This window comes from Phytophthora infestans, genomic scaffold, assembly GCF_000142945.1.
Source record: "Phytophthora infestans T30-4 supercont1.27 genomic scaffold, whole genome shotgun sequence".
NCBI classification, from domain to species: Eukaryota; Oomycota; class Peronosporomycetes; order Peronosporales; family Peronosporaceae; genus Phytophthora; species Phytophthora infestans.
The window spans coordinates 1,358,749-1,430,281 of NW_003303732.1; the positions used below are offsets into that span (position 1 = coordinate 1,358,749).

Below are 71,533 nucleotides of genomic sequence, written 5' to 3' on the forward strand. Positions count from 1 at the left end.
CAGCGCGCGCTCATGTACCGGAATAAAGTGTCGCATCAGAGCCAGATGACTTTAGATCAGTATGAAGCAGCTATCGCCACATTTCAGAAACTCGCAGACATTATCGAGTGTAACTCGACCATTAGACAACAGATCAAAGAGCTAGTGACCAAGTTATTGTCATTTTCGTCTCTTGGTAAGACACAATTGACCCAGAATGAGGGAAAACAGGCAGGGTATAAAGATCAGGAGAGCAAGAGTGGCGAGGAGCAAATATTGATGCCCCCCGCAGCGTCGCTGGATCAGATTCTACAGCACGAATACCTTTATGACGGAGATGAGAACGAAGAGCCGTTGTGGATGGACCTGAAGCTCATTGGCAACGATTATTTCAAGGAAGGAAACTATACTGAGGCCATCGAAGCGTACTCGCAGGGTCTGGTAGTGTCACCGCACCAGGCTGTGCTGTATGGCAATCGAGCCAGGTGTTATCTGAAGCTGAAGAAGTTTAGTCGAGCTCGGGAAGACGCAGAGAACGCATTGGAAGCAGACAACTATGAGAACATGAAGTACTACAGGCTATTATCCGAAATCTTGATGAAAATGAAGGACTATGACGAGGCCAAGGAGATCTGCGACCAAGGACTGATGCTAGACCCACAAGATATGGTATTAAAGAGTAGAAAACGCACAGCAGAGGCGAAGATTGAAGAGGAGAAAGCTGCGTACGAGGAGGAGAAGAAACAGCTCGAACTGGAAGAAAGAGCGAGGGTTGAAGCAGCCAATGCAGCGGCAGCGGCGAAAGCTATGGAGGATGCAATCTCAGGCAAGAACAAGGCCAAGAAGAAGAAAAACACGGTTAAGAACCCTGTGCCCGAGATGGAGTTAGTACCGATGATCAATTATCAAGAAGTGCCTGCGAAGTGGATCGAGGTACACACGCGTGGTTCTCGACGCCTGGAGCTGTACCAGCAAGGCATGGAGAGTCTGGTTGTAGCTGCGAAAGCTCTACTTCAAGTCACTGACAGCATTGGGAAGCCTGGTAGATCGAAATTGCCGCTGGACGAGCTAGTTAACGAAGGCATGATAAACCTCCGTAAGGCTGGAGAAGCGGGTGTTGCTGAGGCGTGGTTCCGTCTTGGCGTGCTGTACAGTAGCAGTGTTCGCAAAGGAATGCCGCTGACTGCTGACCCGCACAAGATGCTGGGGTGTTTCCACAAGGCCGCATCGCTGCGTCCATTCATCAAACCGCCGGGAAATCGCGTGTTCCCGCACCAAGGCGTGGCTGAAGCGGAAAACGAATTGGGCGTTTGCTATCGTGACGGCAGACCAGCTTCTGTCGTGGAGGCAGACCCGACGAAGGCGTTCCACTTCTTCTTGAGGTCAGCAGAGCACGACTATCCCTTGGGCCAGTACCATGTTGCCATCGCGTATTCACACGGCTCTGGGACGTCTGTTAATGCCTTTGCAGCGCGGATGTGGACGTCACGCGCAGCCCAACACGGACTGCCCGAAGCCCAGCAGTATCTAGCTCAGCTCTTCGAGAAGGGCTACGGAGGGAGACGAGATGAGACGCAGGCGCGGGAGTGGTCTCTCACTGCGAGTCAGAACCGACTGACGGATTTGCTGATGAAACATGACTTTGCTGACGTGGGTGTCACGGCGCTTGGGGGCGGTGCAATAGCAGACAAGTTCGCTAGCCATACTACTGCTTCTCAGCGAGGCAAAGAAGTGTTTCAGCAGTTCTACGACGCCTACTTGGACGAGACGAGTAACGGGGAGAGCGCGGTTGACGCTGTTGACAGTGATGGAGACGAGATCCAGATCACCCGAGTGAGCTCGTACACGCCAAGCGTCACGTCTTCCTCGAGTCACATGGGTCACAGCGGCATTTACAGACCTGCGTCTGCTGTCATCGACGCTGAGATCCAAAGTCGCGCGCAGAATGGGAACGTCACGGCGTGTAAATATCTAGAATCGAACCGACTTGTGGGGAGTGCAAGTCAACTACTCGCGGCTGGGGATGTTAAAGGCGCGCTACGAGACCTGAAGAAGGCGGATTTAGTCTGGGAACGACCCAAAGCTGTGTTCACGACGACCGACGCTGCTGATCTGCTGTTGAAAGTGCTGAAGGAAGCAGCTGTGAGTCTCCAGATCAACCCTCGAGACATGGATGCGGCGTATGTGATTGGTCGGTGGGAGATGATGAGCGACGACGAGCGCATTTCGCACTGGAAGCGATGTGTGAAGCTGCATCCGACCGAAGCTTCCTTTCATTTTTACTTGGGCGCTGCGTATCTGACGTGCAGTCGCTACAATGACGCCATGGACGCGATGGAAGCAGCTCTGGCGATTGATAAGAAGAAACCGGACTGGCTGTACTGGTTCGCTGCGCCGATGATCGGCTTGGGGATGATCGATCCGGCGCTGGCGGTCTTCAAAGAATACGTCGAGAGCAATCCTCCCGACGAGCGCTTCATACCGGACGCATACTATTCCATCGGCGCCTTGTACTTTAAGAAGTACGACAATGCGATGGCTACACTGTACCACGAACTGGGGCAAATGGCCGAGTCGGTCTCCATCCGCTTCCCTGCCTTCTACCCTCGAGTTCTCCACGATACGCCCAAGGAAACGCTCCGCTCTGGTATGAAGAAGAATGGGTACATGGATTCATCGGTGATTGTGAGTATCATGGCGCAGAAGATGATCGAGTGCGGCTTCTGTAAGGCCAAGATCAAGTCGACGCAGTTGCTGGGCCACAAGCTGACCAAGTGTCCACGACGCACTGTCTCGTGTCCAGAGTGCAAGGAGCAAATGGTGTTTGACTCGCTCCAGCCTCACAGACAGTCACGACATGCCAGCAGCACTAGTAGCAACGGGAAGAAGAAGAAAGGCAGAAAGAAGAAGAAAGGCGCTGCTGAGAAGAACGCGGACGCTACTATACGTGCTTGTACTCCGATTGTGAAGCCAAGTGGAGAGCTACAGCAGCTGACAGCACCCAAGTTCCACTTCGTGGGCGCCATTGTTGACGTGACAGAAGGCAAGAACCACACGGTCTTGTCGCTGCAGACAGTCCTCAACCAGCGCTGGACGCTTCGTGTGGATCACAACAGCTCACCATCAAGTGCTCTGTCTGACGCTCCAAAGGCCCTTGAAGGAGCCCAAGTGGACAATTCGGTGCTGGTGTTCTGGCGTCGTCCGCCGCCCCTGGAGATGATCGACCGACGAGCTCTCGCTGTACCGATGCAGGGCGACGTGTATGGGCAAGATGTGGTCGTGTACGTGCTCAAGTGTTCGTCTCAGGCGCTGGCCTTCGAGTTGTGTCAGCTGAGACACAACAAGTACATGGAGAATGACTCGATCTGTGCTAGCTGTGGGGATCCCCCGTACTTCGGTGCGGGTCTGTCAGCGTGTGGAGCGTGCAAGGCAGTCAGGTACTGCACACGTGACTGCCAGCGAGCTCACTGGAAACGTGTCCATCGTCACATGTGTAAGCAAACTTCCTTACTGAGTTTCTGCACGATGATGACGGAGGACGTGACCCCCGAGGAGAGGGCTGGGAAGCAACCGACTGGACGACCGACCCAAGCGAAGAAGGACACTCCTCAGCCTCAGATCGTGCGTGAAGAAGCCGTGTACGTCGATGACACAGTGGAGATCTTGCAGGGCATCTTGCAGACGTCACAGTCCAGAGCGATTGGCCCAGAACTGGCCGAGTACTACATGCTGCCACCTCGGGACCCTACACGTCCCAATATCGTCGAAGGCAGCGTCCGAATCTTTTCTCGAGCGAGGGAGTTTGTAGTGGAGTTTAGTATTGGCTACTTGACCTCAGCACCGAACGTGCTGCAGCAGGAAGAACTGCACTACTTTTTCCAGATCCCTCCGCACAATCCCCTCACGTTGAAGTGTGACGGAAGCCAAGTCTTCTTACGGGACAGCAAGGTGGTAGTGGACGACGAGTCGGCAAGAGGCTTCCGACTGGTAAAGGAGATGTCGCTCGACACGCACTCACTCGCAGCAGTCGCAGAGCTGCTCGACTATCTGCTCTCGAACACGAACTTATACCTAGCGTGAATGTGACTAGAGCTTCGCGGAAACAAGTATACACGTCTCTCTGCTTTGAGTACGTGTACAAGTGCAGTGTAACGCGTAACGGGTTAACAGAACTACAGTGTCGATCCGCTACGTCGACAATCTCGATGGTGATGCTGTTCACCGCGTTGTATTGATATCTCTGTTTAGGAACATGGTTTACTACGTCATTTCCGGTGCACCGCCGGATTACCAGGGCAGCTCGGGCCCCTGGAAGTCGAAGAACTTGGATGTGTCTTCGAGCGTGACTCCCGAAAGGATCTTGGTCATGCCAGCGATGGACGTTTCAGGATCGACGGCGCCGTTGCCATAGTTCATGTCGGTCTTGACGTAGCCCGGCTGCAGCACGACAGCGGCGATCTTGTCTTGAGATCCATGGCCATGTTGGCATGGATCATGTTAAGCGCCGACTTGGACGCGCGATAGCCGTACATCTCGCCGTTCGGTAGCTTGTGGTTGTCGTAGTAGACTTTCTTAAGTGGGGCAAAGGCCCCGTCCAGGTTCACCTTGATACTTCCGAGGATGCTCGTGACAGAAGCCACGATCGCAAGTCCGTGAGCATCGGCAGCCAGCTTGAGATTGTCATGCAGTGCACGCGTGGTGAGGAACGGACCTAGCGAGTTGATCTCGAAGTGGCGCATGAAATGCTCCTTAGTGGCCGTGGCGAACAATCCTGGCTCCAAGATACCGGCGTTGTTGATAAGCAGGTCGATGGGGACGCCATCGAGATCCTTGGCCATTTGAGTGATCGAAGCTTCATTGTACGTGTCCAGCTGCAAAGGGCGATAGCGCCTTGAGGTCGCTGGCTGTTTCCACGTTGCGTGCCGTTCCGATGACTTTCCAGCCAGCCTTGGTGTAGTGCTTGGCAAACGTGAGCCCAAGTCCACGGGTGGCGCCCGTGATAAGAACAGTCTTTTCGGCGGCGGTCATTGCCGATGAAGTTGTGTTTGTTCGTCAGATTTTTGAAGAATGGAGTTGTTGTCGAGGTGAGTGCAAGGCATTGCCTACCCGTAGTAGGCAACAGACCGACCGTTGAGCTTACGCCCACGATAATGTTCGGTGCGTAAATTGCTTGCGCCATAGAAATTCTATGTGATACATGTAGAACCGCTTAAATAATGCGCCCCATTATTTGCTTTTCCTGATGGAGTAAACATGTTCGATTGCTACAGTCTGAGATTTCAGAGACGACTTCAATTAATAGCCCGCTGCTGTATTTTTCTAAGAAAACGGGAGTCAACAAATTCATGTCCTACCCACCAGAGCCCGGCCGGTGCGATATTTTAAGTTCAAGTATATTATTCGTATAATACCATTTCTTAATTCTGGCTCCAATTAGAGTCTTTAAGTTGGAAATATACTCGTAATTCCAACCTAACAGTGACTACATTCATGTATTTCGACCAAAGCTTTATTTCTCTGGTCGGGAGGACGTGCAAAGACTCACCTTTCACCACGGCATCTCGTGACCCTGGAAGTGGAAGAACTTCCCGGTATCGGCCATTGATATCTTCTCGATCACACTTGTCATCCCCTTCACGCTCTCGTCCGTGTGGACGTCGCCCAGTCCACCTGTGAGGTCCGTCACCACGTAGCCCGGGTGCACGACAATCGCCGCGATGTTGTCCTTCTTCAAGTCAATCGCCAGGCTGGCGTTCACCATGTTCACAGCCGCCTTGGAGGCTCCGTAGCTGTAGTTTCCTCCAGCCGTGTTGCCAGCGATGCTGCCCATCTGGGATGACACCGTGACCACTAATGCGCCATCGCTGCCATTCTTCTTCGCCGCAAGTTTCAGGTTTGGTAGCAATGCACGCGTCACCAGGAAAGGGCCCACCGTGTTCACCTCGAACTGACGCATGAGCATCTCCTTGGTCGTGGTTGTCAGGCCACCGCCGATGAAGATGCCTGCGTTGTTGATGAGGAGGTCAATTGGAACCTCCTGGAGCTCCTGCGCTGCCTCAGCAATTGACGCCTCGTCGGTGCAGTCGAAACTCACAATCTTGAGCGGTGACAACGCCTTTAACTGATATCGTAGAGGCCTTGAGTTAGAGATCGGGTACTGTTCAATATCTCAACTTTTGACAACAAACCTCGTCCGCCTTGCTGCCATTGCGCGCCACGCCAATGACTTTCCATCCAGCTTTAGTGAAGTGCTTGGCAAACTCGAGGCCGATGCCGCGTGTGCTGCCCGTGATAAGAATTGTCTTCGCTGCCATGATCTGTGTGGTGGGTGGAAGGATGTCAACTGCTGGCAGGCAGACTGAGACAGTGTTTGCCTGCATGTGCTGATTCGTCAGGTAATCGCTGCGATGAGTACACGTTTGAGATTCAGAAATAAATGACTAATTTTCAGATTCTGGTTTTCAGATTGATGTCGCTGATTGGTTAAAAACTTAAAATCAAATAAAAACTTATTTTTCAAGTACTGTAGGTACAGCTGCTCTTTTAGTAAAGTACTACATGTATAATACTACGAAGTACAATACTACAGTAATAGAACGTAGTAAAACAGAAGAACGCTGGTTGGCAAAAACTAAAGTTATTCTACTTGAAGTACTTCAGAAGTATCAGTTTTGTGATTTGCCAAGCAGATAAACCTCTGCCACCACTGGCGACTCACCAACAGCGACCAAGAGGCCTGCACTCTTTCCTAAGCTCCGTGTGTTTAGAGCGCAATAACCTGGCGCACCTCTCCAATTAGGTGGAATAAGGACATGCTCTTCCAGTCCAGCTTGACAATATTACTCTCGCAGTGCGAGTGTATCAACGCACACCACGGAGCAATCTGAAAAGCCCAACCACTTGTCGTCTCCACGCAGTAGTCCGTAACCAATCTCTTGCTCCAACGGGTCATCCAAGCTCAAGTGTCGCTCTTCACTGGTAAAATGCCAATTCCGGCTACTTGTCGTCACAAGAGCTTCCATCTACTTGGTGCCGCGATATCCTTTGCCTCGACGAAGTCCGAACTCTGCGTTGTTCCACTCGCTACCACCTCCGAACCCCATGCGGTTCTCGTTGACCTGTTGGCCTGCTCCTTGGCTACTGAAGTTGACGTTAGCACGCGGTGGGGGGCCGAAGCTAGAGATCCCATCTATCGGAGGGCCGTCACTCATAAAGTCGTCACGCTCCATGTTCTGCAGCACTAAGCGCTTGAGCTCCGACTGCTCCTTCTTGCCAGCATTTTCCTGCCGATGACTGTGCTGGGCCAGCGACGAAGCTTCCGGAACGACCAACGGACGCGCCTCCACTTTGCCTTTGTTCCCTCGACGTAACATTCGGAACACGACGCCATCAGGCGATCCATTCGCGTCCAGAGAGAGCAGTCCACGAGAACCTGCAGGGGCCAGAGCAGCCGAGCTCTTGACAACGGTAGGAATCGCCATCTTGTCCACGTTGACCCGTGCCGCCGGTTTGCGCGTGTCAGTCGAGCCGTGCATCATGGACTTGAAGGCCTTCTCGAACTCGTCGTCCTCTTCGCTCTTCTGGACGCGGTCGTGGATGATCAGGAGCTCCTCTTCGTCTTCTTCCTCCTCCTCTTCTTCGTCGTCCTCCATGTCGTCCTCCTCCTCTTCTTCTTCATCCTCCTCTTCCTCGCCCTCATCGTCGTGTTCGTCCTCGTCGTCCTCATCATCATCCGACTCTTCTTCCTCGTCTTCGATGGACTCGTCGTCCTCGTCACCAGGCTGGGACAACGTCGCGTCCTCCGCGACACTCTCGAGTCCGTTTGTAGCCATCAACAGCGCTGCATTCTTCTTCGACAAGCGCCGCTCCGCCTCCTCCATGTCCCCGCGAAGAATCTCCTGTACGGCCTGGTCCACGTCTTCCCACGTATCAAACTTCTTGAAATGGTCTCGCAGACTACCCGCGAGCATCTCGAAGAGGTCGAACACGACGAACTCGGTCTCCACCGGCACCTCCGTCTTGGACAAGAGATAGCGCTGGAAAAAGACCATAAAGCGACCCAGACGCGGACGCGAGATGCCTCTCTCGGTTGGGTGGCTAAGGCCAGGGAGACTCGGACTCCCCCCACTGCCATTGCAAGTCTCAATCAACGCACTAACCAGACGAACGCGGAACACTTCCGTCGGCCCGTCCACGTCGCTGGGCACACGAGGGTCGTAGCGCATATCTGGCACCAGGAGGAACTTCTTCTTCATCTCCAGCAGCTGCGCAGCCGACAGCTTGTCGCCACTGTACTGCGGCAACGTCAGCAAGTCGTGCGAGTGGTTGATCAGCAGGTACAGCGTCTCCACCACCACGTTCATGCTCACCAGGCCACAGTTGTAAAGTTCTCCTAAGAGCTTCACATACCCGAGACTGCGTTGATGGTCTCGGTAGTCATTCACCTCCAGGCCGTACCGAACGTGCTCCAACACGTCGTCCACCAGCAAGACCAGCACTTGGTCGTGGTACCGCACCAAGCCCTTGACCACGTCGCAGATCCACTTCATCTGCAGCACTTTGCCCTTCGTGACCTTGAGCAACGCCTTGAGAACCAGGCCACACGTGCCGCGCTCTTGCCACGGGAAGCGACGCAGCGTCTTGACGACCTTGTTGACGTTCGAGCCGTTCAGATCCTGGTACAGCAGCCGAATCAGATACAGATACAGAGGATCGTACTGCTTCACCTGGCGCTCCACTCGCTCCGGCGGCTTGCACATGTAGTAGGCGTTCTCCACCAGCGTCTCCAGCTGCGGGTCCAAGTGCTTGGCTGCTTTGAGCTTCATCATGATACTCAGGCAGTTGACGGTGCGAGCGTGCGTGTGCTTGGAGCAGTACAGGAAGCGCCCGCAGTTCTCGAGGAACGTCGTGGCCACATGCACGTTGTGGCCCTGGAAGTCCTGGAAGCAGCGCTGCAGACAGCGAAAGCCCGTGGCAGGAGGACAGAGCCGGAACTTGACGAGTTCTGCTAAAAAGCGGATGTTCTTGATCTTCGACTCGAGGCGAAACTGGTTCCGACGCTTGATAAGGCCGTGGAACTCGCCCACTAGCAGACTCACCAGCTCGCCGCCAATGTCTTCTTTCAGCACACTCTGCAGCGTGGCGACCAGACGAGCATAGTGCGCTAGCAGCTCCAAGTGCGTGCGTGGCACTGCATACAGCGTCTTGACTAGACGACTTCGAGTGGCCTTGGAGTTGCGGTAGCAAAACTCCACTGCTGCCTTATCGCATCGGTCTCGATTCACCAAATCCTCCAGAGACGCGAAGAAGGCGTCCAGCTGATGGTGGTAGCTGGTAGACGGTGTTCTGGCGGTCTCTGCGCTCGTATCGCTGACTTCCACCTTAACTTCTTTACTCTCCTCCTCGTCAGTCTCCTCTAAATCGTCCAGTGTCGTGTCTTCTGTCTCGTCTTTGCCGTCGTCCTCTGTGGTCGCCAGTTCTTCTTCATCTTCTTCGATCTCAGTCTCCGTCTCTTCTTCTTCAGCTGCGGCAGTCTCTTTCTTCTTCTTCAGCTCGGCCACATCAGCTTCTGTCAGGCCTAACACAACCGCAGGAACCAGCTCCAATAAGTCCGGCAGATCCTCGTAAAAGGAGCGTGTAGCTTCGTCATCAAAAGGCCCATCTCTGCTCAGTTCCCGACCAGTACCGTCGCCGCCTTCCCAGACGAGAATACTGCCGTTTCCTGACCCGTCGTCTTTCTCCTCCACCGGGAGCGGCGGCACGTCTCGGTCCAGAGCGTCGGCCAGGGAGTTGACGCTCGTCTGCAGCTTCTCGAACAGTAATTTGGCGTTCTTGAGCTCCTGCACATGCTCCTCCGTCACTTCCCCGCGATTGGCCTCTTCCTTCTCGTTCCTGGCGTCCAACTTCAAGAACGTCGCGTGTTGTGCCAGATAAAACTTGCAGATCATGTCGTACGCCTCCAGATAGCAGCTCCGACACTCTTCCTGCACGTTCTGAGGCACGACGGTCGTCTGCAACGTCAGGAAGGTCTGATACTCTTCGCTGTCCGTTAGAATCTTTTCGAATTCCTTAAATTTCTTCGGTTGCACGCCGAGAAAGTCCACACCTACCGACTTGGCGAAGCTAACGAGAAGCGGGACCTCCAGTTGCTGCGAGGAGCCTGTGCTAGAGCCTAAGATGGACATATTACCTCGACTCTTCTTGGGTCCAGGTGACTCACGTCTCGCCACTCGCTGGATGATGTGAGCTATCACCTGGACGTCGTCAAACACTCCGGCCAGGTAAAGTTCGCATAGTAAACGTAGGAGAAGTCGGCGTCGGAGCATCTTGCCCTTGTCTTCCGACGTGTACGAGGCCTCGAAGCTGCTCACTAGTGCACGCACCATCCCAGGTGCAAAGTCTTCGTATCGCTGATGCAAGAGCGACGCCACTTTGACGGCGGCAGGCAGATCTGCAGCCTTGAGTGGAGCGTCCGCCAGCGCTGCCACGCACTCGCTCACGTATCTGGTCAGATTAAGTTCCGCTGCATCGCGTAGTAGCGAGTCTGCGTTGGCCTCGCTGAGCACGCGCAGCTTCTTGACAAAGGCGGAAGAGCGTTTGATGTCCGACTTTAGCTTGAGTGTGGCCAGCTGCTCGCGCACGGCCGCAACGTTGGTCACGCTATTGGCTGAGCGCAGGGCTGAACGCACTTCACGCTGGCGTTGGAGCTCGCGAAGCTGCGACAGAGCTTGAGCCTGCACGTCCTCGTCCTCGTCGTCGCGTGCCATGGGTGTTCTGTTGGGCAATTTTGGCAGCTTGTATATTTTAATAAAACAAGATGGTTTATGAAATGGTGTAGCCGGTAGTCAGAATTATTAGTAGTTCATTTCAAATTCTATTAATTTTTAATTAGTTTACGTTCTTTTATATTATAATATAATTTTAAGAACTCATTCTGTATTAATAGTACTAACAGAAGAAGTTACTGAAGTATGAGTTTTAAAAAACTGATTTTGGCGTTTACGAATCAGCATGTGCAGTCTCAGTCTTTCTGGCAGTGCCAGGCTGGCACTGGCAAGCAGACTGCTCAGTTGACAACCTTCCACCCACCACACAGATCATGGCAGAGAAGACAGTTCTTATCACGGGCAGCACACGCGGCATCGGCCTCGAGTTTGCCAAGCACTTCACCAAAGCTGGATGGAAAGTCATTGGCGTGGCGCGCAATGGCAGCAAGGCGGACGAGGTTTGTTGTCAAAAGTTGAGATATTGAACAGTTCCCGATCTCTAACTCAATGCCTCTACGATATCAGTTAAAGGCGTTGTCACCGCTCAAGATTGTGAGTTTCGACTGCACCGACGAGGCGTCAATTGCCGAGGCAGCGCAGGAGCTCCAGGGGGTTCCAATTGACCTCCTCATCAACAACGCAGGCATCTTCATCGGCGGCGGCCTGACAACCACGACCAAGGAGATGCTCATGCGCCAGTTCGAGGTGAACACGGTGGGCCCTTTCCTGGTGACGCGTGCATTGCTACCAAACCTGAAACTTGCGGCGAAGAAGAATGGCAGCGATGGCGCATTAGTGGTCACGGTGTCATCCCAGATGGGCAGCATCGCTGGCAACACGGCTGGAGGAAACTACAGCTACGGAGCCTCCAAGGCGGCTGTGAACATGGTGAGCGCCAGCCTGGCGATTGACTTGAAGAAGGACAACATCGCGGCGATTGTCGTGCACCCGGGCTACGTGGTGACGGACCTCACAGGTGGACTGGGCGACGTCCACACGGACGAGAGCGTGAAGGGGATGACAAGTGTGATCGAGAAGATATCAATGGCCGATACCGGGAAGTTCTTCCACTTCCAGGGTCACGAGATGCCGTGGTGAAAGGTGAGTCTTTGCACGTCCTCCCGACCAGAGAAATAAAGCTTTGGTCGAAATACATGAATGTAGTCACTGTTAGGTTGGAATTACGAGTAGATTTCCAACTTAAAGACTCTAATTGGAGCCAAAATTAAGAAATGGTACGAGAAATATACAGTACTGCACCCCGTTTTCGCGCCCTTGGACCTTTGATAAACTTCCGGATGTGATGATTCTGAATCCAAATGAGCTTTAGTTTCTTCAAATTGGTTTATTTGCAAATCCTATATGATCCACCCCCGCGAAAACGGGGTGCAGTACTGTACTTGGACATAAAATATCAGAATTTAAATGGGTGACCCTAATTGCGTGCGACTGGTTTACTTTCATTCTAAAAGCCGTTATTTCTTAACGATTTTGCCAGTCGCCTTTACTTCTACGTTGGTAAAAAATGTATCTTCGCTTGTAGCTCTAGCACACGTCACAGAAACATTGGTAATATATTTATTTTACCGATTTTCCCCCCAAGGTCGAGTACAAAGGGCGTTGCGTACGGTACAGAAGTCTCCATCACCGATACATCAGAAATCGGATTCTAGGTATATACCGGAATCGGCCAAGCGTGCAGAACAAAACTTTGAATCGGAGGATGTTCAGAATTTGACACCGGAAATTGAGGATGCAAATGGATCGACTCCTCGGAATGAATACAATAATTCCGGATAGTAACGGTGCTTTCTTTACTGGTTTTTCTGCTCGATGGAGATCTTGGGAATGTTTCCACGAGCAATTCGATTTGTTCAGTACCAAGACGTATCGACATTTCCCCGCTCGGTCGACAACTTCAGTGGAAAAACGAAACTAAAAGTTTTTAGGCCGAAGGCAATTTCGGCAAGGACAGCAAAAAGGTTCAGCGGGCAAGGAGACGACAAGGCTACGCATCTAAACGAACTATCGTCGAGGTATCTGATCCCTACTTCCTGGGTGGTTTACTGCAAGACGATTAAATGTACCCATGTAATCAAGCAGCAGAAACACGTTGACGACCTTTGCACACATCATGTAGTGCGGCTCACCGCTTGCAGAGCTCAGGTCAACGCAACGTTGCAGAAAAACAAGGAAGGGGAATACAATGCTTATCTGAAAGACAAGGGAAGCCACAACTACGCGATCATCAGCAAAAGGAATACTGTCGTATCTGCGAACGAAGACAGGTGACAAACTTGCGATAGTATCCGTGCTGTGCACTTCGGTCTAACTAGTGTCCCTTATCTACCTTAACGGGCAGAAAAATACACTGCGCGACGTACACAATAAGCTGCACGCGATCCACAGAGAGAACGTGGTAATACAAGCGATGCCGACCGTACGAAGAGCGCTCTCCATGAATTCGTGAACCACGAGCCAGCCAACTCGGCTAGCTTCTTCGTTGAGTCAGACGCACAACAAGCACAATTGGTGGTGTTTCAGTCGGCGCGCATGAAGCGCCTCTTCAAAGCGTTTTTCCGAGGTCATACTCGTGGACACTACGCATGGGACAAACACAAATCACTACAAGCTTTTTAGCTTTGCTGTTACGGACGTTTTTGGCAAGGTACAGTTTAGCTAAATTTTACTGACAGCGGTTAATCGGTGGAGATCTTACTATTTATGTTTTGGTGATAAAGGATAATATGTGCTGCATGCTCTTGTTAAAGCAAGAGCATGCAGCACATATTAGTCTGCTTGGGTAATCAGACCAATAACCGTCTCGAATCAAAGTGGGGGGAAATCAAGCAAGTGATAAGCAAGGATAACACCATCGACGAGCTGATCTCAACGTTGATATTCCTCCAGGAGATTGCCGGAGATAAATACTTGCTGATGTTTCACAAAGTCGGGTCGTGCCCTCAACGTGACTCGAATCCAGAGCTAGCGGCACTAGCGATGAGTTTGAGCTTGTTCGCATTTGATATCGTGGAGGAGGGGTTTAACTACGCTACGAGTGTGTGTGCTGATTTTAACATACGAGCCGATCGAGATTTGACTGTGTTTATAAGTCGACGGACCGGGATCAAGCACACTCTAAACACGAAGGTTGTTTTTTTCTGTGAGAAACTATATAACATGACGGTTCCTTTTTTGGTAGAAATAACAATGACGCTTATAGTTGTCTTCGTGTGACTGCATGCTTACATATGTGCTTCCATGTCATCATTTAATGTTTTGGCGACTGCAGAATCTAAGTTAAACAAGTATCGCCCAGCGTTGGATGCGCTGCTGCCCCGTTAATGACATCGCGGTTGACGGTGTCAGTGAAGGAACCATTCACACAGGATTCATTAAGGCGCAACTGCAGGTGAAGGCTTAGATTGTCAAAGCTGCAAACACAAATTAAGGCAAGCAGAAAGCCATTATAAATCACAGAGCACAGTTCTCTAGGGTCTTAAAAAGATAAGAACTTGTGACTTTGTGACTTGTGAAACTTGGTCAAACATAAGGTTGTTTGAATGTCGCTCTTGTCCGACTGGGTCAACATTCACATATTCTGAGATAAGTTTCGCACTTCATTACGTTTTGCGACATTTTTACGTTTATTGCTAGCTTTACGATAATGGCCAAAGTATGCTTTCGTACGGATTTAGCGAGGGTCTGCGATCCTAGTAATAAGGGCTGTTTCATTTGAGAATAAGTAGCGGAATAACTTCGCCGGAATTGCAAATCAAACAAAAAATAAGTTGATTTCGTGGAAAAGTGATATCAACTTTTGAAGGTATCCGATTCACTACCGAAGAGCAACATGTACTACGTGTCGCTCATGGAGCGTGCTGCGCGTTCGCTACAACCTCACACGGATATCGTTGCCTACCTGTAACGGGGTACAATCCAGTGTGCCCCAGGTTACATAAAGAGTGACCCGTCACCCTTGTGGGCACCTGGTACACGGTACCAGGTGCTCTCGGAGCCAGTCAAGGCATGACTACTTAGCTCCACTATAGGTAACCTCTAGTTTGTATGGAACCCAAGCTAACCTTACTTATAAATACATCAGTCTTACATCTACTCCTCTAAGTAGCAAACCGTTCCCTTTGAGGCCGGGAACACGTGGACTAACATCCACTCGGGTAGTAAATACCCTTAAGCATTTCCTCTGTGCAATGTGCTGTGTGACCCCGTCACACTTAGTAGCACTCGTAGTCAATCCAACACCATCGCGTGTAGATTGAACTACCTGAATCCTCTGTGCGCTCAGCGTTTGAGCCACGATGGACCGAAGCGAGTTTCCTCGCTTGAACGACTCACAGTACGAGTCTGTTCGGAAGATAAGATGCATCTTTGGACAAGATGTCCTTCGCAGCTTGGCGGCGGCGACGCCTGCCGATCAACAGGAACGCGTGACTGTGTTTGAGACCTACGAGCGTGATCTCATCGCTCACGTCCGCGGGAGTTTAGAGGCCTCGATGGCCGCTCCCCAGGCAACCAGACCTAAGCCGGTATGGCTGAAGGTCCCCGCGTTTGAGGTGAAGGAAGGAGAGAACCTTCACTTCTGGGTCTGTGAGGTGGAGATCGCCATGAAGGCGGGTCTCATATTGGACGAGCCAGTTCAAGTGGCTTTTGCCCTGTCCAACCTTGGTGGACGTGCCAAGCACTGGGCATACACCAGGGATACGACGTCGCCTGGATGCTTTTTTTGCATCCTGGGCTCAGCTGTGTGAGCAGCTTCGAGCCGCGTTCCTACCGGCGAACAACGAGTTCCGCCAGCGCTCACGCTTTCTCGCGTGTAAGCAAGGTAAACGTGAGCTGCAGGAGTACGCGCAAGAGATGCGCACGTTGGTGGCATCTCTGACAGGAAATCCGCTGCCTGAAGACATCAAGACAACAGTCTTCATGGACGGCCTGAACGTCGGTCCTGCTCGCACCCAGCTATTCCGGGTGCAAGCGACAACTATGGAGGAGGCGATTCGAATCGCCCTCCAAGAAGAGTACAGCCACAAGCAGGCTAATACTCCTCGGGAAGAGGAACATCGCCACGATGAGAATGGCGTTCCTCGGGAGGCGGAGCATCGCAGCAATGACGCTGTTGCTCCTGCTGTCACGCAGCCCGTTGATATCGGTGCGTGCAGCGAGCCCGAACCCATGGACTTAAGCTCAGCCGAGAGCTTGGTCCGCTGCCACGGATGCGGCGGGCGTGGACACTACCAGCGTGTGTGTCCCTCGCCAGTCCTCGGGAAGAAGACAGCCCGTGGACCCCAGGTCCGGTGGCGCAGGCCACGGCCAGGTGAACGAAGACTCCTCGGCCACCAGTAGAGGCAGTATGCCCTACGGAAGAGCGCTAAGCCTTCGTGATGTGTGTGCAGGTTGTGCGCAGGGTAGTGATGGGCTGTTGGTAGTACACTCGGTGTACGGGGGTACGGTACCCCTTGAACGTGTGATGAGTTCTGGGGCGTTGATACGCCGCCGGAACGTCGCTTGGCATAGCGACACCCGACTGCACTCTATGTCAGAGTGGCGGTCGTGGGCTGGGCCTTGGTGGACTAGCCTTTTGGTACGGTGAAGGAAGTATCATTGGTCCTTAACGGATCTGAACGTTTCGGCTTGATGAGCTCGCGCACCGCGGTGTCTCTCGCAGTTCTCGCCATTAACAACATGGCTGTGCCGAACATAAGGCACAGCCCGGACTTTGGTGTGGCAAGGCTGAGAAGGGCCTACCAGTCCAGGTCTATGACGGAGCATTGATGAGTCATGTTCCCACCTCCGTCATGACTGGGGCGTCTGATACAGACCGCCAGGACGCAGAAGCGTCACGGAGCTGTCAACGCGCCGACAGCTCTGCGTAAAGCAAGGCCATGTTCCGCTGCGGCAATGCCACGGGCGTGGGTCTTTTGCCCGGCGTGTGGACCTGCTACACCAGCAGCGTCCAACGCTGAAGGTCGTCGCGCCGTACGGGCTTCGACAGTGGTTATGCCTTTAAGTGCTAACCATGTGGGTAACTTAGGACCACACGGTCGCCCAGACCTTAACTGAAGAGGAAGGCGCTGAATGCGCTTCCTGTGTGGATAACACAGTACCACACGCAGTCGCCCAGACTATAACTGAAGAGGAAGGCATGACCATGCTTCCTGTGTGGATAACACAGTACCACACGCAGTCTCCCAGACTATAACTGAAGAGGAAGGCATAACCATGCTTCCTGTGTGGGTAACACAGTGCCACACGAGGTCTTGAGTGCCTCTGATGTCGTCAACGAGACATCACGACGTGGGTAACAAAGTGCCACGTCACGTCAGCCGCCGCAAGTCGGGTCTGAACTTTGTTCAGGCCGACGTCGCTTCAAACGACTCGGAGTCCAGGGCCCGGACTCCTCTGACTCGGTCGGTGGACACCAACTCTGTCCGGTGTGTGTGCGGGTCTGCCACGCCAGCTGATCCCAACACCGAAGGTCGTTGCGCCGTATGCGCTTCGACAGTGGTGGTGCCGAAGGGCATTCACCAGGTGGGTAACATAGGTCCACATTGCGGGTAACAAGTTCCGCAAGCAGCGAAGCTGCTTAAGGAGACCGACATTCGGTGCTCCGAGCGTGGGTAACAAAGTTCCACGCAAGGTCACTCAGGCCATAACTGATAAGGAAGTCGCTGTATGCGCTTCCAGTGTGGGTGACAGAGTTCCACACCCAAGGCGGGTAACACAGTTCCGCACACAGAGCCATTGGCTCGAGGCGCGAGGTTGTCTTGATCTCGCCAGACGTGAGCAACTCGCTCGACGTCAAGTCGCGCAGACTCAAACTGCTGACGCGAAGGCTGGATGCCTTCGGTCGTCACGGCCGGCGCGGTCGTCCATACCGACGCAGTGCACGGGGCGGAGAGCTGTCGCGCCTGACAGTGGCTATCAGAAGCCACGAGAGACTCAGTAGTCTCGAGGCTAAGTGGGGGAGAGGATCGAAAATCACTTTCCTCCCTGACTTTCCACGAGGCAGGTAGCCGTCGTGCTGCCAGTGGCTATCACAAGCCACGAGAGACTCAATGGTCTCAAGTGTAAGTGGGGGAGAGGCTCGGAAATACATTTCCTCCCTGGTCTTGAGGTAATACCAAGCTCCTTACGGAACCAGGCGTCGATGTACATCGACTGCAGGCTGGAAGCGAACAGCCGGGCTAGAGCTGCGGTAGCTCTAGCCGAACAAGACATAGTGGCGAAGAAAGCCACTGGCGCAAGGTGCCTTGGAATCGCGGAGCGAATCGGCAGTGTTGGGGTGCCAAGCAACCACACACGAGGCGAAGCGCGGACCTGGTGCAATCACGGCACCGGTCCCTTGGCCATGAACGACCTGTCGAGTCGGGTGAACGAAACGTCTTACTCACCGACAAAGCGGTTGCGGTACGTGATGTATGCAACACGCCGGGTATAATGGGCCGTGGAACCATAACCCAAGTGTGGTGCACGAGTGCACACACATCTGACCAGATGGTGGTCGATGCAACACACGCAGTCGTAACTGGTGCCGCGCCGAGCATGACACCGTGGTGATGGCTGCTTGCCTCACCATGGTTTGGTACCCGTGAGTACTCGGTGTCAATGCCAGACATCAACGCCACAGTGGCATAGTAGTGAGATATGCCCCACCACGGTCGAGTACCATCAAGGTACATGGTGTCTGTGTCTGACCCTGGTATAGGTGCAAAGGATATGCACCATACCTCGACCTGATGCGCTCTGGGTGTATACACTGTGAGTCAACGCACGTTCCGTGCATCGGCACTGGCTGCTGTCGAGCAGCCTGCCGGAAGTTCCACGTAATGAACTCGTCGTGCATGACACACACGAAGTGCACGGAGCACTTATGGTAGCTGTGGTACGTGTCGTACACAGCGTACCTCGTGTACGGGCCCATGGACGTGTACACTGTGCTTGCACATGCGTCGTGCACGATGCGAGCACTGGCCATGATTCAGCTCAGGCGACAGCACAGCAGAAGCTGTTTCCGCCAAACATGGCAACCTTGTAGTGGGCGTACAGCACCAAAGGTTAGTACCGTACGGTACATGGTGTCGATAGGTGACACCTACGCCACGGCTGTGTACCGTCACGCTACACGGTGTCGATAAAGGACACCTACGCGCCGTTGGCATGACGGCCAAGACGCGAAGAGAGCGTGGCAGAAGCTCCGCCCGCAAGGATGGATCCTTGCTGGAGCCAAAGGCATGGCCCGAGGTGAGCTGAGAGCTCCCTCTAGTGCTGGGGAAGTGTTGCCCTTCTCGGTGTCGTCCCTCGCGGGAGACACCATGCTCCGGACGCGTTCGCGAGGACTGTCGTGTCCTCTGGTGGGAACAGTGGGCGAATACCACACGCTCGGATGCTATTGCACACTGTGCAAAGCACTGCACGCGCGCTAGCGCAGGCGTTAATGCAGCTCTGAGTGCAGGGTTTGCGGCGAACACAGTTGTGAGCATAGGGATGCAAATCCCAGTGAGCTTTGGGAGCACAAGTCACTGTGGGTGTGACTGAGAGCCGTGCCAGTCTCGTGGCTGCTTAGTGTGAGAATTCACCTTTTGGTGTTTTAATTCTCTCACTTCTGATTAGAGAATCAGTTGTGATTGGAGAATCAGGTGATTCTCAGTTAAGTGGGGGAGGATGTAACGGGGTACAATCCAGTGTGCCCCAGGTTACATAAAGAGTGACCTGTCACTCTTGTGGACACGTGGTACACGGTACCAGGTGCTCTCAGAGCCAGTCAAGGCATGACTACTTAGCTCCACTTTAGGTAACCTCTAGTTTGTATGGAATCCAAGCTAACCTTACTTATAAATACATCAGTCTTACATCTACTCCTCTTAGTAGCAAACCGTTCCCTTTGAGGCCGGGAGCACGTGGACTAACATCCACTCGGGTAGTAAATACCCTTAAGCATTTCCTCTGTGCAAGGTGCTGTGTGACCCGTCACACTACCACACTACACTCATCGCTTTCCTACGGCTGTAAATTGAATTAGAACGTGTTGAATCGTCGCCATCTGCGAAAAGTCCCGGTACAAGTTCGAGTGCCTGGGACTCATCGCTACCCGAATAAATTTAGGCCATGTTTGCTTCGTTTGTCTGTTGTTGAAGCATCACGCACATTTCTACCTACACCAAACGTCTCCTCGCACGTCTACTCGAGCGATATCTGCCCAGCGATGCTGGGCCAGCAGCCATGGCCCACAGCTGGCCACCAATAGGGCAAGTTTATTTTCGGGGTTAAAGCTATTCTGACTTAAAATCAGCATAGCGATAATCCGATAAGCCAATGAAATCAAAGCATTTGACATAACGGGCTAGGTTACATTTTATTATCTCGTTTTACTTATTCTCAAACTAGCCTCTCGCCGGCGGTAGTTTAGATTTAGTTTTGGCCTTCTCGCCTTCGGCGGGATAATTAAAAAAGCCTAACCCCTGTGCCAACATCGATTTTGTTACGTTTGGGTCAACATGACTAAAATCAATTAATTCGGATGATTTTTAGTCAAGATTATGGTACAATCTCTTTTTTATTGTTGGCTATAACTAAACCACCTGCACTTCAAATCACATTTATACAAATGCTACCCAATATGGTTAGTTAAGCATCGTGCTCGATATCACGGGCCATTTCTGAACCGCTACGAAACTTAATTCACATCAACGCAAAAGATATAGTAATGGCCTGTCCAGCTTGCACTACTTATCGCTTGTACTGCCTATTTGAGCTTGTAAGTAACTAATGACTGATCACTTCTTTTACCAAACTCAATGAAAGCTAAAAAAATACAAAAACGTTTATTATTAGTAGCACGTCATGTATTAATACCCATAATTTTACTAATGTAAGCTACCCGATCCAGTTTGAACCAATTGGAGCCGACTTCGCTGCGCTCGGACATCTTAGAATTTTTGTCCAATGATTTGTCCGGAAAATCGTGACAGCACGACAATTTAGGTGTTCGAGTTGCTCCCAAACTAGCCGAGCGCCGCCGCTACGCGGCGGTAATTTAGGTTTTACTCTAGATTTTTGCCTTCCCGCCTTCGCTTCGCTTTGGCGGGATAATTACTCCAAATCCTCTGAGTCCCCCATGTGCCTAAATCGACTTCTTTAATTTCATAAATCTGCGTTTCTTTTGCTACAAATTGCTGAGCTCCCAGTAAGCCGTGTAAATATTTCTACCGGTACAAAAGACTGAGACCCTAGCATCATACTTACCATGCTCATAAACGATTACGCTAGTGATCTTGGCAAAGTCTCTTTGTTGTTGTTGGCGATCACTGTACCTTAATCTTCCACCCAGAAGCACCTGCACTTCAGTCTAAAAACGCTAAATAATATATTTAGTTTAGCGTCGTGATCGATTTCACGGGCCGTTTCTGAAACCTAGATTGCAACAATGCAAAGAACATCTGTCCAGCTTGCATCAAATACTCGCTTGTACTGCCTGGTTAAGCTTGTAATAAACTGACTATTAACCACTTCGCATACCAAACTCGCTACTTTGAAAGAAAACTAAAAGTGTAACAGTTTGAATATTTAATAAAAATATTCAGGCTGTAGCATTTTCTTATGCATTGAAGTGTGTTCATTTTGTGCTGATTCAGAATTAGTCATTAGACACATCTGTGCCTGTTATGGTTATACTGTAGCCTTTGGATATAACGATGCGTCGCACGACGCCTTTTGTTGACGGCGGTATTTTTATTTGATACTTAAACGATGATTCCAGGGTTAAACGTAGATTAGGCTCTAAGTTGATTAACGTTTCTTTACGGGCCTACTTATAATAACCATAATTTACACCTCTCATGTTGTGTTGCTATCTTTACCGATGCATGTAAAACCTCATTCTACGCCTTGTCGGCAACGCGTCTGCCTATTAAGAAGTATCAGAATTATGTTGTCTACATAAACGCTTAGGAAACAATACAGTAGTAATTGTCATCAGCACATATTACTTCTTTTCCACGTCAATCTAAGCTATCTATTTTTGTGGATCTAGTGACAACATTATAAGCACAGCTTTGTTCTTATGGCAAGCCCACACGACCGGCTACTGCTGTACATGTAACATGTACGATTTAGCAATACCAGAAACCCACTCAGATAACTTATTATTAATAATGCTAATATCTTTACAATAAAAAAATTGAAATTATCATTTTAGTCAGTGTAACTCGCATATCCTACTGAGTACAGAGTATTTAGTATACTTAAACCATGTCCTCGGAAACACGCATGCTTACGTATACGCTAAGCACCCTGCCCTCCGTTTAGTACTCAAATATTAATGCATTATGATAAAGTATAAAATATTAAAACGATCCCGCCTTCGGATAATGTATTAGCTTTGTGCAAATCCCCATATGTAAACTGGGAAACACATGCATTTATTGATGTCAACTACACATTCTAGTTTTAACCAATTGAAGCCACCTTCGCTGCGCTCGGCAGCCAGTAGAAATATTTAAATTATTTTATCCAATGATTTGTCCGGAAAAGCGTGACAGGCACGACAATTTAGTGTGACGGACAGACAGGTTGCTGCAGTAGATGTTTAAGACTAGCCGTTCGCCGCCGCTACGCGGCGGAGGTGGCAGGTTTTAGTCCAAGGGGAAATGGGCTCACGCCTTCGCTGCGCTCCGGCGTAAACATGTTTTATGTAAACGTGATTATTAAATGCATATGAAATTGAACATTCCTACTCCGAACCATAGATCTGCCTGTAGACAATGTTCTGGGTGTAGACCCCATCCTCCTGCTCCAGCTTTGGGTACTCGACCAGCGCCTTAAATTTTGATCTTGAAGTAACTCGCGACATCGCAACGTACAGCTGCCCGTGGGAGAAGCAAGGCGTAGCAAGATACAGCGCCAAGTACTGCACCGTTTGTCCTTGCGCCTTGTTAATCGTCATCGCAAAGGCCGGTTGGACAGGAAACTGCTTGCGTCTCAAATGAAACGGAAAGCTCCGAAAGTCTCCGTCACTGATGAAAACAATGCGGGGAATCAACACATGTTGCCCTTGTCGCTCACCGGTCATGATTGTGGTGTGGATGACATGTGGCTTAAGGGCCACAATTCGAAGCCGTGTTCCGTTGCACAGCCCTAGATCGGATTCAGGTTCCGCATCATCATGATAGGCATTCCTACCTTGAGGGTCAATTTGTGGGGAGGCATTCCACTGATATTCATCGAGTGGAGTACCTCCTGCTCGAAGAAATTGCCGTCACCGTCGTCTTGTACAGAGTCAGAAGACATGTATTCCCGCGCCTGTCCAGTTAATCGATCGGTCACCGCTTCATTGATGCGGTGCACGATTGCGTTCGTGGTCGTGAGGATCGTACGGTTAGCGAAATACTCATTGGTAGCAACCTCGGGGTTGTTAATCTCGCCATACATCTCGTCGATGATCCGATCCATGCCTCTTGGAATAACGCCAGGACGAATTTCCTGGTCCTCATCCTCAGGCACAGGTGGATTCTCAATCAGCATATCGCGCGGGATCTTCATGTAATCCTTTCCTAGGGAAGGGTTTACATCATGCCTTCCCTCCCCAACGTGCAGCAGGAACTCGGAGAACGCAGCCATTTCCTCAGCAGTGTCTGCAGTATCAGCTGTGCGCACTCGCATGTTTTCCGTAAGACGGAACGTCTGGAATTGGGGCCACAGCCTAGACGACTTGAGGCAAGCGTCAATTGTCTCGACGGGTGTTCCATTCTTAACGACCGGAAGAATCTGGCGGAAATCTCCCGAAAGTACAAACACTTTCCCCCCAAAAGGCTCGGTATCGTTGTCAAGTATGTCCCGCAGTGTTCTGTCTACTGCCTCGAATGCGTGGCGATGGGCCATAGGTGCTTCGTCCCAAATAATTAAACTTGCATGCTTGATCAACTCCTGAATATGGGAGTTCTTCCTGATACCGCACGTCGAGCTCTCGTTCAATTTCAAAGGGATCTTGAATGTAGAATGAGCTGTCCTACCACCCATGAGCAAGAGCGAGGCAATACCGCTAGACGCCACAGCGATGGCGATTTTCCCCGAGAGTCTGACTTTGGCCAGTATGTTTCGAAGCAGTGTAGATTTTCCAGTACCACCCGGGCCATCGACAAAAAATAGTTTCTTGCCTTCCTCCGGGCATTCAACCGCTTCAATAATCTGGTCGTAAACCACCCGCTGACTTTCGTTTAGCTGATCTTCTGTGCTTACAATTGCCTCCAAAGCTGACGCATCGTATCCAGTGAGCTCACGTCGTAGTAATCCGTTTTGGCGAAGCGCTTCACGAATAAATGTTGGGAACGACCCCAACTGAGGAAGCTCGTCGAAGTCAGCTACCGCATACCCACTCGCTTGAGGTAGTTCTTGAATGCTCATCAGCGTTTCAAATTCGACCAACGCCGACTTAAAGGGGTCCCTCAAAGCCTGATGTTTGCGTGCGAAGTCTTGGGAAAGATCCGCGAAAAACCGATCCCATAGAACACCAACATTTGCTGGAGCTGAATACACCCGAATGGTGACGAAGAGCTGGCGTAGTTGATACGGCATTTGGAACTCAGCCGCTTCCCTCAAACACGAAACCCACTCGTTGTCATTCTCTAAGTAGCCAGCCTCCCGCGCCGCAATTTAAAATGTTGGGCAGACAATCCCGTTAACCGTTCTCAAGTCTTCAAACGACGTTAAACCTCTACGCTGACAGAGCAGTAGCCGAAGATAGAACCGCTCCATGTCTCGAGGAGACACATGAATCATGCGACCAACCGCAGCTTGATACTGTTTCCTGCGAACCCACCTTTTTGGTTGCCCTTTCTCCGGCGCTTTCCAGCACAACTCTTTGGGGATATCCTGATACAGCATCGTCCTGGCAATATGATTCTGAGGCTCTTCACTCGCACACAACTCAAAGAATCTGGTCAGCATCGTGTGACTACCCCGTTCATAACCGCCTCCGGGTTTTCCGTCTCGCGAAAGCAAATTGTCTGACCTGACTCGAGATGAACAGTTAGCTGTGTCACCGCATGGGTTCTCCCCTGAATTGTGAAATCGAGCAGGCGCATGCAAGCTTCCACCGGAGAAATGTACCGGGCGCTCAAGAAACGTAGAATCTCATTTGGTTCTTGACGCGCACTCTGCTGCCCTCCTCGGACTTCTTCCACAGTGAGTATAGCCATGTCGGGTCCTTTGTACACATACTTGTACAGGTATTTAACCGCAGTAATATCCGTGCACACTTCGACGTTGATGTGGCAGTTGTACTTCTGGGATAAGTACGGGTAGTACGGTACAACCCACTGGTTGATCGTAGCATTGCCGTATTCTCTGCCTTTGAACTTTAGAACACCTTCTTGCCGTCGACGTCGTCTGTACACTGGATATCCGTTGGCATTGGCTTGTGTAACTTCTGCTAAGGGCTTTGGATATCCTTTGGTGCACTTGCCGTCCTTCATACACGCGCAGGAAGGATTTGCAGGCCCGCATGGACCATGGAGCATGCATGACATGACCGTCTCATACAGCTGATGGTTTTATCCTTATCTGGGATCTCAGCGCATACCATCTTGTCTACGATCTCGCGGGTTCGAGGTTTGTCTTCGTCAGCCGAAATTATCAGTACGTGAGCGTGGGGGAGCCCTCGTTTTTGAAACTCGACAACGTAAATCCGCGCGCGTACTCGCCCCAGAACGCCTTGGTTTAAATCATCGAGCGTCGCTTGCAATTTCTGCTGCCACACGCGAGCCACGATGTCTGGTCGATCTTGAGCTGTCTGGGTCTCGGAAGGTAACGCTTCAAGAATCTCGTCCCATTTGGGGTTGCACGTTTCAGTCAGGAAGACGTCGGGCCGTCCATACTCCCGAACAATTGCCATCGAATCTTGATACGACTTGTACATGGACCGCGGGCTACCCAGGTGCGAAGCCGGTAGTATGATACGCTTGCCAACCTGATTAAGAAAGTGGGTTGGTCGTCCTCTGCTGCATCCGTCCCGGTCCGGGTGCACCAATCTGTTCTGGGCCCGGTCATATTCCGACAGCAGCACTTCTCCTTCCGCCAGAGCCAAAGTATCCTCATTGAGCAAGGCGTCTTGAACACCCCTGTATTGATCGGCGCGAAGTGTTTTCTGATTGTCGGCCACCCAGCGAAGCTGTTCTTGCTCACATTTTGCACGCTGATCTACACACCACTGTTGAAATAGACGCCCACCTTGGTGGAGAGCGGACTGATCATCCACTTTCTGATGAAGGCGGAACGCAACGTGTACACGAAGCGACATCGCCTTCTTGTTTCGATACTCAGCACCATTCGCGAACTCGTCTGTGTAGGTCCAGCCCTTCTCTCCATATGGAAGGAGAAGCGGGTATTGGAGTGGATCGTAATCGGCGTGAGTCTCATACAAACGTAGCAGCCTTTGATCGCGTGTAAAGAGAAGTAGATCCCGAGGCTGAGCCACGTTGCCATCCTCAATGAGAGTCGCAGCCACTTCAGACACAGTGGGGCGGTTATGCGTCCTCGGTCGCGAGGAGTTGTCGTGCAGACGGAACACCAAGTCTACTGGAGCCTCCGTGTTGTGTTGACGCACCTGCTGCCCAAAGTGAAGGAACCGTTGCGCTAATGGGTTGTGCTCTGCCATCATTTTCTCGATGTCTAGTAGTGCAACACGATCCAAATCCGCGAATATACCAAGACGTCGCTCCGCGCGGTGTTGCATGTCTGGATCCACAATGTAGATCTGCGCAAACTTGGGTGCTACCCGCGCGCCTGTCCGACGGTCTATGTGGGGGAGGAGAGACCCTAGGTAGTGCCCCATAGCCCCTTGAATGCGATATGTGTACACCCCGTGTGTACCCGCAACGCTCTCGTCTTGATGCACATTTTGAAACGATCGGTTTGAGCACGAAGCACCAATCGACGTAAATGCAAAAGCTTGATTGTAGGCACGGATTTGACGGCGAAACTCGGGGTCTTCGTACAGCTGAAGCAGCTTCCGCGGCGCGGGGTGTAGTGGAGGTAGCCTTACCCTGCCTGCCAGACAGTATGATGTCGCAGACTCGCCAGGCCACTTCCAAGCATTGCAGATCGGGCAAACGGCTGTAGCCGGGAGCTTGTGTCGGCCGTTCACCACGTCGTTACCCGTTATCATGGACACGTCAAAGTCTTCATGGGAAATAAGAGCATGGCCATGACGGGTGCATTGGCGTCTAGTGCGCACACGCTCGAGTTCCTGCTGGCGTTCTTCTTCCGTCACCCCTGCTCTTCGAATGGCCTGCCGCTGTCGGTCTAGTTCACGTTCCGTTTCCCTTTGGTGCCCCTCCATCTGCCCACGCCGAAGTGCGTGCTGTTCACGGTTTTAGGTCGCGTTCGTGTTGACATTGCTCTTGCGTCAGCCCTTCTCTGTGTGACGCCACATGATGTCTGTCCTGCTCACGTCGTTCCCTGAAGCTCCTCCGCGCGCAGCCTAGCCCCTTTGGATACGCTTGCGCTCAGCGTCTTTCTTCCTCGCACGGTCACGCTGAGACAGTGTCATATTACTTCGTCTCGTTCGAGCTCGCTGTGCGTCGCGTGCTCGGTCGCGATCTGCCTGAGACAGTGTCCTATTGGCTCTTTTGTCGCTAGCCCGCTGCGCAGCCGATACCGGGACGTCTTCACGAACCGCTGCTTCAGATACGGCAGGTACTGTAAACAAAGCCATATTTATAGTTTCAGCTTGGTACGCCGCCTCCATCTCAGCTGCAAACCGGCGCTGAAGTACCACAGGATCAGACTCTTCTGTATTTTCCTCCCGCTCTTCAATACGATCAGCTAGACCTTCCGTAGCTTCCGTAACCGCCGTAGCTTCTTGGTGCACACTGAGGGCTTGAAGCGCTTTGTTCAAGTCACATCGCTTCCTCCTGCGCTTGTTCATGCGTCGCTTTCGTGCTTCCTTCTCCTCTTGCGTGGGTGTCGCGTTGATCAGTTCATTCTCGCGCAGAGCCTCCTCGAGCTCCTCGCGCGTCCTCTTTCGCTTACTCCGACCCATAGATCTGCGAACACGAAAACGTGACGCGTTAGACAATGTCTAAGTACACCGCACGTAGCAGTAGGTTTTCATAGAGTAGTGTGTTGGAATACGCGTACTACCCGGGATTGCTTGCCCCCATCAAGGTTATCTCCGATCACTTATCCCACAGTCACGGGCCGTGAGGCCCGGAGCGGTTTTAGTTTGCAAAATTGTGCAGTCGAATCTTCAGGGTTGGGCCCCCGGATAGTACTGTAGCTTGAGGTGCGATATCCTTTTGCCAAAAGGCGGCCGTTAATTGCAAAGGCTGGTTATTGATAGGCTATTACAGCCCCATCCCATCTGTCGGTTAAAAGAGGCCAGTTACGGTACCCCTCCTGACCAACTGCACGCACGCAATGTGCGTGCCCATCAATAACCATTAACGACCGGCTCAACTGGTTCGCTGTCGGGTTTGCGGTCAATGGACCAGGTGCCAAATGTGCTCTCGCGCAGAGTGGGCGGTGGGATAAAGCCCCAAGAACCCAGAGGGCTCTGAACCTAAATCCCCATAGCACGGCTACCTACTTGCAGGATAAAATCCCGCAAGTTATAAGCTACCCCCTAAGCAGCCCCAGAAACCTCGGACTATCTGTGTATGTGTGTCTTGCTAGCTACTAATGTTAACTAACATGCATACACGCAGCGTACCTTGAGTAACGTGGCGTTCCGCGGCTTCTGTTTTGAAAATGGGGGCAAAATAAATTTTGAACGGTGCTTTTAAGTACGATGTGTAGTCCACATACAATGTGTCTAAAACATAATTATGCTCTAGCCAATGGAGGCCGCCTTCGCTGCGCTCGGCAGAATTTTAGCGAATCGAGGCCGCCTTCGCTGCGCTCGGCAGCCAGTAGAGCGCCCGCATTAGCGTGATTTTTATTAGCCCTACCCTCGGACGGACTTACGGACAGACACCAGACTCCACCAGAGAGGTAAGATAGCTATTTCGGCAAGGTTTATTCTGTTTCTTGAGGTTTTGAGGCTTAATAACTAAGTTTTAGAACAAACCATCAAATGCCTTGAAATGCTTGGTTTCCAAATTGGTGGTAGACTTGTTTTTCAAGAAGTTACTGTTTTCTATTGAGCTGCTTTAATAAGCAGATTAAATAAAATAACTATTTTTAGCGAAATCTTACCCCTCTAGTGGAGTCTGCTCTGCGTCAGTCCGTCAGTCCGTCCGAGGGTAGGGTTCTAAAATGTAACGCTAATGCGGGCGTTCTACTGGCTGCCGAGCGCAGCGAAGGCGGCTTCGATTCGCTAAAATTGTGATATGTGGTGTACATATTATATGTGGTCAACACATCGTACTTACAAGCACCACTCAAATTTCATTTTGCTTTCATTTTCAGCTGCGGTATGCAAGGCCACGCGAAGGGCGCTGCCTGTGCACGCGTTAATTAGCATTAATAGGAGGCGCCGACGTGCACACACATACAATATCGTCGTAGGAGCTGTTGAAATTTTTTGTAGGCCCTGGTGACTTATATTTAGGCCTCAATCGAAACTTTAGTAGCTATTGAATATAGAATGATATTTTAGGCTTCGTAGTACTTTTAAATAATAAAACTTACAAAACTTTTGAGTAATACTATGTTTTGAGAATTTCATTTTTTTCTTGCAGACGTTTATAGCAGTCTAACAAAAATTAATTAGTTGCGCAAGAAAAAAACGCATGTTATTACTAATACTAATCAATTCAAACCAAAGTACCGGTATTATATTTGCGTTAGATAAAGATGCACAATTTATTACTAATATTAAATATTCGAACACTTTTGAAATGTGAATATAGTGGCTTCCCACCATCCCACCCCACATAACCATGTACACCACTCCGCCGCCGATAAAAAAGGATCGTATTCCTTTGTATTCGCGCGCGTAGTGTACGACCTTAAGAGATTGTGCGCACTTTTCACCACGATATGTAGCATACATCAAACAAAATAAAAACAGCGTTTGCGATTGAATTAGCGCGGAGGCAAGTGGATAAACAAGAACACGAAACACAGAGGAACACCGGCGCACACTATGTACACGATGGGGTAGAGGGAAGAACACGAAGCACAGAAGGCCACGGACGTTGAAAAAGGACTAAATTAATGAAGGCAGCTAGCCATTCTGAAAAGCACGAACCACGGACGAGCACGCTACCATGAAAACTTGGAATGGCAAGAATATGATAGGAGCGTATGGATCACGGAAAGTAACTGAAGTAGTGACACCCCAACATGCTGAAAAACACGGGCCACGGAAACGGTAAGGTGCACGGAAAGCAATTCTTCCATAACACCACGGTAGAACATGAAGCACAGACGATGAATCTAACACAAAGCCACAGGAGAGCATAAGCGGGAAATCACCGAGCATTGGAGCACGATACCAGGGTAGAGCCAAGCCACGGAGCACAGTGTTACGGTAGCTCACAATAGCTCGGACGACAGACCAACCACGATACCGCGAGATAATACGATTGCACGGACGGTGGTCCAGCCACTAAACCGTGAGATAACACGCAGCAACGGGAGTTATAGACGGCAAATCGCGGAGCCACAAAAGGCGATTCCACGATTGCACGGGCGGCAGATCAGCCACGGAAGCACCGGGGGGGCGCTTTTGGATATCACGATTGCACAACGTGGATCAGTATGCCATTGTTGAATATAATAACACGGGAAACACAGATGCACTACGCGAGCACGAAGGCATAGGATAGCAGAATTATACTGCGCTCGCATGATAGCGCGATAACGCGGTCGATGAAGTCCCACCAGGAGAGCACGTTACACGGGGGACGGATCCATATAACTACGGAATAGCACCCGTCGGCGAGGGTACCGTCGATGAGACGCCATGGACCATGAATGAATATGGACCACTAAACCTGTAAGCCCACTCAAGACCTTGGGAACACGGAATAACTAGCAGCCACGAAAGGGTGTCGTACTACTGAAAAGCATGAGCCCAAAAGAGAGAGCGCATTAACGGAAAAGGGCAATATCCACGGAGGAACATAGACGCCAACCAGTAGTACGGAGCAACGGACGCGTACGAATTAACGATACCGTACACTGCCACATGAGACTACGAAATGACAGGTGTTTTAAGTACACGACACAACATCGCACGGGGATGGCCGAAGCCTCGGGGTACAAGATCAGACTGAAAGCACACAACACACGAAGTACTTAAAATTGCGGCCACCTTATCTCCAACAAACCATGCCAATCCGCCGCGTAGCGGCGGCGAACGGCTAGTCTACCCCATCTAGTGGAGTGTGTTGTCTGTCCGTCTGTCTGTCATATTAATGTAACGCAAATGCGGGCATTCTACTGGCTGCCGAGCGCAGCGAAGGCGGCCTCGATTCGCTAAAATTGCAATATGTGGTGTACACACTGTATGTGGTCAACACATCGTACTTAAAATGCACCACTCAAATTTCATTTTGCTTTCATTTTCAGCTGCGGTATGCAAGGCCACGCGAAGGGCGCTGCCTGTGCACGCGTTAATTAGCATTAATAGGAGGCGCCGACGTGCACACACGTACAATATCGTCGTAGGAGCCGCTGCAAATTTTTGTAGGCTTTGGTGACTTATATGTCGGCCTCAATCGAAACTTTAGTACTTATTGGATATAGAATGATGTTTTAGGCTTCGTAGTACTTTTCTAATGAGTTTAATTTCAATACTGTTTTGCGTAGTACTATTTTATATACAATTCATTTTTTACTTGCTGTTATTTGTAGTAGTAGTACACATAATTGCTATATCAACGTTTGATAATAAATAACAAATATATTACTATAGATAATAATGTGAAAACTTTAAATACGACTATTGTGGCTTGCCTCCGGGAAATAGTGTCACCTTCCTTTGTATTTGCGCACGTAGTGTGCGACCTGAAGATATTGTGCGAGTTTTCCAACAATATATGTAGCGTACATCAAACGAAATGATAACAGCGTTTGTGATTAAGTTAGCGCGGAGGCTAAGCAAGAACACAAAACGCGAAGGAACACCGACCCACACTATGTAGACGATGGGATAAAAGAGCAACACGAAGCACGGAAGGCCATGGACAACGATAGAAGTCTTAGCCGATGCAAACCACGAAGTTGTATGCGTAGCGTGAAAGACGGAAGTGCACGCAGCTATGAAAAGGACAGAGGGACAAGAATATGACGGGAGCGTACAGACCACGGAAGGGAAATAGATATACAGACACCCCAGCATGCTAAAAAGGGTGGCTACGGAAGAGTACGCACGTAGCGGTAAGAGTGCATGGACAGCAACTCTCCCATAGCACCACGGAAGAGCACGGAGTACGGTCGCCGGACCAGGCATGAAGCGGCGGGAATCCGAAAACGGGAAGTCATCGAGCATTAGAGCACGTTATCAGGGTAGAACCGGATCTCACCAAGCCAGGGAGCACGATACTACGGTACCTAACAATCACACGGACGACAAACCAGCCGCGACACCACAAGCTAGCACGATAGCATGGGCTGTGCCACTAAGCCATGGGAGAACGCAGCCGCAGAGCTATAGACGTAAAATCACCGTGCCGCGGAGAACGATACCAGTGTTGAACCTGAGCTTACCGAGCCACGGAGGATAGTACTAGATTAGAACTAGATTGCACGAACGGCGGGCCAGCCACGAAATAAACGGGGAGGTGGGCGCTTGGGGTGACCACGACTGCACACTGTGGAGCACGTTGTCATTGTAGAACACGATAACACGGACAACGCAGATACACTACGTGACCACAATACCATAGACAGCATTACCACACCGTGATTGCACGATAGCGTGATACCGCAGTCGATGGAACCTCACCTGGAGACCACGATACACGGGCGACGGAACAACACGACTGCATGAAGTCACCAAACCACGGAATAGCACCCTTTGGTTAGAGCACCGGCGATGGAAGGCCAATGGTAACGAAATAGTATCTACCACGAAGCCAGTGCAACCCACGTAAACGTTTGAGAACGGAAAACAGTTAGCTTTAACGAAAAGACCGTACTAAAGAGCATGAACCCACAAGAGAGAGGACAGAACCGCTGAGCAGCGTGGGCCATGGGTGAGCAGGAACCTCGAAGCCGGGAAGAGCACGAAAGAGCATGGACCATTGAAGAAAACAACACCCAACCTGTAGTACGGGGTAACGGAAACGTTCCAAACCACGATATTATACGGGGCCGAATGAGACTACGGAAGGCAAGTGGTTAAATACACGATGCCAAGATCTACGGGGTGAACCACGCTCTCAAAACACGCGACACCAAGAAGCACTAAGGTTGCGGCCACCTCATCTCCAACAAACCATGCCACTCCGCCGCGTAGCGGCGGCGAACGGCTAGTCACGTTTTTCAACTCGAACGTGGCCTTAAGTGTGACTGACAGACAGGTTGCTGCAACGGTTGTCTTAGATTTTTTTTAGGTTAAAATCGTGACAAAAACTCGACGTTACATCGTCGAGGATGACTGTGACGTCGTTTACGAATGTTGAAATCTGACCGTCAACACCCGAGATCGTCAGCCCTAATAAATACTTCTGGCAGGGGGCTCATCAGGAAATCGGTTCGTCTTCCTCAATCCTTGTTCTCACATCTCAATATTCCGGCTATCAAGAACAACCATATCAGCTGTAACAAGATGCGGGTATTGGGCATATTGGCTATGGTCACCATCGCCAGCATCCGAGCTACTTCAATCGATCATGACACGGTGCAGCCATTCGCACAACCAGAGCCGATCACCGACGCTGAGAAAGCTGCCATCAAGTTCAAGCCATCACTTGCAGTCAAGGATGGATGCCACCCGTACCCCGTCGTAATACAGCCGGCGACACGAATGATGGCTTAAAAGGTACAGGCCCCTCTGACGGCGACTGTGAAGGCTCTCCGTTGGGCTCGCAGGTGTACAGTCGATCAACGTGGTTTGAGGGCAAGTGGGCTATCATGTACGCATGGAATTTCCCTAAAGACATGCATGATATATCGTCTATTGGCCTTGTCAAGAAGGGTGTTCGTCACGAATGGGTGAACCTGGTCGTGTGGCTTGACAATCCAACTCTAGCTAAGGCGAACATATTAGCAACCTCCGCGTCGGCTTACTATGGTACAGTATTAATTTCATGCGGCATTGATAAAAGGGTATGCGATCAGTAGGCCACCTAAGAGATCGGACATCATCAATGGCACCACGCCGAAGGTGCGGTATGATAAGGGCGATCGGGATCGAGGACACACCATTTTTCAATTCCACGAGAAAGATGGATATCAGGACCTCATCCAGTGGACCCAACTGACACACGCGGCTCGCGAAGCCTTGGAAAACACCGACTTCGGAGATGTGCCTATCAGTGATGCGTACTTTGAAACAAACCTCAAGAGTGCGTCGACTTACTACGAGTGTAGACGTCGTCGATACGGCGGCACCACAAGTCGCTCGATTTGGGAATAGCAACCTGCGGCGCTGATTTTACACACTTAAGTAATCATTAAGGATAACGTGAAAATCTGTTTAGTGCATGGTTTGAATGTGTTCGGTGCAGGGCTAATAGTAGCCAAATATCAAACTATATTTTAAAAGGTAATAGTACTATTACGAAACTAAATATCAATAGAAACTTATTTTCTCAAAAGCTAGCATAATATTTTAAAATTAGCTTGGAGATTTGAAAAATATTAGGGTTTCTCAATTTATATTTCCCCCTTCAGTACGTTTCTAACTACCTTACCCTCTGCTGAGTAAACCGAGGTCTTACAAAAGAACTCTTTCGGTCAGGTTCTAGAACAGCAGTAGGTTTTAAGACTGACGAGTATTTGCTTTAGTATTTCACCGATGGAGATGGAAAACTGCAAACGCTTGCAGTTGTTTAAGAGTCGATAGAGCAAAATCAAGGTATTTGTTCTTGTTCTCTACTCACAGCCTCGTCCACATCGTGCGTCTAATAAACCTGCAGCATGTAACACTACTCAGGAGTGCCAACACTCGACGCCAACCTTGCCGTCACTCTCACAATTGTCCTGGCTTCACGGTTGATTAGTAGTACTTCAGCTAGTCGAAAGCTAGCGACATCTGGCTGGTGAATTTAAACAGATTACGCAATCTTTGAAAAAAAGTAACATCGTATTAGCTAATATTAAGTTAATAGAGACCTTGTGCAGCTGTCTCAAAACAGTGAATATGTACAGTGAGATGATATCCGATTAGACAGGGAACATTTGTGACTAAAGCCTTGTGCAGCAGTAACATTTTAAAAGGAGAAAAGCAATGGACAGTGACAGCTCCAGCTCTGACGAGGACGAAGTGGTGATTGCTGTGCTATTGGCGCGCGAAAAAAGCGCTTGAGCATCTTATCGCTTCAACTTTAACCTGCCAGCACATGACGTCACTTGGAAAAGAAAATTTCGTTTCGAGAAAGATGACATTTTGCGCCTTGTAGACCATTTCAAGCTACCAGACCCATTTCCGACTCGCCAACGCTATCTCGTGTCAGCACTCGAGGCTTTATGCATATTTCTCCGGCGTATGGCATACCCAGCACGCTTAGATGATCTAAAGGACCTGTTCGGGCGGGACGAGGCAGCAATTTCTTCAATTTCTAATGCTGTTCTAGATTATCTCTACGACAAGTATCACAAGTTACTAAGCTTTGACCAAGTCCGGCTTTGCAGTGACACACTCGACACGTACGCAAGAGCTATCCATCTAAAGGGCGCACCACTACGAACGTGTGTCGGATTTATTGACGGTACAGTACGCGGTACTTGTCGTTCAGTACGGCACCAGAAGTACATGTTCAATGGGCACAAGGTAACCTACGGAATTGTGAGGCTCTAAATAATCGTTTTTGACAAGTTACTTGTTGTGTCTGTTGCAGAGAAAGCATGCGCTGAAATATCAGTCCGTGATTGCTTTCGACGGTATTTTAATTCACCTAAGTGGTCCCTTTCCGGGAACACGTCACGATGCCTATATTCTGCAGCAAAGTGGGCTTCTTGAGGCAGCGTCTCCATGCCTTGGTGCTGATGGTCATCATTACGTATTCTATGGAGACCCTGCCTATGGCCAGCAACGACATATTGTTGCTCCATTTAAGGGAGCCAAGCTAACAGAAGACGAGCAACTATTCAACAAGCGAATGAGCAAAGTACGCGTTAGTGTGGAGTGGGGATTTGGAAAAATTGTTCGCTATTGTGCGTTTGTAGATTTCTCGAAAAACCAAAAGGTGTTTCTACAGCGCCTTGGCAAGATGTACGTGATGGGCGCGTTTCTAACAAACTTACACACGTGCATATACAGTAGTCAAATGTCTGCCTTCTTTGATTTGAAACCACCAACACTGGCAGAATATCTAAACAATGCATTGGCGGCTTTATTGATTCATCTTCTCTATCAACTTGGACATGAGTCCCATCTGGCTAGCCATCATTCCCATCAATTTGTCTAACTTGTCTCGGTCCTGATGCAGACGCTGCTCTTCTAGCGCAAGCCGGCGCTCTTGCAGGTCAAGCTGTCGTTCTTTTTGCTTCTCTCGAGAGATCCGTGCTTCTGCCTTGGTGTCGAGAAACTCGACAAGAGCCTCCGTGCTTGACTTTTTCTTCTTTTTGTTCGGCGGTGGGGTCGATAGCTCATTTTCAGAGCTTTCTGAACGGGACCGTCGTAAGCCCTCCATTGCGCTCTGAACTACTTCTGCCGAAGCCGACTCACGACGTTCAGTCTCTCTTTTCTCCTTTTCTGTCTTGTCAGCCGTGACTTGTGCGTGCTCATTATACTGTAGATAAAAAGCATAAGCAAAACTTATGTCACTAGTATCAATTAAAACTTACCAGAGTCATGCAGTCTGTCAGTAGTTGCTCACGCTCCTCGTAGTCTTCGGCAGAACCCGACGCTCTCAACGACTCGAGCACGTCGCGGCGAAATACCTCCAGGAGCGTATTGAAGCGGCGACGGCAAGCCTTGCCGTCGGCGGTACACGATGTGAGCGCTGCCTTGAGTCCTGTGGCGACGCTTGACCACGCGGACAGCGTCTCACCATGACTAGCCGCCCAGGGTATGTGCTTGAGGGTTTCTTTGAGCAGCATGATGTCACTCGATGGTACGAAACGAAAGGCCTTCTTGCGCTTACTAATGCTGGGACTTCTGACTGGGTTGGGGGGCTCTTCAGTGTTGCAGTCTGCATTAGCCATGTCAGCGCTAAGTAGCCTTGGCCACTCGGTTCTTTGTAATCTGTGGTCACCGTGAGCAGTAAGCTAACGTACATTTCTCTCAGCAAAAAACACAATGACTAGCCTGCCCTATCCCCATTTGCCTTCAGTGTACATTTTCACTGTTTTGAGACAGCTGCACAAGGTCTCTAATACTAAATAATATCATTTTTTTCTCAGAAGAAAAAATTAGGTGATATTGTTTATATTTACTGGTCGACAGGTGATATTTTCACAATATTAATTTCACCGATTTTGAAGCTACCATTAACCATTGATTATGTGGTGCTGAACAAAAACTAAACAGAATACATTAATTAAATATTAGAATGAAGGCCTACATGTATCAATTTCAAACGAAATTATTTTAAGATAACCACTGATGTCACAGATATATTTACGCTTTTGGTGAAATGCACGAGGGATCATTTTAGAACAGGGCTTGCATAGATGCAATAAGACTTCGTGACGTAGCCTCATTCATCACAAGTACTCCAGGAGTTTGAGCAGTCACTTTCAAATAATGCTGCTGTGGGTGAAAATATAAATGCATATGTAAGTAATTTCAACCAATCATACTGCGACTAAATTGTATATTACTATTTCATTGGCCAGCTTTGTACATAGTGCCCTAAACTGATACCGTGCACTCAGCTAATCTTTATTCTTTATTTCCGTATCTACCAATAATACAGCGAGTACGGTCTTGTCGCAGTTTTTACTGAGCCCAAAATGTGAAGCTTCAACCCTTGGGCTCACATTGACACAGCAACTGTCCAAAAGCTGCTCGCAAAAGTGAACCTGTCAATGGTTCCTGCTGAAAAGTCGCGGTTCTTGATCTTTCGCATTTTTAACGCCGAACCTAAAATTTCTAAGAACCCAGCTCCTGATTCTTAGGGGTTCTGGGTAATTAATTATCAGAACCTTGGTTCTGGTTCGGTTCTGTTTAGGCATGCCCACGTGAACCTAATATATCGGTAATACTGGTTCATACGTCTGAAACCAAAAACTGAACTAAAGGCGGTCATTGGTTCCTAACCCGTAAGTTGATTGCGTACTGCATTGGTCACAGGGCTCAGTGAGTGCATTGTCCAAATAAAGGTCGTTATTTTACGCGCTGAAAGCGCCTGAAAGTGTTGCCTGTGGTGACGATTGGATCTCAGCAACAATACCTCAGCAGTTCATTGCAAGACCGGTCCCACGATGCCCCTCTGTCTTGTCCAGACAAATACACGCGCACTCGAATCTTAAGCGAAGACTATGCATCATCTGCCGGTGGGGAGGATGCCCTACGGAGTTGACCGACTACTTTATTTGCACGGCGATTACTTGCGTAGTGTCGTTTACGATGCAGAAGCCAAGCTGGGGTGTTCCCTGAACACCAATGTGCCTTGCTGGCAAAAGTTCCGCGGCTTTTACTTGACCAACTAGCTGATTACTTTATAGGGCAACGTGCGCTGGGGCTCCCGGCTGACTGCACTTCGAAACACACCTATCGATAGCAGCTCAAGGAGGTCAGCGGCATTACAGATTCAAATGGCGGCTTAGAGTGGGAAGGGAGTCGATGCTATCCGTGGCGGCAGCGACGCCGAGTTGTGGCTAGGCGAGTGCTGCGTTTGGTGTGGGAATATACAGCGTATGACCGACGAGTATGTATGCTTATTTGTATCATTATGTACGTCCAGGAAGCAATACGAGTGGCGGAGAACGTGTCCACACCGCCCAAGATGAACAACGTAACGCTGGCGGTGGCCCTGGACGAGCCCAATGTGGTGAAGCAGCATGAAGCTTCGCTAACCATGAACGGAAACGTCAGTGTAGTGCGCCAGTAAGCTGACACATACGATATTTGGTAAACAGACAACGTTTAGGTACGTTTGCGTATGAAAATATTGAGATGTCGCCTTCCAGCGACAGGAAAGCTTGAGCGTGCTTACAACCCCCCCCCCCCTTATTTATTGCTTGCTCGTGCAGCGATGTATTGGCCAATTCGTGCAGCTTAAAGCAGCGACAAGTTCCCTTGACATATTACCCATCTCTCGTGAAATTATCATTTTTGCCGACTCCTCGAACAGGAAGGTGTTGCAAAATATTAGCGTAGCACCGCACATTGGCACACTTACAGGACAGTGCGGCTTCCTGGCCATCCCCAATAATCCTGCTTAGTTTTGCCAGAACTGGATACGGCTTCGAAAACATTCGCGTTCGTTTTTTTGCCGAGTACAAACAAGTCGACTCTCACCTCAATCACGTTTGCACGATCTAGTAGTGGTTCTTAGCGCAACTTGAGCTACCATCTCATCCCCAATATCGATGCATTCATCTCGTCCCTTCATTAGCCCCACAGCGTATATTAGATCTGCGATGCCTGCCGGCAGTTATTCACTAACATTTTCATGCATTTAAGTCAGCGTGCTGGGGCACGGCAGCCATACTCACGTCACCGAACAAAGCCTTAATCGTTTCCTTGCAGTCAGGTAGTTCATGTAGTTTCGCTCTCGTCGTGTCTTGCCGGTAACGCAGTCTTAGTGATAGCTACGCCTCTAAGCTGTCGTACACCAGTCGGAAGGGCTGGAGATCGTCGACGTTGTACGAAACAAAGGTCAGCTACTATGTCGCTTGGTGTCCCCGATGGAGGCGCGTCTAGAGCGTCGGTTGGTCTTACAGGCGAATCAGCAGTCCGACTTAGTCTCGGTAAGACCGACCGTGGCTGTAGGGGCTGCTGCCAGATTTGCCAAAGAAGCAGTGGGAAAATTAATAGGTGTCCTGCCATAGACTCGCTTAAGGCTCGCCAAGCGAAGCAGAAGCCCTCTCCGTTTTTAGCCATGCAGCGAGCGATGTAGCCATGTTGTTTGGAGACCCCCTGCTCATACTGTAGAGCAATTTGGATAAGCATATTATCCTCCCTGTTTTAGAAGCTAGTGCGTATGACGAATGTATATTATCTTTCGTTCGATGCCCGTGACAGCCACCAATGCACGTTACTTTGATTTGAGTAAACAACGAACGTTGCATACCTCGGTTCATTGTTAAGGTTTGGTCATGCAGTTACAGTAGAATAGATGGGAGGATGTTTGGACCCAGGAGAGGAGTTTTACCTCCCACATGAAGTAGTTACGAAGCTCCTAAGGACCCCTGCTCGGCAGCTCCATGAATCTCACTTCCGATTTCTCTCTCATTTCAAAAGGTTTTGAGCCCAACTTCGCAACCAGTGAACAAGAAGAAAAAAAACGCAACACTAACGTTATGTCTCGCTCAACCTGGAAACACTGTTGGAACTTTGACTCCCACACGAAGGACTTCACAGCCTGGCAGATTCGGATTCGTGCTCTACTTGAAGCCGAAGACGTGTGGGATATTGTGTGTGGAGAGTGTGTCTATAGTTCTTCATGGAGCCTCAGACGGCGGCAGGACTTCATCTCGCGAGACAAGAAGGCCTTCCAGCTTCTTATAAACTCGCTCGACGATGCTACTGTGAAGGTTATGGGCAAGTATCAGTATTCGTGGTCCGTGTATGAGCACATGCAGCGTGTGTACGCATCGAAAGGAACGGTAAGCATTTACCATGCTCGTAACAACTTTCACAACATGAAGTACAAGGACGGAGATGACATGCAGTCCCATATCAATGATCTTGAAGAAAAAGCCGAAACATTAGCCCGGCTTGGGCATCCTGTAGACGACGAAGAGAAGGTGATGCACATGCTTGGATCTTTACCTGAGTACTGGAAGAGCTCGGTGATGGTGGGCCAGAATCAAGACGGATTAAAATGGCGTGATCTACAGACAAAACTCTTCCTCGAAATGGACACTCGCAAACATACTCATATTTCAGTGGAACAACACGCACACGTCGCAAACTGTTGTCATTCAAATGAGCAACATTGCGGGTGCTGCGCTGAGCACAACATCGAATCGGCTCGCTTTGGCCAAGGCTCCGCTCAACGTCCTCCAGGACGCTTGCCATTTCGTCGTCCATCAAAACCAACTAGCAGACATCCTTACCAACGTCCCAGCAGTGACAAGCTTTGTCACTATTGTCGGAAGCCCGGACATCTGATTCGCGATTGTCGGTTGAGAGAAAAGCATGACCGTGAGCGAGGAATTACGTCTCATTTAGTCGCAGACACAGCTGCAGTGGCTACCTATGATAACGGCGAAGGTGAACCTGATGAATATGATGTTCTGGCGGTCGCTTGTGCAATGGAGAGCAAGGTGGACACAGCTCTGCAAGTGACTATATCCGAAGACCCAACCATGGCAAAAGACGCTTGGGTCCTTGGCTCGGGTTGTACGCACCACATGTGCTTCGATAAGACGTACTTTTCGAGCCTCGAGCCTCTGCAAAAGAAGGTGTATCTGGGAGATAACAACTACGTTGAGGTCCAGGGTATTGGCGCAGCCACACTACTTTTTACTGATGAAGATGGCAACAAAGTGAACTTAACCCTATCCAAATGCTTCTACCTGCCAACAATGACGCGAAACCTGCTGAGTGTACGTTGTCTTCGTGATAGAGGAATTATTTTCGACTTCAGTACTTTTCCCGACCGTGCTGTTCTCCAGAAAGGGCGTATGCGTATTAAGTCTGCAGCAAATACGTACAACAAACTATACGTCTTTAAGACCAACAGAGTTAATACACCCTCAGCTGAGTCAGCGTATATTAGTGTTGGATAAACATCACTCGAGCTGTGGCACTCTCGTTGTGGCCACTTAGGCTACCAGAACATTGCTCGCCTAGTATCAAGTGGGCGAGCTCATGGACGTCGAGTAGAAAAGCGCGACTTGCTTGAACTCCCGGTATGCGATGTGTGTGAGCGCTCGAACCAACAGCGAGCTTCGTTTAAGAGAACTTATACGCAACATGCATCAAAGGTGAATAAATTGGTGTTCACGGATATAAAGGGGCCTATTGAAGTCCCCACGTTCGCCAACAAGCGCTACGCTCTCGTATTTGTCGATGACTATACTGGCTACATCAGCACGCGCTTGCTGGCTCACAAGTCTGAAGCCTTAACCCATTTTCGAGAATATGTCACAATGGTGGCAGTAAAGCACAACATACCTCTACAACAGGTTAACTCTGACAACGGTGGTGAATTTGTGGCGCCAGATTGGATTTGATTTTGCTCCTTGAGCGGAATCGTACGTCGCGAAACAACTCCTTACACGACAGAACAGAATGGCAGCGCTGAAGTACGGTTTCGCATTCTGTTTAAAAAGGTACGCACACTTCTTTTTTTAAAGGAAAGTGATACCGGCCCGGTAGCATTGGTAGCCAACGTGGTTCAGATCTTGTTAGCGCTCACCAGCTGGAAAGTCTCTCGGTGGGAGCCGAAAGCGAGTTTCGGTGCTAGTGAGAACGTCTTCCACCAGTTATACGGGTGTACGCGGAAGACCCTCTACAGATGAAACTATCGGCTCCATTTACAAGCTTACAGCAGCATCTAGAATAAAGAGACCAGTATTTTCGTTGGATTTGATTCGATTTTTCAAACATCTCAAATTTGTGATGACACCACTATTGTTGAGGCTCAATTACTAAAACAGTTTTGGGGGGAGGCACTCCTGACAGCAACGATACTGAGCAATATTAGCCCGCTTCGACGAGCGGATACAACTCCCTACGAGCGTTGGCACGGAAAGGAGCCTGACTACAGCAATCTCCGTGTCTTTGGATCTCTTGCCTACACCTACGTGACTGAAACCCACTCGAAGCGGCTCCAGCTGACTGCAACACCTGGTTAACGGAAAACGCTTGACAACCGCAGCATTCGTGGCGTGTTTGTTCGGTATTCAGCTTGCAAAAAGGCATGGCGTGTGCTCCATTGTGGTACAGGCGTTATTGTGGAAACATGCCATGCCACGTTTGATGAATCTGGTTCAGTTGCGGCGATGGAACTAAAGCAGCTTGAGCTAAATCGACTTGAAAAGCTACATCGATTGGATTTTATTCAACCATCCCGCTTTGCTAATTCAATTCCTGATCTCGTGTTTTATGCGGAGCCCGTGATAGAACACTCAAGTGAATATGACAAAGAACTCCAGCAACTGGATGAATTTATTGATGATTTCCAGCTCAACGAATTGCGTGATGATAATGGAAACTTACCCGATGTTGGAAGCAAACCGCAAGCGCTTACCATATGTGCAGCAGATCAGCTTTCAGTGAAGCAGAACGAAGCTGAGTCTCAAGTTGCAGCAGAAAATTACGCAAGATAAATGGAAAACACTAAAGTCAACGGTATGGCTACTCGCGTAGAGCCAAAAACTCATGCAGAAGCTGTAAACGGACCTGAGGCACTACACTGGAGAAAAGCAATTGATAAAGAAGGCCGATCTCTCGTTGCGCACGGCACTTGGAAGCTTGTACCGTTGCCAAAAGGAAAACGTGCTTTATCATCCAAGTGGATATTCAAGATCAAGTACGATTCTCTGGGCAACGTGGATAGATACAAGGCTAGATTAGCTATTCGGGGATACGAGCAGGTGAAGTACATTGACTATGATGAAATATTTGCTCCAGTTATCCGGTTAGAGTCTCTGTGGATGCTGCTAGCTCTAGTCGCAATCAATGACTGGGAATGTCACCAAACGGATGTGGATACTGCTTTCCTGAACGGTGACATGACTGAGGAAGTATACATGCTACAACCGGAAGGCCTCGTGGAAGCTGGAAAAGAACATCTCGTGTGCAGACTTTTGAAGTCGTTGTATGGATTAAAGCAAGCTCCAAGAGCGTGGCACAAGAAGCTGACGGATTTCTTGAAAATCCATGGGTATGTGAAGCTAAACAGCGATTCATGTATTTACGTGCGTTCTGGATCAGGAGGAGTTGCAATAATAGGAATATTCGTGGATGATCTGCTACTGATTGCAGATACCGCTGCTGGTGTACAAGAGATTAAGAACATGCTATTCTCTGGATTTAAGTGCAAGGATATGGGCGAAGTGCATCACATTCTTGGCCTTCGCGTACGTCGGAATCGAGCCACTAAAACTCTCACTATTGACCAAACTACTTACGCGAAAAGTGTATTGGAGAAGTTTAATTTGCTGCAGCTCAACCCGTGTAAAACGCCTTGTGATCCTAAAGTTATTCTCTCAAAAACCGATTGCCCCACAACAAGTGGCGAGCGCGAGCAGATGAAGAATAAAGACTATCGTGGCCTTGTCGGATCTCTTATGTACCTCATGACAGGAAGCAGACCCGACATAGCCTTTGGTATCCAATGTGTCAGCAAGTACCGGAACGATCCTGGTATCGCCCATTGGAATGCGGCAAAACGAATTCTGCGTTATGTGAAAGGAACAATTGGTCATGGCCTTGTTATAGATGGTACAAGTCGCCTTAGAGGTCAACTCACCGCCTTTGTTGACTCCGACTACGCTAAAGACATCGACACGAGACGATCCGTGTCTGGGTACGTCATGTAGCTAGGTGAATGTGCCATCACGTACTCGTGCAAAAGTCAAAGGACAGTGGCGCTATCATTTACCGAAGCAGAGTATATGTCACTCGCACATGAAGTAAAGGAGATATTATTTTGCGTGAATTGCTTGACGAGCTGGGCATGAAACAAGGTCCGACAATGGTCAATGTGGACAATCAGTCTGCAATCGCGATGGCAAACAATCCTGTGCACCATCAGAGGACGAAACATATTCATTCGAGATATCATTTTATTCGTGAACGGATAGCAATGAAAGATGTGGTGATCGAATACGTGAGTACAAAAGATAACTTAGCTGATTTACTAAACAAAGCTGTTACTGTATATGTATTAAGTTCATTACGGGGACAGCTTGGAGTTCGCGACGTGACTGGAGATGTGGATGCTTACAAGCTAGGAGAGCGTTCCTGGAAGTTAATGAATTGAGTTAAAACCCAAGCGACAGCACCTGGTGCTCTTGGACGAGTTGGGGTGGGCTGGCTTGGAGGTGGAAAGCGATGGCACCCGGGGTTCTTGGACGAACTGGTGGTGGGCTGGCTTATGAAGTCAAGCAGCAGCGTACCGGGCTTTTGGATCAAAGGACCTACTACGACCTTGGTTACGGCCTGGCTTGCATTCCCAGTGACTGAGTACAAAGCTCTTAGACGACCTGAGTACCAGCTGCAGGTGACGGCGACGGAACACGGGGATTTCGGTCAAGCTGGGTGTTGGCTGTCCACGAGAAGAAGTGTGAGATTATGGAGGTGCTGTACATGAACTCGAGCTCACTATGGTGTTTCAAGTACGGGGGAGTACTGAAGGTTTGCAGGAGAAGAAATCTGCAGACCACGGGGGAGTGTTGAAGTTTGGTCATGCAGTTACAGTAGAATAGGTGGGAGGATGTTTGGCCCCAGGAGAGGGGTTTTACCTCCCACATGAAGTAGTTACGAAACTCCTAAGGACCCCTGTTCGGCAGCTCCATGAATCTTACTTCCGATTTCTCTCTCATTTCAAAATTCATCGCAGGCTATTGTCCTAAGATAAGAGCTGGTATCAGAAATCCACGTCTATTACACGAAAAAAAAAACCGAAAGGATTCACATTTGATGTGTTCATACTTAGCGAGTTTTGTTCCCACCAATAAATCGCAGTCATTTAAGGGTGAAACGTACTTAATATATTTGCTCGGTTATATTTCTAATTGCACGATAGTTAACTGTGTCGCCTCCAACATCACCTGGTCTTGATTAGCTGTAAAGCTAAAACAAAATCGTTCTTTTAATAGGGTAGTTTATGTTCTGCTTTGCAGATGGAATGTCCATCAGTTTCAAAGCCTAGAATCTAGGATAGATCGAGCATGGTCGGATCATCAAACCACGCGTAAAATGAGATGTGAAGAGGCAAGATGCCTTTTTAATATTAGATGGTGCTTTTATCCAAGGGATCTCCATTAAGGAACCCTTTACTCGCTGTATCATTGGTAAATACGGAATAATGAATAAAAATAGCTGAGTGCACGGTATCAGTCTAGTGCAATATGTGCAAGGTTGACCAATGAAAGAGCAATACGCATTTTGTCGCAAAATTATTGGTTAAAATTAGTTGAATCAGTTTAGTGGGGTTTTATATTTCCACTCACAGCAGCGATGTTCGAAAGTGACTAGTGCTTGTGATGAATGAAGCTTCGTCACCAAGTCATATTGCATCTATGGGCCGTATTTTAAAATGATCCCTCGTGCATTTCCCCAACAAGCATAAATACATCTTTGACGTCAGTGGGTATCTACAAATAAGTCCATTCGATGCATTCGAATATTTGGTTACGCTATTCTGTCTTAGTTCTTGTTCAGCACCAGAGCAATACGCATTCAAACCATGCACTAAACAGATTTTCACGCTATCCTTAATGATTACTTGAGTGTGTAAAAATCAGCGCCGTATGTTGTTATTCCCAAATCGAGCGACTTGTGGTCCCGCCGTTTCTACGACCTCTATACTCATAGTACGTCGACGCAGCCTTGATGTTTATTTCAAAGTACGCATCACTGAAAGGCACATTGGCGTGATCTCCGAAGTCGGTGTTTTCCAAGGCTTCGCGAGCCGCGTCTGTCAGTTGGGTCTACTGGATAAGGTCCTGATATTCTCCTTCCTCGTGGAATTGAAAAATGGTGTGTCCTCCATCCGAATCGCCCTCATCATACCGGACCTTCGGCGTGATGCCATTGATGATGTCCGATCCGTTAGGCGGCTTACTGATCTCATACCCAACATCAATGTCGCATGTCTTTAATACTCTACCATAGCTCGCCGACGCCGAGGTTGCTAATATTTTCGACTTTGCTAGAGTTGGGTTGTCAAGCCACACGACCAGGTTCACCCAATCGTGACGAACGCCTATCTTGACAGCGCCAATAATAGGCACTTCACCCTGCATGTCTTTAGGGAAATACCATGCGTACATGATAGCCCACTTGCCCTCAAACCACGTTGATCGACTGTACACCTGCGAGCCCAACGGAGAGCCTTCACAGTCGCCGTCAGAGGGGCTTGTACCTTTTAAGCCAGCATTCGTGTCGCCGGGACGGGGTACGGGTGGCATCCATCCTTGACTGCAAGTGATGGCTTGAACTTGATGGCAGCTTTCTCAGCGTCGGTGATCGGCTCTGGTTGTGCGAATGGCTGCACCGTGTCATGATCGATTGAAGTAGCTCGGATGCTGGCGATGGCGACCATAGCCGATATGCCCAATACCCGCATCTTGTTACAGCTGATATGGTTGTTCTTGATAGCCGGAATATTGAGATGTGAGAACAAGGATTGAGGAAGACGAACCGATTCCCTGATGAGCCCCCTACCAGAAGTATTTATTAGGGCTGACGATCTCGGGTGTTGACGGTCAGATTTCAACATTCGTAAACGACGTCACAGACATCTTCGACGATGTAGCGTCGAGTTTTTGTCACGATTTTAACCTGAGAAATATCTTAGACAACTGTTGCAGCAACCTGTCTGTCAGTCACACTTAAGGCCACGTTCGAGTTGAAAAACGTGTATTCGCTAAAAATAGTTATTTCATTTAATCTGTCTATTATAGCGAAAACAGCAACTTTGTTCATGTTTCCGTTATCCGAAGGCGGCATCGTTTTAATTATATTTTCTATTTTAATAATGCATGCACCTATTAATATTTAAGTGCTAAACTGACGACTTACTTCCAATGCTGCAAGGTGCTTAGCGTACACTTAAGAATGCGTTTTTGCTTTTAGTATACGTAATACGCAGTGCGCATTGTTTCTGTAAGCTACAATGACTAGAATTACAACTACAACTGTTTTGTAAAAATATTAATAAATTGAGTGTGTGGAAACTGACTGACGTAATACATGTACAACAGAAGCTGGCGGTGCTAATAAACGCTGTCACTTGAGCCATAGAGATAGATAATTTTAGATTAACTCAAATCTACAGGTGACAATTACTGCTGTAAACCATTGTTTTCTTTTTAGAGTTGTTTGGACAGCAAAATCGGATACTATTAATACTTAACGAGCGAGCGTGTCGCCGACAAGGTCGAAGGGATTGGAACGGTAAGACAATAACACAACACGAGAGGTGTAAATTATAGTTGGTTAAGTAGACCCCATAAAGAAACGTTAATAAACTTTGACCTAAATGATGTTTAACCATTCTATAATCATCGTTATACTATCAAATTAAAAACACCGCGCGTCAACAACAACAACCGCAAGGCGCAATATCCCAATGCTTTAATCATAGCTGGCACAGAATCGCGTGTTTAATGACTTATTCTGAATCAGCACAAAATGGACGCTAAATGCATTAAAAATGCTACATTTTAAATCTTTTTTAGCTTTCAATGAGTTTGGTAAAGGAAGTACTTACAACCCGAAATAGGCAGTACAAGCGGGTTAGTAGTGCAAGCTGGACAGGTCATTACTACATTTTTTCGTTGATGTGATTAAAATTCATAGCGAGTCAGAAACGGCCCGTGATACCGATCACGACGCTGAACTAAGCAAACTGTGTAGCGTTTGTATAAATGGCATTTGAGGTGCAGGTGATTGTAGGTGGAAGATGAAGATGTATAGCCAACAAAAAATAAAGGGATTGTATCAAGATCATTAGAATAATATTTTTAAATGTAGTAAGCATGATGCTGGGGGCTCAGTCTTTTGTAAAAATGATTGTACGGTACTGGGGAATTAGCATTCTCTAACTTACGTAAGCTTTATGTGGCACTTCTGGTCAAAACGTAAGCGGATTGGCTTATATTTTCAGGAATTCTTGTATTCCATGCCCAGCAGTCACTAAATTCTTCTATGGAGAGAATCAAGGATCGGGTCTGTCCGTGAATCCGTAAGCGTCGAATGCCTACGAGTACGTGCAGTTTTCATTGGTCAAAATGCCGAGACGAATCTAATCGTACTTGACATCGAAAACGCAACATGAGCGACGAAAGATTGCCAGATACTACATCATTGGAGGCTGATGTCAAGGCTATTCGCGACGCTTGTATTTCGCGAGACACGAGAAAAAAGTACGCGGGTAATATTAACGGGATAAAGAAATGGATTCGACAAGAGCTAGCCAAAGTTGACCCTGGAACAGATCGGTATTTTGACACAAGCGGTGATCTTGACCTTGCCCAGTTCACACCAGCGGTTTTTGAAAAGTTTTTGTCGTACAAGCGAGTCCGAGCTCAGTCGGCAACGCTAAGCGGATATCGGAGTGCGATAAAGGACCTTTACCGCTTGAAGCGCATTCCAGTTCCTGTTGAATACGGAGATGACATGAAGCAGCTTTTCTCAGGCATCAAGAGAATGGAGGCTGAATTGAACCAGAATAGCTCGCCTAAAATTTCTGGCAAGCAGCCGCTGACGTATTCGTTATACAAGTCACTGTGTAAGGCTACACTCAAGCGCAATGATAGTGGATTCTCTCATCTCTTTTTGACTTCACAATGGAATTTAATGTGCCGATCTGTGTCTGTCCAAACGCTACAGACCCTCCACTTAGTGGCAAAAGATGACAGCATCGGAGCTATATTTTACAAGACAAAAACGAATCAAGAAGGTTCCGGGCCGCGTGATCCTCGTCATCTTTACGCAAACCCGATTAGCCCATCGACGTGTTGGGTGACAGCACTAGGAGTTTATTTGGCCTGTAATCCACGATTAGAGCCTGGAGCTTTGTTTCCAGGATCTGACCCAAAGGTTAGATTCGGTAAGGCGTTAAGCAGCCTTCTCGAGAAACAGTGTGCTACTAAATGCTACGGAACCCACTCGGTGAGGAAAGGAGTAGCCACATATGCTTGCGGAGGAAGTACAAGTGGGCCGTCTATTGTAAGTGTGTGCTTAAGGTGCGGCTGGTCCCTTGGTGGAGTACAAGATAGATACTTTCGTTACGAGGCGGCTGGTGACCAGTTTTTAGGGCGTGTGGTAGCAGGACTACCTGTACATGACTCCAAATTTGCAGTCTTGCCACCACATTTTGTCAGCAATTCCGACGCAGTTATCAGGTCAAGCGTAGCTGTTATGTTCCCACGGCTCGCTAACGAGACGAATTTGGTTGGGATTCTGGAGTTGTGTCTTGCATCACTAGTACATCACTCGGAGTTTTTGCTGGATAGTCTCCCTATCAACCACCCTCTCTTCTCGTCGGCTATTTTCACGAATCAGACTATTCTCCACGACTTGAGATTACAACTAGAAAGTGGCGAGTCACAATGGATTGAAGCAACGGGAATACCACCGCATATTAATCTGTACATGAAGTTGGAAATTCAGCAAAAATCGATCGACGCGCTTCCCGGTATGCTAAAGCAGCGGATGGAAGAAGTCCTAGAACGGAAAGGCGTGGCCGCTGGAAATATTACCCGGGACCTTCTTCGAGACGAAATCAGAGCGCTATTACAAGATGTAGGGCTCCAACGTTCACAGCCAGGCGATTCTGCCCAGGTAGCACCAAAACCAACGCGCGTCTGTTATTCCTGGGGCGGGAAGTTTCACAAATTGCCGAAAACCTTTGAATTTCCGAGCATCGATCCGCTGGGTGCATGGCAACTATGGTGGTTTGGTGATGACCGGCGTGAGTATCCACCCTATCGGACTATTTCATCTGCTGATCTGGATACACCAAAGAAAAAGGCAACGCTTTCAGAATGGTCAATATTCATGAGGCATATTATTTCTGGCATTGAGGCAGAGGTAGATGCACCGATGCCAACTATCCGTGACCAAGCCCACTCCATTGAACTGTTTAACATGGGATTCAACACGTTAAAATTGAAGCCAAGCAAGCGTAAGCGCCGTAGTACCCAGATAAAGCTTACCACGGTGTTGAGGCTGATTCGCGAAGCTGATAACCCCACACGTACCCTTCCCTATAAGGCACGCAAAAGGTCTAAGGCTGCCTGTGACTGCGACAGTGAAGCGTCGAGTGCTCGGCACGCTGCATCAGTGGAAACGCATACGGAGCTGTTAATGATACCAATTTCGTAGGCACGATAGACCTATCTGAAGTTCATGTCCAAGTAGTGTAAGATTACCATTACTTATTGCTGGCCTGCTGGCCACGCCTTAGTCGCTGACTGAATCTGTAGAGCATGCAAGGGAGCTTAGATAGTCCGTAAGTACATACACAGCACCGGCTAGATCACGCTTACATGAATTGCTCCGTTGACTTCTTGGTGATTTTGCCAATGGAGCTGTCAGTGGCATTTTTAGAATAATAACCAATCAGAGACATTCATTTAATCGTCGGTGACTGGGACTTACGAATTCCAAAGTCAATTCATTTTTTATCGAGACTGCTAAAAATCACTTCGTGCCTGGTAATCTAAATTATATCCAGATTAATGAAATGAAAAAGTCCATACCATATACTTAGCTAGTTTCCTTTTTTGTGGAGTAATTTGTCCCGCCGAAACAAAGCGGAGGCGGAAAGGCAATGGCTGCTCTCCGAATAGCTAAACAAATAGGACTAAAGCTAGACTACCGCCGCGTAGCGGCTGCGCTCGGCTAGTACTTACAAACCATTGTGGAACACGTTCTCGTGAAGCAAGAACACTTGCCCCATACTTGCTTGATAAGTTCCTCTCCCAGCTATCTCTGCATTGCTTTAAGCCCTCGCACATTTCTATCCGACACGCATCGGACCAGACACATATAGACTTAGGCACTTTGGCGGCACTATATCAAATGTATGAGGAGGGATAATCCGGAGAGCAACAAACGCAAGAGCTGAAATGGGGGTGACTTAGTCAATAAATCGGTTCCTCTTCCTCTCTAATCCAATTTTACGGCTATCAACCTAAATTCTGAAGTCATTTTGGGTGAAGAACTACAAAGTCAATTTTCTGAAATTTAATATATCCTGGATATTAAATTTCAGCGAGCTTTAAAGCTCAGTCCGTCCGTAACTGGCCAGGGCTAACAACCTTCACGCTATTATAGTACAGAACCCCCCCCCCCGTATGAGGCCGTCTAATATATTTTCGTAGGCAAATCACAGCGATCTTGTGATTTTTTGTCCGAGGTACCTTCTGATCCGATATAGAGGAGTATATAAGGTGCATGCTACGATAGAATTTCTGTAGGTGCGTTCTACTGTCTGCCAAGCGCAGCGAAGGCGGCGTTGATTTGCCAACATTAGAGAGATTGTGCAACTGTTACAAAACAGCGAAATTGCCCAGTGAGGAGATATCCGATTTGAAGGGGAATGTTCGTTAGAAAAACCTTGCGCTGCTGTCACCTTCAAAAATAACAGGAAGAAATGGACAGTGAGAGCAGTAGCTCTGAAGAAGATGATGTTGTGCTCGCTGTGCTCCTCATGCGCGAAGCCAATCGACCTTCACGTTCCCGGTTCAATTTTGAACGATCTCAGACTGATCCAGTCCGGCGCGAGAAGTTCCAATTGGACAAGGAGGAAATTATGCTGCTTGTACAGCTTTTTTGTTTACCTGAGCCTTTCCCTACTACACAGCGATATAAAGTTGCAGCGCTTGAAGCGCTATATATCTTCCTACGGCGAATGGCTTACCCAGTACGGCTCGGCGACTTAGAAGACCTATTCGGACGTGATACCACTGCAATTTCGTCCATTTCTAATGCCGTTCTTGACTTTATTTACGACAAATTCAACTATATCCTAGAATTCGACCACTCACGACTAAATGCTGACACACTTTCGGCGTACGCCGAGGCCGTGCATGCTAAAGGAGCCCCTCTACAAACTTGCGTCGGGTTTATAGATGGCACAGTACAAGGATCCTGTCGTCCCACACGTAATCAGCGCTACATGTACAACGGACACAAGGTCAGATACTTTCTAGATGTGAATGTTCAGCTTTGGAACCAATACTCGTTTGTTGTCGTAGAGAAAACACGCACTAAAGTATCAGTCCGTGATAGCTCCTGATGGCATCATAATTCATCTAAGCGGACCTTATGCTGGCACGTGCCACGACACTTTTATACTTCATGAGAGTAAATTGCTTGAGGTGGCCGCTGAATCTCTTCGTGCTGATGACATTTTGTTTTCTATGGCGATCCTGCTTACGGTAGACAAGAGCACATTATTGCACCCTTTAAAGGCGCACGTTTATCGGCAGACGAACAAGAGCTTAACGCGCGCATGAGCTCGGCTCGAGTAAGCGTTGAATGGGGCTTTGGTAAAATTATTTGCTACTGGGCTTTCGTTGATTTTGCCAAAAATCAAAAGCTCTATCTGCAACGTATTGGAAGATGTACGTCGCTGGTGCGTTTTTGACAAACGTACACACTTGCCTGCGTGACAGCCAGACCTCTTCATTCTGTGCAATGACACCACCAACAGTTGAACAGTACTTAGGACTTCAATAAGCAGCTCAACTTTTTATTTGGATATTTTTTCTATCAACTGAACCATAAGACTCATCTGCGATGACATCATCGCTAGCATTCTGTCTGTTTTGTCCTTGTCTTGCTGTTGTCGCTGCTCTTCAAGCGCGAGGCGTCGTTCGTCAATTGTAGTTGCCGCTCTGTCAACGAGTGTCTATTGCTGCGCGATGAAGCGCGGTCCTCGAGGAAACCTAGTAATGCATCCGTACTTGACCGCTTTTTTTTTGGTTGAAGGTGGCGTAGCTAGCTCCGTGTCTGAGCTGAGAGATCGTTTGTTACGCATGCCTTGCATGGCGCTACGAACTATGTCAGCAGACGCAGCTTCACGGCGCTCATCATCTCGTTTTTCTTTTTCAGTTTTGTCTGCCTTTTGTTGTGCATGTCCCTCTGTCTACATATAAGAAAGAGAATGACTTAGCTTTACGCAGATTAAGAAACACAACATTACATCGTACCAGTTCAAAACAGTCTGTAAGTAGCTGCTCTCGTTCTTCGTAGTCTTCTGTTGTACCTGATGCCCTTAACGACTCCAACTCCTCTCGCTTGAATACTTCCATGAGCGTGTAAAACCGACGACGACACGCTTTGCCGTCGGCAGTGCACAGTGGCAGAGCTGCTTTCATCCCACTGGCGACCTTGCCCCATGCTGCATCTGTTTTGCCGTGCCCAGCAGCCCATGGCGTATGCTTGATCACCTCCTTTAACAGAATGACGTCGCTGGAGGGAAGGAAGCGAAAGGCCTTCTTTCTCTTTTTCTGCGCGGAGTCATCAGCCGCGTCGCCAGGAGCTCCGTCAGCTGTATCGGTGTCCGCGACGTCCCCCCCCCAGGAGCGCAATCTTTATCTGTTGCTTCTAGAGCTTCGTCAGTGAGCGCGCTTGCTCCTGCGTCCATGGCGCTGCGTCAGATCAAGGCGTTTTTGCTTCTGCTACTGTCCGTGGGCCAGTGAATGGTCTGTACTTTGCGTGTACAGTGAGCAAGGCATCACTGTGCTTTATCTTCACCAGTTTTGACAGTGAATCTCTTACCCCTAAGTCATAGCAGCTCACAAGGCAAACTCACTGTTATATAACAGCAGCACAACCTCTCTATTTACATTATGTTGTGTAGCCACAGCATGCGGTCTACACACTTCGTACTTAAAAGCACCGTTCAAATCTCATTTTACCCCATTTTCAAATAACGACACGCATAGGGCGCTGCCTGTGTGCGCATTAGTTAGCATTAGTAGGCGGCGTTGATCAGCACACACGTAATATATTGTCACGCAAGCTGTTTAAAAAAGTTTGGGCCCCGGCGAGTCTTGCATAGTCCTATTTTACTAAAAAAAACATGACGTTTTAAGCTTCGTAGCACATGTATATTAGATTTATTGCAAGATTCTAGATTTCCTTCATATTTTTTATTCCAATCTTTATTCAGCATAAATATTATATTAGCCATAGAAAAAGCACAATTTTAATACTAATACATATTACAAGTATAGATAAAGATGCACAATTTATTACTAATATTATTTCTTTAAAAACCTTTATAACGTAACGATTTTGACTCCCCACCGTCCCACCGCACATAACGCTTCATACCACTCCACCGCCGGAAAAAAATCGTCTTCGGATATTAAACAAGGCCACGAAACACGGAGGAACACCGAATCAGACTATGTATATAGGAGCACCGAGACAGAATAAGCATACAATGTGATAGAAGGAACAACATGAATCACGGAAGGCCACGGACGATGAAAGATGACTGAGCCAATGCAGACCACATAATGTTAACACGGAGACACACCGCAGAGCATGACACCACGGTAAACGTGCAGCAGATACACCATATGAGATCACGATAGCACGTACGACAGAGCTACGTCACGACAAGGCAGATGGTGCCACGCCACGAGAGCACGATACGCGGGCAATGAAACCATACAACAAGGTGGAGACGCCGAACCCACGAAAGGGCACCTTCAGTGAGAGTACTGGTAATGGGGAGCCACGAAAGAATGGACGATGAAACGTGCGGGTCCCAGAAAACCTATTGAAAGCACGGAGTAGCTAGCAGCCACGAACGAGAGCCGTACTAGAGAAGACCACGGAATAGTAAAAAAGAGTACCTAACCACAAACCCGTATGAGCCACGGGTAAGAAGGAGCCTCAAGAACCAAGAAGAACAAGGAGACAAACCTGTAGTACGGGATTACGGAAGCGTTTGAATCCACGATATTGTACGGGGCCGCATGCGTTTACGGAAATATAAGTGGTTAAGTACACGAAGCCACGATGTACTGGGGTGAACGACGCTCACAAAGCACGCGACGCCAAGACGCGCTTAAATTTGCGGCAACCTCATCTCCAACAAACAATGCCACTCCGCCGCGTAGCGGCGGCGGCCGGCTAGTCTACCCCCCCCCCCCTCTCTAGTGGAGCGTGTTGTTTGTTAGTCCGTCCGCGGCTAAGGTAAATTAATGTAACTCAAATACGCGCGTTCTACTGGCTGCAAAGCCGGCGTCGATTCGCTAAAATCGTTTTATGTGGATTACAAAATGTATGCGGTCTACATATCGTACTTAAATGAACTGCTCCAATTCACTTTTGCCATTTTCAAAACGGAAGCCGCCGACCGCCACGATAACCAAGGTACGCTGTGCAGCGGGGCTGCCGTAGCCTTAGCGTCAGAGGAAGACGTTTGACTCAAAGAGTCAATAATGCTAGGTTCCTTATCCAAAGGACATTCAGAGCCCACAACCAGGGCTCAAAGTTAAAACTTTAGCGTTAGGCTTCAAAACCAGAAGTGTTTTACTTACTACTATTGCGGCCAAGCCGCATATGGGTAAATGTATCTGTTTAACTATCTAGCATATTCAAACCTAATCAAATGCATGACGTGTGGCTTTCAGCCAACGTACTGAGAGACCTTGTTAACTCTCCGACTCATGTACTGAGAGTTTGTTAGCTCTCCGGGTACCTGTGGGTTCCACTCCATGTAACACCGTTACACGCTGCGTGTATGCATGTTAGTCTGCATTAGTAGCTAGCAAGACACACATACACAGATAGTCCGAGGTTTCGAGGATGCTTAGGAGGTAGTCTGAAAAAATGCCACCCCACATGCGAAGAAACACGTGTCACGGAAGAGCACACACGTTCTAAGCCACGGAATAGCACGTAGAGTGAACGAAAAGGAATTATTCCATACCACCACGGTAAAGCAACGGAGCACGGTCGACGAACCAAACACGAAGCCGAGGGATACCATAAATGGAAGATCATCGAGCATTGGAACACGATATTAGGGTAGAATCAGAGCTCACCGAGTCCCGGAGCATGATAATACGGTAGCTAATGATCGCACGGACGACAGTCCAATCGCGATACCACAAAATAACATGGACTGTGCCACTAAACCATGGGGAAACGCAGCGCGGAGCTATAGACGGGAAATCACCGGGCCACGGAGAACAATACCAGTATAGAGCCTGAGCTTACCGATCCACGAAGGACAACACCACATTAGAACACGATGGCAGGGACGGCGGACCAGCCGCGAAATTCACGGGGGATGCTTGGGGTGACCACGATTGCACATCGTGGAGCACGATGTCATTGTAGAACACGATAACACAGGCAACGCAGATACACTACGCGAGCACGATTGCATTTTGTGGAGCACAATGCCATTGTAGAACACAATAGCACCTGCAGCGCAGATACACTACGTGACCACGATAGCATACACAGCATAACCGCACCACGATTGGACGATAACGCGATAACGCGGTCGATGGAGCCACACAAGCAGAGATCTATACACGGGCGATCGGACCACACCACTACGGGGGGGGTACTCAAATCACGGAAGAGCACCATCGTTGGGGGTACCGGTCATAAACCATGACTGACTATGAGCCACATAACCCGTGAAGCCCACGTAAGCCCTTGGGAACACGAATTAGCTACCAGCCACGAAAGAGACGCCAGCTACGGAAGACCATGGAGCCAAAAGAGATAACACAGAACCACTTCGCAGCGATGGGTTACGGGTGTGTAGAAAACCGTAATGTCACGAGAGACATGGTTGAATATGGCTATCTATCCGACCTAACTTGAATTTGGTATGGAATAAATAGGCCAATTATCATCAATGCGCAAACAATTGTCCAGTCACGTCCCGGTAATATGTATTTTTGACTAATAAGACAGTACGGGGTTAGGTGAGTCATGTAAGCAAGCCATTCCGACGTATCGGGTCGGAGCAAAACGAAAAAAATGTGTATTGCCACTAATTAGGCAAGTCGACATCGTATCACTTGCATATTTTGTATTTATCCGACAAGAGCAATGGGCTTAGCGGAACTAGAGTGTGAAAACACCAAAAGAGCCGAGGCAACAGCAGTGGCAACTTTTAAGAAATTTCTAAAATCTGAGAATGTAAGTGATGAGTATGTACGAACTTGCATTGAGCGTGATAAGACTGGAAAGTGTTTCGTATCAGTGATGAATAAGTTTGGTATGTATCTTGCATTTAATGAGGGCAAAAAAGGCACGCCGTTGGCTCGAAACACTTCGATGCAATACTACCGGCCGGCTAAACTATTGCTACTCGTACAGTTCCCTCGGCACAGACCCGCAATTGAGACTCGGTTGCTTAAAATGGGAAAGCACAGGACCACCTTTGTATGAAGCGAGATGGTGGTGGCTTCATCACCAAAGTCCCACCGTGCTCAAGGGGTGATTTAAAAATAATGCTTATGTATTTGTATGTTAACGCTAGTTGTCCAAGTGACTATCAAGACGCTGCCTTACTATGCCTGCTGTGGTATCTGTTCGGCCGAGCGTCCGATCTTGCGCATCGTCGGAAGCAGAACTTGTTCATCGACGCGGGAAAGGTACTCTTCTTCGTTCGCCTTATCCATATGAAGACATCCGAAGAGCAGGGCCAGTCGATCTTCCCTGACGACTTTGCCACGTGCCCCCTCCTCGCTGACGCGCTGGCGCTTTTTACCCAGGTAGCCTCTCCGTAAACATTATAGACAGCCTCCCCGAGCAGCCAAGTCAATCAGCCATCGAGCTGGCCGCCGACGTGCCGTTGTTGGAGATGCTCGACCATCCGACGACGACGCAAGCGACTGCTCCGACTTCTGGCTTGCACACGACCCCGACTATCTTTGCCTATGTGAACCGCGTACTGGGCCGCATCGCCAAGCCGGCTGGTGTCGAGGTTGCGCTGACGTCCCACTCGTTTCGTCGCGGCGGCCCTCAGTATGCAAACACTTGTGGCCAGCTCACGGCTCGCTGGATCTACGACCGCGGAGCCTGGAACATGACCACAACAAATAAAGGATTCAACTACATCTTCAACACATGCGCAGAGGATCCCAAGATCAGCAAGATACTTAGCGGCCACGACGCTGAAGCACCGGTGTTTCTCCAGAAGCTCAAGTCCTTCGACGCGCAGGCGCGTACCAAAGTCGAAGCTGCTCAGCGTATCCTCTTCGCTACCTGCCAAGACCTTGGGACAACAAGACACAATATCAACCAATCCGTTCTTGATGTTCTTACCGCGTGTGTGCTCCGCCACTATCCCTTGCTGAAGGAGCTGAGCCCTGAAGCCCCAGCCGTCAAGCGCATCGAAGCATGCGTCCTTCACAGTGGCTGCTCCATCGCAGAATTGCTCGGATTGTCGTCGCACTTGGTATCCGTAGCATCACCCTGCAACGAATCAAGCAGCGACACCAAAGCACAACCAACCTCGCAAGACGGCAAGCTAACCGAAGACACCAGCGACCAGAAGACAATTCGACACCAAGCCGCTGTAATTAACCATTTAATCGAGCACACTCAATGCCAAGATCAGCGCATGGACGCTCTCGAGGCCAAGCTGAACAACGATCCTATGAAGCCTCACACAAGCGCCACCACATACACACTGCAGAAGAAGCTACCAGTGAACCCAAGAAGAAGCAACGCAGATCTTCAGTCACTCACCTTCATGCTACGTAGCTCGCTTGGTACGCGCAAGAGCCAAGGATGTGGCAAGCACCCATCTCAAAGCAGCGGAAGTCGGACGCCAAGCTGCTTGCGGCCTTCAAGAAACCCTTCTTGGACGACGGCTTCGAGCTGGACACGACAGCGCATGGCTACCGCGATCAGGTTCTCGACTTGGCCAAACGGGCGGAGGAAGCAGTCCTTGCATTTTTAGCCGAGTGGAAGATCACATTGCGCGGGTCAGTTGCCGTCTTTAAGCACCTCCGCTCTCTCCATCGTGCGGGAGTCCTGAACAGCAAGGTTGAGCGCTTTAGCGCCTGCTTTAGACCGCAGCAATTAGGGATCCCGCCCCTGGATACACACAGGACGTACTCGAGGTAGTTAAGAATCCAGGCAAACAACAATATAAAACCAGAATGACAGCGGTTGAAGTCGAACCAACATTCTCAGGGCAAGACCCTGCGCTCTTTTCATTGAGCTACACTGTCCTATTGGGAAGTTGGGGGGGGGGGGGGGGTGACTGACGTGGCGCCGTGTGCACACGCTGCATGCGGCAGTGCAATTTGAGAGGGTCGTCCCAAGGTCTGCGCAGTAGCGTCGAAAAAGAGCGAGTGAGGCCTTGACCTTATTGTCGGGTACGACGTGGTATATGTGTGGCTGTGTATCGCCGACTGATAGAGAGATTCTGGCCTGCTAAACGGCAGCATTGCGTTGGAAGATGGCTGTCCAATGAAATGCGTCCAGTTGTGACCTGTTGTCGATGCCCAAATAGTATCCGGACAGTCAATTTATCCGGATGATTGTCAAGTTCGGCTTCGTTTTATTATTTCCCTGCTAGAGAGCACATCACTCTCTAGTGTAATTTGCTTGTTTTCAGCTTTTTTCGATTTTCGCAGCCCACAGGCCGTTTTAGGCGATTCTGAGTCGCCTTTAAACTAGACACAACAGGCTCTTTACAAATTCAGTACAGAGCGACAAATCTTGCAACATAATGATTACACAAAATTACTATCATTGTCGAAGAAAGTCCGTTGTTTTTTTACACTTCATGTACCATTATTGTGGTACCTGTCCGATAGGGTCGGAGGTCGGATAAATTCTTGTATGGAAGAGCACGGGCCAAAGAAGAACATAAAGTCCAACCTGTAGTACGGAGCAGCGGAATTGTACGAAATCGTAGCGACAAGAGGCAGCGGTATGGTAAGTGGATAGCTACACGAATCCACGACGTACTCCGGTTAAACAACCCACGCAAAACCTCACAGTAATAGATCTACATGAAGAACACGACACCACGAAATACCCAACGCTGCGGACATCTCACCTTCAGCAAACCATGTCACCCCGTCGCGTAGCGGCGGCAAACGACGGCTAGTATTTGCACCCTAGTGGAGCGTGCTGTCTATGTGTTCATCCGTAGTAGGCTAGCGTTGATCATTTTCACGCTATAACGTGCGCTCTACTGGCTGTCGAGCGCAGCGAAGGTGACATCCATTAGCCAAAAAAAGGCTGAGCGGAGCAAGGCGGCACCAAACCTGACAACCTTGCGGGTCTGAAGGACCCGCTCCCGCCACAACATACCAGCTACCGATTTAAGACTGAGTTACGAAGTGACTTGAAAATTCTGAAGACACATTCAAAAAAGCGACACACAGTCGGCTGTAGACAGAAGATCAAGAGACTTAGAGCTCGATTATTGCAATGCAACATAGTGACGGATTAAAGACTCAAACGGAGTGTGAAACTAAAGGACCAAATTGTGCTGGCGCAGAAGAGACACAGAACGAAGATAGCTACAACGTAAGCAGCCGCAGAGCAGCCAGAATGCAAAACTTTCAATCTTTGGTAACAGCTGGCAATACGGATAGTACAATAAAGACCCTGGTTACCATACGTCTTTCTCGATCAATGTCTATGACCAGTAGGGTTGCCCATTGGCACCGCGGTTGTTTATTAATGCCTTAGATCTTATGAACGACGAGCTGTACTCAATAGAAGGAAAACAAGGGTTTTCCTAAAACCAAACAAGGGTTTTCCTAGACCCAATAGCTGCATCTCAGTCGAATAAGGTGACGGGGTACGCCGACGATACGACCATTTATCTCAGCAGTAAAGTCATGCAAGACGCAGCCGTTTCCAGGCTCCTGGGTGGCGGGGTTGCGGCCCCGCTTAGCCAAATTAGTGGCCATGGTCGATGGATTCGGAAATAAGGGTGCTGAGAAGGATCAAAACAAAAATGTGAAGATCGCAAACAGTGTGCAGCATTTAGAACATTTTGTCGGCTGCATCAACACCACCGATGCAGCGGGGCTGCCGTAGCTTTACCGTCAGAGGAAGACGTTCGACTCAAAGAATCAATAATGCTAGGTTCCTTATCCAAAGGACATTTAGAACCCGCAACCAGGGCTCAAAGTTAAAACCTTAGCGTTATGCTTCAAAACCAGAAGTGTTTTACTTACTACTATTGCGGCCAAGTCACCTATGAGTAAATGTATCTGTTTAACTATCTAGCATAATTAAACCTAATCAAATGCATAACGTGTGGCTTTCAGCCAACGTACTGAGAGAGTTTGTTAGCTCTCCGACTCATGTACTGTGAGTTTGTTAACTCTCCGGGTACTTCGTATCCCCAGTGTGCTCCACATTTTGTAAACCCGATACAACCGAGGAGTTATCGGCGCGCAAGAAAACGCAGTTTAAGAGCGATCACGAATTGCAGCGGTAGTCATATTGCCTAGATCGCTCTATGTAGCGCGGCACGCACGGTCCACCGAGGCTATCTTCAAAGAGACTGATTGTCGAGTAAGACATTTTTTTGGAACCCTTCGTTCGCACAACCAGCTTGTCCACCAACCGGAAAGATTCAGGCGGCAGACGCTGAGCCAAGGAGGCGTGGGCGGCCTCCTGAACCTGAAGGTAAAGATGATAGCACTCGCTACGGTGACTGTCGGACAATGGGCACTCAGCGAAGATATAAATGATACAAGCCATCGTTAAGAATCTGCAAGAGATGGTTTCGCAAAGACGATAGCATCAGTTAGGAAGTGGGCCCGGGGTGTGCGTTTAAGTTAGATTACAAGGCCTTGGACGGAGCATTTACTCGCCAATTGACACACAGACGCGGAGGATGACATAGAAGAGGTCAAGACTCTACATGGTTTGCTAAATTAGCGCAATAGTTCGCACATGAGGTGAACGCGTGTAGGATTATGGCGTTTGTTACACGAGATAATAAAATGATTAGGACCCGAGATGTCAGAAGAATACAGCGAGTATAATTTCATCACGAGCGGATGTGATATATCCCGTTTGCAGCGGTGGTGCCGCCTGGTCACAACACAATATCATGATCTGCTTTCAGGGAATTGGTCACACTGACGGACAGGATCGCGTTAGGCGATCTGTTAGCAGTGCAGAACGTAGCACTCGGTGATATTATCTTTGTCTCCACACAGCAAACTATACCAAAGGCGTCAAAATAGACCGGCATGTTCAAGGAGATGTGTTGTCGCTGCTCGCTTAGTTTTAAGAGCTGGGTTTTCAACCGGTGAGCCAGCAATTGTTGAAAATACACCATTCACTTGGAGACCCCATTACATTTGCACTGTGAAGAATATTGATGGCAGGACGATCATTCAACCTACGTGGGGAGGATCGGTGAATGACATCGTGTGGACAGACGAGATGCGGTTTGTGGGGGTGGTAGCTGCAAGGGTAATATGACTAACGAAGCGACACTCATGGTGTCCTCCCCACCCGAATCTGACCAGGATGAGGAGTTGATGAAGCGGTCAGAAAATGATCCCATAATAGGAAGCTGTACAAGCGTATGGAGATAAGTCGTTCATTACACTGAGCCACAGAAATACTCGGGCACTGCGGGGGCTTTGGAAAAGTAAACGTAGAGGTATTGCGCATGCCTGGCAAAACTTAACTTGGCAAAGCGTCCGCAGCAACGAGGGTGTGTCGGCTTATCACAAGCAGAATATTGTGAAACTCAAATTCCGGGGTCTGCCACTGTGGGCCGGCTCAGATAGAGAATTTGGGTGTGTCAGCGCGGGCTGTAATGGGGATATACTAAAGGATCCGGCGCAGCTTATCCTGCCCGGTGCGCAGGCTTTCTGGATTATGCTGGCTGAAATGTGGGGAGTGGATAGCAGTGCTGTCATGAGCACCAGCGGGGCACGGAAGAATAGGCTAGCGGAAAATTTCAGCTATTGGATTAAGAAATTACCCGGTGGCTCAAGATCACGAAAGCTACGGCGTAGCAAACGATGTATGGAGGATAATATGCTCTACATGCGTAACAGCCATTTGGACATGGCAAGTTGAGCAAACGTATCCAGCCGATCAGCATATTGGATCAGTGGGGGTGCGATGCGGTGCTTCAAAAGAGATGCGGGGGGAGCGATAGCAAGATATAAGCTTCGCTTATTCTTATTCACGGAGGCCTCCTACGTTGATATCAAGCTGGTGAATGTGATGGAGGCCCGATGGAACCAGGTATCAAGAGGTACAGGTGGGGGGAGGCTGAGCGAAGTTATGAGAGTGGGGTTCTTTGACGGCGGCTCCGGTCTAGGGGGAGTGGCAGCGGCTTACTTGAGGTTAAGGACGAGCATGGTGTGTTTAGTGCTGCATGGATAGCAGCGGCAGCATTGGCGATGGTTACAATGACCAACTACATCGCCGAGTTTGTGGTCCTACACCTATTATAGACCAGTGCGATCGAGAAGAGGTGGCGGGGAGTACACGTGCTCTTGTGTCAGTCCTGCATTTGTATGCACCTCGGTAACTTCCGCTGCGTCATCCATCGAATGGATGTAGCACTATCTCCGACAGTGCGGAGGTTAGCGAAGCAGTGCGGAGTGGTAAATTGGTCGCATCAATACAGAGTACATAAACACGACGGCAGATTTGTTAGCCCAAAATGCAATGGACAAGGCTAGAGATGTAGCGATTGAATATGAGGACGCTGGGCTCCCGCTAGACAGCTGCGTCGAAGGGAAGGAGCGGATGAGTAATGATGTGGAGGTGTGGCGGACATCTCGACAGCAGCAACTGTTAGGTTCGCAAAAGGATGGTCCGATTGGATCACCAGTAGAATGCTTTGGTTTCGTCTCGTTTTTAAATAGCTTTAAACAGCTTCGATCTCAACTCGATCCAACCTTTTTGCCACAAAAACCAAAGAATTAAGTTAGAAGGATTAATTCCATTACTGGGGCTCAAATCAACTCCTACTTAATTGTTTCTTTTTTTCATTTTCAAAATGCGGGTTTAACTTTTCACAATTTTACTAGGATAGCAGTAATAAAACTTGCTGAGCCTGGAGCTAAAGAGCTGACTTTGGTAGCCATCTAGCTAGAGAGTCGATATTGAAAAAAGGTACTCGTGTCGGGGTTCAATAAGGAAATCCTTGCGACGCCGCTGGTGTAATATGAAAGAGACTGCGTACACAGTATGGGGGCATTTATGCAGTGTCATACATAATCACGCACAGTTTTACCAGTCCGAAGTCCTTTCTGGTGGATAGCCTCACCATAGGTTGGATAGTCCAATCATGTGGACGTCCGGATGCACTTCAGAGACTAAGCTCTTTGCCAGCTGGCATCTCTGCATAGACAACGAGGACAGTGCTACAGAGCGTACTGTACAACCAGAAATGCGCGAGCTCGTGCCTAAAAAACGCTCGATCTCGTGATTGGCAAAGACTTAGGCCAAACACAGAACAGATTTCCAACGCGGTGTTCCTGGCCTGGTGGCGCAACACGAGGGCTCTGGCCGACACGAACAGCATTCAAAACCTTCTGCAAGGGGAGGTTTTGAGCTTTCTGCTTCAACGTTTCGTGCGCGGTGGTGCCCCAAGTAGCTTTAATGTCAGCAACCTGCTTGCCTATACGCAGCAGCTCGTTGAAATTCTTTTGGCGCGTCCACACGATTGTAGGGGTATCTTTCTGTCTACGTATGAGACCTCCACCGGTTCAGACTTTTCTTTTATACCTTTTTGTGGGTTTTAACCACCCATAGCGGATGCAGAATGCTCTCGGGAACGAGAGCGCAGCAGTCAGCTGCATTTCGGTAGTATATGATGTGGCGACACGGTAGAAACCTCGTCACGCAAGAATTCACGAGCAAGTCCACACCTGTGAGCTCATCATATACTCTTCCTGAATGTCCTCCTCTGTAGCTACCGTGTACTGCATCATGACGTAGGGGCCCTTAGGATAATATCGATATTTAGTCGTGGGAAGAAGCGCAATGTCGAACTGCTGCTTAACCAGTTGTACGGCGTGAGCCGAAACAGTGTTTGACAAAGCATTCATCTACGCATTATATTGCGCACGCCAATTTGGTTTATAGCCCGCTGCCACATTTTCTTTTTCACAGTTTGCCAAAACAAAACAGAGACGACGCACCGATTCACCGGCGTTTTCAATTTCTGCCAGCTGGGCCCAACCCGATTGTTGGTCCGATTTCCCATATGCGGGACGTTTCCCCATTAGATAGAGCTCCACTGATTCTTGCCGTTTGTCCAGTTCCGATCAAAATAATCAAACCGCTGCACTTTAGCTTCCGTCCGCAATACTGCTTTCATAGTTGAGATCACATCGTCGTAGTTTTTTTCCAAAGGTGTACAAACCAGCAGTTGTATCAATCGTTCCATTTCCGTTTTGTGTACGCGTCCACATCGTACTTCTCTTTGACAACTTTCTCTTGTAGATACTTAACAACGTGAAAGTGGCACAATAGTATGCGGACGCCAGGACTCCTCTTCCAAAACCGACAGCTCCGTGAAGGCCTTGTCCACAATAATAACAGCAAGCAAATCATACGAAGGACAGCACTCCTTGAACTGAGCACACGCCAATCGCAACGTTTCCTTCCTTTCGTTTTGCAGCAAGCTTTGCCGTATATAGGCAAAAAGTGTTGGTGAATGATTAAAAATGATGCACAGTCTGAGAATCACAGACAATTCTTTTTAATTTGTACCTGAACATGTTGTCCCTTTCCCATAGCATCGTGAATCATAAAGCTAAACAACTTAAAGTTTGATGAATTGGTGTCATGAGTAGCAGCTATCAGCAGCACTTCTGGAAAGTGACCAAACATCTGCCGCATGTGAGCGGACTGAATGCGTATGCACTCGACTAATTCCTGCGAAGACCCGCACACCAAATATTAATAATTAAGCGAAATTAGAAATCAATTCTCATTCCCACCTCCTCGTTTAAAAAACACCCAAGCCATATTCCCGGGCTTGGTAGAAAATCATCCAAAGTGGATTTAATCTGCCCCTCCAGTGACGGGGGACTGTAAGACTCTCTCTAGAGCTTATACACCGGGTTGTGCGCGTCTTTCATCTCCGGTTCGACGGTATTATTCTCGGTTATGTATTCGATGATCCTCTTTCTATCAGCACCAGCTCGATGGAGTGTACTTCTTCGTCAGAAACTTGTTGAGCCTGGTGGTACGTCTCATACGACTCTGCGCTGAGATCATGATTATGCAAAGTGATCTGCTTCGTAATGCAAATTTCCCAGTCTCCTGTATCCCTAGCACAGGCATTAATCTGGACACAGCAAGCACCGTTTCAGAGTTAAAATCCTCGGAGTTAGCAGAAAACAGAACAAACTTCACCTGAGCGGGACAACCAATCTTCCTCGAGTGCTGCTTGGGACCCTTTCCAGCACTTCGGCTGCGCCTTGGACTGCCGTGGTGTGTACACACGAACGTTTTGCTGTAGAATTCCAATTCCTTTGATATCGTTTTGCATGTTGTTTTTTATCCTCTCGTTCCGCGTCTCAACCGAAGTCGCAGTACGCACGGAGTACAACTACAGAGTACGAACAATAGTTAGATATAGTCTCAAGTTGGTACACATTCTGAGACTGTGGTTCAGTCTGAGATAAATATGACAAACCTGGTACGTTCGCCTGCTGTAGTTGCCCAAGTAGCTTGCCAGCTCTCCCCAACTCGCAAAACGCTTCACGCCCAGCTCGGGAGCCCGTAAACGTTCTTGGGGAGGGATGTCTCGCGAGTTGTCGTCTCCAAGAGGCTTGCTGGCGGAGGCAGTAGAGTCTGATTTCTCAGCCGTAGCTTCCTATTACTCGCCTCGAACGACGTGACTATATGCGCCGGGAATACCTCTTCTTCTGTCGCTTATTCACGTGCTTCCGCGGACGCGACCTTCGCTTCTTCCGCTTCTTTGACGCACGTGATGCAGCAACCGTCGAACTTCACGAGTCATCCATACCTCGCACACTCGCTGACGAGTCGTATCCTGAGATCTCACTGCGTGCCGGGGTGTCTTCGCTGTCCTTGGAGCTATCTTCGAGCCTGCAGGCGTGGCGGTGGGCTGGTCGGCGCGACATCGCTCCGGAGAAAAATGGAGCAAATGAGGGGATCCGGCACAGCCATTTTCACAGTCAGACGGGACCCCGGCCCATCGTCGTGGATAGGGGGTAGACTGGCCCACCTTACGAGTCTCACGCTAGGCTATAGGTGCCCTTTCTATTATACGTAGCTGACGCAATATAAAATCTACAAGTAGAAATATGTCTACGACAATAACCCATCTCCCACAATACACACGGACGATGCAGCCTGGCGATGCCTTTCTGGTATCTGTCTGGCTGCACACAATGGGGTAGGTGTGGCCGAGGTGCTGTGACGCTGCAGCATCACAAGCACCGAGGTAGTCTGAATGTTATCCGATTGTAATGTAGGTGTTGATTGGTACCGTCTTATGGTACAGTGAGGATGTAGAACGAATGTGCTCTGAACGTAATGTTGAAACCGCTGTACGCTCTCCACAACAAACCAAACTTTCCCGAATCAGCGCTGCGAAACAGCACCTACACTCGCTCTGCCAGCGCGTCCAGCACACGCAAGTCGACGATGCCGGGGCGCAGCGCAAATGATCTTTCACCGGCGACACAACAGGCAGGTGATACGCTTGAGTATTACTGCCGGGCCTTCGTTGCAGGAGACCCAAACGGCCACCGCTACGGTAATCCGCTGAAGCTAGAGGTCGCAAAGAGGCGCAAAATCCGGACCTACCAGCTCGAGGCTGGTTTGTTTGCAGCTCCGTCGCGCTTCAGTAGACTCAACTGGCGCTCGAACAGGCTGTCGATGCCTCGACGGCATCAGTTCGGTAGGCTCTTCGCGACATGCGTGAAGCGATTGCCCCGAGAGCCTCCTGTCGGATGTGTACGGCTATGTGGACCCGGACCCGGAGACCGTGACGCATTCGTATATCTTGACCGCGAAAACGCCTCCTGCAAACCTACCCACGCAACAAACAGATCATAAGCCAACTCTGGAATCAGGACAAGAGACGTCAACTAACACGGTTATCAATTTAGTGTCCTCAGAAGACGAGGAGGGTACAGTACGCCTAATGCATCCATTTCGAGAGCTAAAACCACTGTGAACGAGGCCAAACTGTTGGAGGCTGAATCCTACAAACGATCGATTCCTAGCCTTTACGCCCGCTCAAAAATCCAGCGCGAAGCGAAGAAACGAACTGGGCAGTGGTACGTCGCCAGATCTCGAAAGAAGCGCGATCTTGCTAAGCGCACGATTACTAGCAGCGGCTCTCAAATTTACCGCGCAAAAACGGTCAAGGCTGTTCAAGTTCAAAGTATAGTACGGTCCTCTGAGGCTAAATCGCGGTGTAAACACCTACACTGTGTAGGTGTAGTACACACACGACGCTACACGTACTTGGTGCCCACGACCCAGGAACCTCGCACTGACCTAAATGAAGTCCCTGGCCTCAAGGAGTCAAAAATATCAGACGGCGCGTGAAGTACGGCGTTACCTTTCCAGACATTGGGGAGTTTGACGCCTGCAAATGCGTAGGGGACTGCTTCTGGGATGTGCGCAAGAATGTCACGACGGAGACGTTTTGCACACCCACGGGGTGCAACCTAAAAGTGCGCTGCAGCAATGCGTCGCGTCTACGTACTTACGAGCTTGAAGCTCTTTGATACTGGTCGCGTAGGCCTTGGCATCTATACTACTACGAACATGGCCATTGGCGACGTTATCGGAGAGTAATGCGGCGAGCTGAGTGAGTGTTCAACGGTGAGGACTGAACAGACAGCTCAGGCTGTTAAGAAGAACAGCGGGTAAACACTCCTCTTTAATGCTACGTCAAATAAAAACAACTACGTCTACGTGGATGCGCTGCGGTGCGGGAATATCACGCGCTTCAGCTCCCACGCGTACGATTCGAACGCCGCGTCCATCGAGCAGCAGACATGTTTACGTGTCAAAGTGCTCGTCAAAATGATAAAAGACGTAAGTTTGTCCCAGATAACTGCTAATTACGGAAATGAGATGGGGCCCCATTGCTCATGTGACGAGTGCTGGCAAGAACCAGACCAGGACCGAGGGCAGGATGAAGACGTGTAACACGTTGCTGCAGCAGGACCGGTAAGTCTATCGTTAGCTAGATAAGACTTGTACGTACATTTAATTTACTTATACATTTAATATGTGTGATTTGACGTGTTGAAGGTCCAGTACACGGAATAGTACTGAATATATACATGTTGCCCTTCTTAGTGTGAGCAGCCGCAGTAAGATGCTCTCCATCGCACCTGCAGCACAGAACGCACGTGCTACTCAGAAGATGACGTGCTGCTCCCTGGGACCAGCAGGTGCGCCATGTTGACCAGCCTTCCAGTGGAAGAAGGCAACTACATATGCTTGACGTTGAAGTAGGATTAGACAGCTAGCTACGAGCGCCTAGGACAGCAGGACTAGTTAGCAGAACGAGTAGCAAAGCTGTAAGCATCTAATTCGAACTCGGTTGTGGATTTACCACCAAGAACACAAATCGACGGTCAACCACGTGACACTTAGACAGAACTACTACGATGACGGCTTGAGGAAGTTCTCATTTCTCTCTTAATCGTCCTCACATATGAACTTCTCAGAATTAAAACAATGGAAAGCCGTCACTGGTCAAGAATATATATACAAATGAAGTGAAGCCCAGCATCAGTCGAAACTAAGAGCGGGTCCACTACGAACCGGTCGCCCGGGTCCGCCCAGAGCTGCGACTTGTCCTCGCTTGCGCCTGCTCACCAAAATCTCACGGTCATTACTGTCGACGTGAGCTGTAGATCGTAGCGCAAAAATAACGTACGCACAGATGCCGAATACGAAACAGTATCTACACAGGCAATATTGACTGTCGATTTCAACGGTCCACCCGTCTGGTGGTTGACCTTCTACCTCCTTGCGCGGGTAGCTCGCGCCCAACTGCGCAGATGCTGCGACGCCTTCCTCGCTGCGAGTGTTAGACGCCACAACAACGGGTGGAGCTGGTAGGGACACAACCGTCACTGTACTCTGACATCCAGCACATAGGCCATCTAAATTTGTCCTGTTGCCACACCCAGGAGCCTTGCTCGAAGGGGCTCCTGCACTCGTCTGGTTTGTGCGAGCATACTTCAAATTCGAACGCCCGAGCGCTGCTTGACTGGTCCTGCCAGCATGTACTCAGCTCTCTGAGTAGCGAATCCATCATTAGTCTTCTCCATAGTGTATAGTCACGTTTGAGTACTGCGGAGAATGTTTTCGCCGGAATGTTCGTAGCGATACCGCTAGGCGTGAGGTACGACTGCCAAAGAGAGAAGCGGCCCGTCAGCCACTGCCCACACCTGTACTTGGCGAAGGGGATTAGCCCGAAGTAACTTACCCAGCGCTTCACCATTGCATACCGCAGCACCATAAATCCCGTTTTGCTGCGAACGAAGTGTAGGTCGTAAATTTCACGTAGGATAGGAGGCGATATGCCTGCGGGAAACGACTTGATCGCCGCCTGAACTTTCTTCATCACGTGAAAGAAGCACATGAGAAAAATTGGTAGGCAGGAACGCCTCCGAAAACAGCGGCAAGAGCACTGCATAGCCCTTTGTCGCCGTCAGCCATATCATCTTGTACTACTACACCTTTGCCCGCCCATAGTTGGCTCATTCAACATCCAAAGTCGGCAGCTTTAATTTTGGTTTATTTTTTGCCGGAGCGAGGTACCCGAAATAAGCAGTACCACTATCCAAAGCTGGGTAATCCATACTCAAAGTCGGCATGCTGTACACCTCTTCTCCTTACAGATCCACCTACTCGTCGTACACCATGTCCTCGAAGCGAATTGCGGCGTTGA

General features: G+C 49.1%; 7 protein-coding genes and 2 pseudogenes across 7 annotated transcripts in view; 4 read left to right on the forward strand and 5 right to left on the reverse strand.

Annotated features, from left to right (window-relative positions):
- Nucleotides 1-4,059, forward strand: part of PITG_12794 (uncharacterized protein) — a gene marked incomplete at both ends in the record, with an annotated part of 4,368 nt that extends 309 nt beyond the window's left edge. The window contains one exon of the mRNA XM_002900134.1: nucleotides 1-4,059. This exon is cut by the window's left edge and continues 309 nt beyond it. Within this exon, the coding sequence (XP_002900180.1) occupies nucleotides 1-4,059 (4,059 nt within the window).
- Nucleotides 4,060-4,391: 332 nt separating this feature from the next.
- Nucleotides 4,392-5,007, reverse strand: PITG_12795 (short chain dehydrogenase, putative; the record flags this gene model as incomplete). The annotated part of the gene is made up of 3 exons (XM_002900135.1): nucleotides 4,392-4,437; nucleotides 4,495-4,850; nucleotides 4,894-5,007. 3 exons carry the CDS (start codon nucleotides 5,005-5,007, stop codon nucleotides 4,392-4,394), a joined length of 516 nt encoding a protein of 171 aa, XP_002900181.1.
- A 348-nt stretch (nucleotides 5,008-5,355) lies between these two features.
- On the reverse strand, nucleotides 5,356-6,313 carry PITG_12796 (short chain dehydrogenase, putative; the record flags this gene model as incomplete). Its single annotated transcript, XM_002900136.1, has 2 exons — nucleotides 5,356-6,100; nucleotides 6,168-6,313. 2 exons carry the CDS (start codon nucleotides 6,291-6,293, stop codon nucleotides 5,528-5,530), a joined length of 699 nt encoding a protein of 232 aa, XP_002900182.1.
- Nucleotides 6,314-7,001: 688 nt separating this feature from the next.
- PITG_12797 (regulator of nonsense transcripts 2, putative) lies at nucleotides 7,002-10,745 on the reverse strand (the record flags this gene model as incomplete). The annotated part of the gene is made up of 3 exons (XM_002900137.1): nucleotides 7,002-7,589; nucleotides 7,788-9,989; nucleotides 10,068-10,745. The coding sequence occupies 3 exons, from the start codon at nucleotides 10,743-10,745 to the stop codon at nucleotides 7,002-7,004; spliced, it is 3,468 nt and encodes a 1,155-aa protein (XP_002900183.1).
- Nucleotides 10,746-11,077: 332 nt separating this feature from the next.
- PITG_12798 (short chain dehydrogenase, putative) lies at nucleotides 11,078-11,843 on the forward strand (the record flags this gene model as incomplete). Its single annotated transcript, XM_002900138.1, has 2 exons — nucleotides 11,078-11,203; nucleotides 11,271-11,843. 2 exons carry the CDS (start codon nucleotides 11,078-11,080, stop codon nucleotides 11,841-11,843), a joined length of 699 nt encoding a protein of 232 aa, XP_002900184.1.
- Nucleotides 11,844-33,489: 21,646 nt separating this feature from the next.
- PITG_22979 lies at nucleotides 33,490-34,236 on the forward strand (annotated as a pseudogene; the record flags this gene model as incomplete).
- Nucleotides 34,237-38,710: 4,474 nt separating this feature from the next.
- On the forward strand, nucleotides 38,711-38,869 carry PITG_12801 (uncharacterized protein; the record flags this gene model as incomplete). Its single annotated transcript, XM_002900139.1, has 1 exon — nucleotides 38,711-38,869. The coding sequence occupies one exon, from the start codon at nucleotides 38,711-38,713 to the stop codon at nucleotides 38,867-38,869; it is 159 nt and encodes a 52-aa protein (XP_002900185.1).
- Nucleotides 38,870-46,469: 7,600 nt separating this feature from the next.
- Nucleotides 46,470-47,218, reverse strand: PITG_22980 (annotated as a pseudogene; the record flags this gene model as incomplete).
- Nucleotides 47,219-67,157: 19,939 nt separating this feature from the next.
- Nucleotides 67,158-67,727, reverse strand: PITG_12803 (uncharacterized protein; the record flags this gene model as incomplete). The annotated part of the gene is made up of 2 exons (XM_002900140.1): nucleotides 67,158-67,189; nucleotides 67,610-67,727. The coding sequence occupies 2 exons, from the start codon at nucleotides 67,725-67,727 to the stop codon at nucleotides 67,158-67,160; spliced, it is 150 nt and encodes a 49-aa protein (XP_002900186.1).
- Between the last annotated feature and the right edge of the window lie 3,806 nt (nucleotides 67,728-71,533).